Source organism: Pogona vitticeps, chromosome 6 (assembly GCF_051106095.1).
Source record: "Pogona vitticeps strain Pit_001003342236 chromosome 6, PviZW2.1, whole genome shotgun sequence".
Classification (NCBI taxonomy): Eukaryota; Metazoa; Chordata; class Lepidosauria; order Squamata; family Agamidae; genus Pogona; species Pogona vitticeps.
This window is the reverse complement of record NC_135788.1, coordinates 34,241,543-34,313,631: the sequence shown is the minus strand read 5'-3', so window position 1 is coordinate 34,313,631 and position 72,089 is coordinate 34,241,543. Positions and strand designations below refer to the sequence as shown.

Sequence of the window (72,089 nt, the reverse complement as noted above, 5' to 3'; positions counted from 1 at the left end):
TAGGATTTCCAAGGTATGTGAAATATTTAAGGAGTGGTTTTACCATTGCCACCTCCCAGTGAGTTTCTATTGCCAACAGGAGATTTGAACCTGGGTCTCCAGAGTCATAGTTCAACACTATCTACTACTGTATACTATAAAGGATAAGAATCTGAAACGCTAGCATATATTTTAAATTATCCAGTATTATTTCATTGCAGTCCCCAATCCAGCTCTTGGTCTAATTTTCAAGGAAGGGGGCAATAGCTCAGTGGTAGAGCACTTGCTTTTCATGCACAACTATTCAGTGCAAAGAAATTGGCTGGAAACCATGGAGAGGTGCCATGAGTCAGTGCTGACAATGGATCGATGGTCTGACTTACTATAAGACAGCTGTTCCTGGGTTTGCAAAGGAAAACACAAAATTCCCCAGCATTCCATTGCACGACTAACATGCCTCTTCTAGTGCAATCATGCAGACAACGTCATTTTTCCAAACTAGGGTGGCCTGCACACTTTAGCTGACCTCACTTTGTAGTTTCCCTTCTATTCACTCCTTCCGCCAGAGAGAATACGCCAAGTGTCACAGCTTAGGATCCTGAGGATGCCTTCCAGATTACAAACCATATGTACATATGGCTTTTGGTCAACAGCACTACAGTGCATAGTAGCACAGAAGAAGCACAAAAATGTCATCCTACATTTCCCTTGTAGCCTGCAGGCACTCCACTGGTATGCAAATATTATTCTAGCTTTTGAAGTCAGATGTACCCATATGCTCTGTAACTTCATGGCCTTGTAGGCCCCTTCCAACTTCACTTTTCTATGAATCTGTTCTCTTTGCCAAAGAGTTTTATAAATCTTTGTGGGACTTTTCAGATGTGTGTGTCAGTTATCCAAATTGGAATCTGACTTCCCCAGCGAAGGGGCCAGGCAGATAGTGGGTAACAACTTATTCCATAGGTGAGGAGTGACTGCCAGAATGCCCAAATTCTTGTCTTCTCCCTCCAGGGCTCTCTCAGGGTCAGCACCCTCGGGGACCTTGCCTGGGATGTTTTACTGTTTTCTGACTCTGTTTTGTTTATTTGGCTTTATTTATGGCTATGAATTCGATATCTGGCTATGGAACTAGAGTTTGGGCATTCTCTTCTCTACAGTGCCTCCAGGCTATGTAACCTTTGGCAAGCTGCATAGTGTGAGATTACTCAAAGAAAAAGGGAATGATAAATCACTCTATGTACCCTATACTTAGAAAGCATGGAAAGAGTTTGCCATAAATAAGAATCAATTTGATAGCATTTAATTAATTTAATTAAATTTGTGGATGGTTTATGATTATTTAAGATTTAAATTTGTTCTAAAGCCTTTTTAAAAATCAAGTTAGATTTTGTGACCTAAATCCCATTGCCAGTCCCAACAAGAGTAGACCCAGTAAGTCAATGAGTACATAGGTCAACACTTTTAACTTCCATTGATCTAGTGCTTCTACTCATAGCTGGAACTAACCATTGGATGCAGTCCTGTGTAGCCACAGATGGAAAAGTGGGGCAACATCATGCCTCAAATCAATCATTGAATTAAATGTGTAAAAAGAGGTTTTGGTAAACAAAGAGACCCATTTTTTCATGCAACTCAGTACTATTACTGTTGTGAAAAGTACTATCTGCAAACATTCAGGAGAAAGATGCTGTAATTTTATATATTGTCTGCTTATGACATTTTAATAATCTTTTGCATTAAGACATTTCTAAAGTTGAAAGTGATTCATCATGCGTTGTTTTGTTGTGACCGGTAGAACTTCCTTGAAAGACAAGTAAGGATTCTTATTGCAAATCCAGGTGGGTCTGACAAATTGTGGCTTGCCTGAGCACATGCCGGAGCACAATCTTATGCTTATTTACTCTGGAATAATCCATTGTATTCAGTGGTGCTTACTGTCAAGTAAATAAGACTGCAACCATGGACTTTAGGCTTCACCAGCTCTTATTGCTAACTTCGATTTCTAAAAGTGGCAAACTCATGCCGAGCCTGCCTTGACTGGGGCGGCTCAGGACTTCATGGCTGCCATGGCAACCAAGGGGCTGTCTCAATGTGTCATTGTCCCAACACATGAGAAAGGCCATGCCTTGGACCTGGTTTTCTCAACGGGACTGGAAGATGGTGATTTGGAAATGGAGGGGCTGGTTGTGACCCCATTGTCCTGGTCAGACCACTTCCTGGTCAAGTTTAGTCTATTAGCTTCTTCTCCCCTCTGCAAGGGTGGGGGAATCTATTAAGATGCTTAGGCGTTGATCAGCGGCTTTCAACACCATCAACCATGGTGTCCTTCTGGATAGGCTGGGTGGGTTGGGAGTTGGGGGCACTGCTTTATGGTGGTTCTGCTCCTTCCTGGCTGACCATGTCCAGAGGGTGGTGCTGGGGGACAGTTGCTCTGTCCCATGGCGTTTATGTCATGGAGTTCCTCAGGGCTCGATACTGTCCCCCATGCTGTTTAACATCTACCTGGAACCACTGGGAGAGATCATTAGGAGGTTTGGGCTGAGGAGTCAGCAATATGCTGATGACAGCAATATGTTCTACCTCTCATTTTCCACCAATCCAGGTGAGGCAGTTTCTGTGCTGAACTCATGTCTGGACCTGACAATGGACTGGATGAGGGTTAATAAATTGAAACTCAATCCAGACAAGACGGAAGTGCTGTTAATGGGCGCTTCGCCAGACAGGCTGGAGAGCTATTTCCCTGCCCTGAATGGGGTTACATTCCCCCTAAAGGACAGGGTCCACAGCCTGGGGGTGCTCGTGGACCCCAGTCTAACTTTGGAAACTAGGTGGACTCGGTAACCAGGGTCATCTTCCTTCAGCTGCAGAAATTATACCAGCTACAGCCCTACCTGGATGAGCGGAGTCTCATGACAGTTACACACGCACTGGTAACATCTTGTATAGATTACTGCAATGCACTCTACGTGGGGCTTGCTTTTGAAGACGGTCCGGCAACTGCAACTGGTCTAGAATTAAGCTGCGTGGCTGGTGAGTGGTGGGGCAGCCAGGGAACACATCAAGCCAATTCTGATTAAATTACATTGGCTGCCAGTTGCTGCCCGGGCCCAATTCAAAGTGCTTGTTTTGACATATAAAGCCCTAAATGGTTTGGGCCCTGGATACCTGAAGGACCACCTCCTTCCATATGAACCTACCCAGCAGTTAAGATCTAGCCAGGGGGCCCTTTTGAAGGAGCCCTCCCTCAAGGAGGTAAGGGGGATGGCTTGTAGACAAAGGGCCTTTTTGGCAGCTGCCCCCAGACTATGGAACACCCTCCCAATTGAGATTTGTCTGGCACTGATGCTGATGACATTTCGGCACCAGGTCAAAACCTTCCTGTTCCAGAAGGCTTTTAATTGAAATAATATCAACTGTGGGTCCTGATGGCAATTTTTAGAGAATATACAGTGGTGCCTCGCATTGTGACATTAATTCGTTCCAGCGAAATCGCTGTTGAACGAAAATGTCACAATGTGAAATAAAAAAGCCCATAGAAACACAGAAACAGAAACAGAGACCTTTATTGGCATGCTACATAAATAAACATAATAACACAATAAAATACTGGGGAAAGATTCATTACTGGCAAGAGGAGGTGCCAGGAAATCGTAATTGGAGCCCCTCGTTTTGGGGAAGCATGTTGCGGCGTCTCTGAATAATGGCCTGGACGTATCTAGCAGTTGATAGAGTGACTTCCTTACTAAGGTCACATAGAAGGTATTGTATTTTCCTCAGGTCTGCCCATCTGGAATGAGAGGGGAGAAAAACCGTCAGATGTGACAGACGGATGTCCTTGTACAGTGTGCAATAAAATAGCATGTGGTACAGGGATTCAGTCTTTCCCTGGCCACATGGGCAAACTCTCAGTTCTGTTGGTAAGCCCTTGTACCTACCCTGCGCTAGACTTGATGGTACTATGTTACATCTAGCGAGGGTGAATGCCCAGCGGTCTTGTGGCTGTTCTAGATGATGTAGGTAACTGGGTCTGCATCCGAGGGTAAGGGGTAGCTGAAAGTGCAGCGGGGAGCAGACTTTCAGGGCCGCGCTAAACAGCGTTTGCCCTTCTATGTCCAAGACCCTGTTTTTGATGGTTTGAAAGACCCTGGGGGGGGAATTGAACCCATTGAGTCTGGTGACAGCCCTAGGGTCTTAATTTTTTTGAGGAATAGGGCCAGGCCTTTGGGTAACAGACTGTCAGCAAGCAGAGCTTGGAGTAGGGTGTCCTTGGGAGAAAAAAAGCAGATTTTGACCCAATATTTTAAGAATCTAAGCCAGGCCCTAGTTTCAATTCTCTGTTGACCGCCTTCAAGACATAGGGCAGCATATGGAACGCAGTGGGGGAGGCCTAGGATTTTGTATAGAAATACAGATTGGACTCTCTCCACGGAGCTATGTAGTGAAGACATCCAGATGGGGGCGCCGTATAAGAGCTGTGAGACTGATTTCGCGTTGAAGATCTGCAGGGCTGCAGGGATATAGCCGTGGCCCCAGGTGTGATGGAAGCGTAGGATGGCTTGTGCTGAGAGCTTGGCAGACTTAGTTGCTGCCCGTTGGTGAGTTGTCCAGGAGTGTCGGTAGTGGAAGAAGACACCCAGATACTTAAACTCTCTGACCTGCTGGATAGAATTCCCATGGAAGGACCATGAGAAGGATTTCCAAGCTTTGCCGAAGACTATGATTTTGGTTTTCTTGAAGTTTAGTTGCAGGTTGTTATGTGATAGATAGTCAAGGCAGCAGGTAATTAGCCGCTTTAGTCCAACCCTTGTACGGGAAAGGAGAACCATGTCGTCCGCGTACAGTAGGATTGGTATCTGTAAATGGCCTAATTTGGGACTGTGTCCGATGGTATTGCGTAGAAGTGGGGCGAGGTCATTAATAAATAAATTGAACAGGGTGGGAGCCAGGACGCAGCCTTGCTTCACTCCTCTGTTGGCGAGAATGGGATTGGAAAGAGCCCCCTTCGACGAAATTTTTATACGGCATGTGGAGCCTGCATGCAATTTTTGAATTAAGAATAGAAGCCTCCTATCGATGCCCAGCCTAGCCAGCTTTAGCCATAAGATATCTCTGTTGATAGAATCGAAGGCCCCTTTTAGGTCTAAGAAGGCTGCATAGAGACGGGTGTTGGGTTGTGAAGCGTATTTGGAGACCATGTGAGATAAGATCAGGCAGTGATCTAGTGTGGACTTTCCCGCCTTGAAGCCCGCTTGTTCGGGTCCCAGGATGTCTTGATCTAGAAGCCAATCTTGAAGTTGGTGAAGTAGGTGACTGGCGTACATCTTCCCAATAATGTTGAGCAGGCTTATAGGTCTGTAGTTGGTTGGGGATTTCTTGTCGCCCTTCTTGTAAATCGGGATTACTATAGCCTGTGTCCACGTCCTAGGCATCATACCGGATTCATTGACGGCAGTGAATAGAGCAGCGAGCACCGGCGCCCACCACTCGGTGTATGCCTGAAGCAATTCCGAAGGGAGGGCGTCGGGGCCTGGGGCCTTTCCAGTTCTGAGTTGGCCTATGAGTTTTGTTATTTGGCTAGTTGTGACTGGTGCCCAGTCTGGGAGATCGCAAGGTGGAGGCGAATCAGTTGGCACTGTGGGCTTGCAGCTGTCGTGAAAAGTGGCCAGAAAATGATGTTCCCACGTCTCGGCTGGTATATGAGGAAGGTCCTGTGAGGTCTTCTTAAAGATGAAGGAACCGGAAACCACATCCCAGAATTTTTTGTTGTTGCCTGAATTGATCGCCTCAGCTAGATAGGACCATCGGACCATTGCAGAGCGGAGCTGAAGTTTCTTTAGGGCTGACCTGAGGTGGGTTTTCAGCTCAAAGTACTGGGAGGGGAGCTTAAGGGCCTTAGAGGATCTGTAGTTGTTGTAGATCCTCCTCATGTCCTGCTTCAGGGCGATACAGTCCTTGTCTAATCTAGGACATGTGGCCAGGGTCTGTCTTTTCTGAAGTTGTTGGGGGGGCCGCCCAAGGCTAGCTGCTATGGAGTCTATTAAGTTCTCGAATCCTTGGATGAGGTCTTCGGGCTTTGGTGAAGATAGCCAGTTGAGGGAGCCTTGCGGTGTCGTCTCTAGATTGATTATTTTTTCGAAGTATTGTTTGGTTCTATAATTCCATTTGATTCTGGGCAGGGTCACTAGGGGCTCCTCAGGGGCCAGCTTGGTCAAGGGTGTCGAGTCTGTATTGGGAGCAAGGCTACAGCATAAGGGGAGATGATCACTGGCTAGAGGCTCTCCCACCCGGAACTCAGCCACACGCGGTAGCAAGGAAATCGGGATCAGAATGTAATCTATTGTACTGGATCCGCGTGGGGAGATGAACGTGAACTCACCCTCGCAATCAGCCTCTGTAAGGCCGTTTAGCCAGATGAGGCCTCGGAGTAGGCAGAGTTGTGCCAGGTGGATCTCCGCGTCGTTGATTTGGTGGTCTTTGGACAGCCTCCCTGAGACATAGGGATGTAGGGGGGAGGCGTCGCTGAATGTGTCCATAAGACGGTTGAAGATGGCCTCACCCTGGCCTACCCTGGCATTGAAGTCCCCTGCCAACAGCAAAGGCATCCCTGGGAACTTGAGCTCGAGATTGTCTAGGGCAGAGCTCAAGGATTCCCATTGGCTAGATCTGTGAGACTTAGAGGATGCTGGAGGCATGTAAACATTGACTACTAGGAGCTCTTGATTCCTGGATTTAAGTTTTATGCCCTGAATTTTGCAGTTGCCGTCAATTGTAAGTATGGGATTTGAGGTTAGTAAGTCAGCTACTAATATTGCTAATCCCCCAGATGGGCGGCCCTTTGCCGTGGGCCTTTGTGCTGGAAGAGAGTGTACGACGTATCCAGCTAGGGATATGGGGTGAACTGCCCACGTTTCTTGTAGCAGTATGATGCTAGAGCCTCGAAGAAAGTCACTGAACTCAGGGTCCTGCATTTTACTGTACCATCCCGCCACATTCCAGGAAATCAGTCTTAGATTGGAAGAGGGGGCAATAGAGAGTGAATTGGCAGTGAGTCAATTGGTAGACAACAGTGGGGCGCGTGTCGTTGGATCCAATGGGGCGCACATCGTTGGGTCCGGAGGCAAGCCTTCAGTGTGGGAATCCAACCTGGCTAAGTTGTCTGCGTCCGGAATGTCCGAGGGTTCTGACAGATCCGGCGGAGCCGTGGGGCAGTCATTGGGCCCCTCAAGATTGTGAATATCCACAGTCACTTTAGCTGGATTGAGTGAGGAGCAGTGCATTTGCAGAGGTGTCAGGAAGTCTTCGCTCTGGCTGGGCTCTAGAGTGTTGGGTAGTTGGGAAAGAGTTGGAAGTTGAGCTGTGTTGCTGTGGCCCCTTCCATCGCGTCCTGGCAGGTCCTCCAACAGTCTCTGGGCTGTTCTGTTGAGCTGAACACCAGTAGGCAGAGGGGAGGATAACAGCATGTGATCTGCCGTTAAGTGAGTGGTTGGGGGCAGCTCTGCCTGAGGACATTCCTTGTATGAAGAGGTTCTGCCCTTGCCGGCTGTTGCCCATATCGAGGGCTCATTGGCGATCGGTGTATTTGGAGCTTTAGTCCCCCGAGGGGATGAGAGTCCTGCGGGGGAGCTCTTAGGTTGGAAAGATTCGACTAGGGTCCTCAGTTCCTGCCCTAGTGCCTCAACCTTCCTGAGCACCAGGTTCTGATTTTCCCGAGGCAATTCTTTAAACCCGTCGATGGCCTCATTGGGCAGGGACTCATTGTCTATGTCGATATCGAGCTGCAATAGAAGTTCTCCTATGTCAGGACCGTTGGTGGAGCTAGAACTGGGCCGTGCGTGGGATGGGATGGGCAGCAACTCAGTCTGAGGACATGTGAAATAAAAAAGCCCATAGAAACACATTAAAACGCAATTAATGCATTCCTATGGGCTTAAAACTCACCGTTCAGCGAAGATCCTCCATAGTGCGGCCATTTCTGGTGCCTCTTAAGCGAGGAATCCGTCCCAGAAAACAGTGGGTGGCCATGTTTTTCCCCGGTGGCCATTTTGAAACTGCTGATCAGCTGTGTGAAAATGGTCGCTTTGTGATGATCGGTCATCGCAAAGTGAAAATACCCCATAGGGAACATTGCAAAGCGATTGCAAAATCTTTGTCGCAAAGCAATTTCGTCACTAAACGGAGCGATTGCTATGCGAGGCACCACTGTATTTTAATTTTATTATAATTGTTTTATCTTTTTTACTGTATTTTAATTTTTGTAAGCTGTCCAGAGACCTTTGGGTAGTGTGGGTGGCATATGAGTTAAATAAATAAAATAAAAATAAATAAAGAAACTCCCTTCTCACAGCCAGAAAAAACTATCAATATATGTAAGCATTTATTTTGATTATAAGCACAAGAACAAGGAACAAACTCTTCCTCGTAGCCCTTTCCATCCATTTCCCAATCAACCTTCAAATGCCAAACTGCTATGAAGGGAACTTAAACCATGTTTTCCCCCACCCCCTTTTCCTAGAATAATTAAGGAAGGCAGACAGGGGGCAGTTACTGGGTATTAGTGTTTGGCTTTCCAAAATGTTTCCATTTCTCTTTGATAAGCACATGACAAATGTCTGTGTTTCACAATGCTGCTTTTTAAGCCAAAAAGTGCTGTGATGAATTACTTGGATGCCTCTGGTTACAATTGTACATTATCTCAATAATTCTAATGGGAGTGTTCTTTTTCAGGCTCTGGTGATATGCTTCACATATGTCCCTAGTGGGTGTCGCCATCTGTGTGAGGGCACACCTTCTCAACAAGCAGGTCATCTTTTTTCACTTTTGATCTGTTTGGCAATCTACTCCACTCCACCTTCACAACCTAGCTTGCTTCACACCGTGGCTAAATTCCCGCTGTTTCCTGCTTAATCTGAGTGTACTTGTATGGGTCCAGTACACTTATTCTCTCTCCTTGACATTGACTACACATACCATTATGTCTGTAAAATGACATGAAAGCTATTATCAAACCTGAGCACATGGATTAACATGTCAGTATCACCTTCTGGCTTTATTATATTCCTTGGCTCAGTATGCCTTCCCTGATGCTGTACCTTGATCATATGATGAAAAGGGAATGTGGCAGTACAGTGAATTATCTCAGCCCCCCATCCCTTCCTGCTGCCAGCATCAGGACAAAGGAAACAAGTGAGAGATGTCGTATGTGACATACATGGGAGGTGCTCCAGTAACCATGGGTGTAGTTTTCTCTGCTTAACCCACCAACTACAGGAATGGCATATGTAAAATCAAAGAGGGAGGAGGAGAACATGAGTAATGTGGAAGACTCATGCAATAAATTGTGGTAGGAATCTTGACAAAAAGAAATTGGCATCCAGAAGGAAGCAGTGTGATTAAGACTGACTAGTACCTGCTTTCTGTCACAAACTTTTATATGTCAAGCAATACTACTTTCTGGTGCAAGCCTGTCAATTCAAATTTCCTTCTTTCCTGGTACATAATATCTTAGGGAATGGAAGCCCATATTAGCATAAGCATGCCTGACTGGCAGGTCTAGCCTTACGATCATCCTCAGGTGGGTTGCCAGGTCTAGCATGCTTGTTGGAGTCTCAGGGAATTGCTACGGTTCTCTGGCTTCTCAGGCAGGGAGCTGAATTTCAGGGCAAACAGAACCGGAGGAAGAAGGGGTTATACTTCCCTTAGTTTGAGCATCTGTCTCTGTTAGTTCCCAGCACTGCCATGGGTTAATCAGTTCACTTCAAAGTGCTTTTATGTTCCTTCAAAAAGCATGATGCACCCAGCTATATGTATTGACTGACTCACTCCCCTTCCAAACCCTGCCACTGGGTATTTTGGTGTGCCATCATGCCACTTAGAGCTAGGAAAGGGATGAAGCACTGCCCTATGAGCCTTCTTCTTTCATAAGCTCTGGCAGCAAGTGGCACAAAACCTTCCTGCTTCCAAACTTTGTCTGGCCTGTTTCAGTGGCATAACAAGGGCTCAGCACCTGGTTCTAGGTATTGGACCTAAATTGCAGGAAATAGGACACTGATGACCTGGCAACCTGCTCAAGCAACAAGAGTCTGGCAGGATGAGATGTATTATTATTATTTTTTTTTTTTGGGGACTTATATACCGCCCCATAGCGCTACAAGCACTCTCCAGGCGGTTTACAATTTTAATTATACAGGCTACACATTGCCCCCCCCCCAGCAAGCTGGGTACTCATTTTACCAACCTCGGAAGGATGGAAGGCTGAGTCAGCCTTGAGCCGGCTACCTGGGATTTGAACCCCAGGTCATGAGCACAGTTTTAGCTGCAATGCAGCGTTTTAACCACTGCGCCACGAGGCTCTTTTATCCATTATCATGGTGTTGCAAGTCACAGCACTATTCACCCAGTGGCCTGTCCTGTACCCCTGTAGACTGTTGCTCTGAAAGGCAGGGGAAGATATTGTCCCATACTTGTTGTTGATTAGAATCATTTGCCAGTCCAATTGGCTTCTGTAGAGCGTGAGCAAGCCAAATGTTTTGTGCTGGGTTGGCTTTTCGCTTTGAAATCTTTGTCCTGCTAGAATCAAGGCTTTCTCTGCAGTGGTGCAAACACTGTGGAATGCTCTCGCTGGTGGAATGACTCTATTGTGAGAACAGTCTATCCATTTATTCCTGTTCTCTGGCAATCTCTGTTTCTTGTTCTTGTGGTTAAGTTGCCCCTTTGCATATATTTGTCTTAAATGAAGGAGACTTAAATGAAAAGTATTTTGAAGGTCTAGGCATAGCTGCATGTGCGTGCTTGCTAACATTCTAAAATAGAATGCTAACATTCTAAAATAATTATAAATTAATTGAGAAAGGAGTTGTCTTTACAGACACTATATTGATTCTTCTTCAGCAAGACTGCTGTTTGTTTGTTGGATAATGACCTTTTTTATGCTTTTCATCCATTTACCTAGAAAAGGTATTAAAGCCAAGAAACATTTAATTTGTTTGACCCCACCCCCCCTCAGGATTCCACTGATGGTTTTCTATTCCTCTAGTACAGAGGTTCATCTTAGTGACAAGCTGAGCAATTTTATGTTTGAGTTCTTTAAATGCTCCTGGTTGGTAACCGTTCAGATTTGTAGACTTTTTAGAGTTTGTCAGGAAGGCTTGCTTATTGTCGTGATGACTATTTGCCTCAGTTCTTCAGACTCCCTTCCTGAAAAAGTCAGGAGACATTGTGGGAAATTAAACAGTTACCTTATACCAGCAGTGGGTCCTGCTGAGATTTTTGTGGATGCCTGAGGATAGTGGATGACTGATACTTGATCTACATCTCATGGAAATTAGTGAGGCACAATTTATAGTGGACAAATGGTGGAAGAGGAAATATTAAAAAAACCTGTGACTGCTCAGAAGAAACACTCCACCCACCCACATGTACGTAACAGGATGAATTTTAGATTTTCCATATCTTGTCTATTCTGGCTGTAGCAGTGAATTCCAAGCCTGATTTTTCTATCACTTAGAAATAAAGTCATAATTAGTATTTGAAAATGTGTGGCTCTTTATTTATGTAATTAAAAAAGATGTGGAAAAATAAACCGACTAAATGTCTGCCAAAATAATTTTTCTAAGTTCAATTTAATTAAATATTATCCTGCAGTTCATGGCCATCATTTTCTAAAACTGTCTGGAGAAGTCTTAGTATCTTTCCCCTGATATAGCCACATTATAGTTTTCTGTATTCTGGGTTAAAAGGCCCCACCTGTTGAGCTGGTAGATTAAGTGCATATGTATCCAGTAATCTAGACACAAAACAGACTGACCTATTGAATTAAAACTTTTTGTCACATTCAGGCATCAGTTACTCAGAAATTTATAATGCAAACCTGCACAATTCTTTTATTAGAACCACCAAAATATTGTAAAATGTTGTGCAGTTTTTCAGGTTTGTTAAAATGCCCACATATGTTTCTAGATATTAAAACTCCACAGAAGTGTAACACAATCATAAAAATAATGATGGACATAAGCTTTGAAGAGCAAATTACACATTTAACTTGCAAACAGATCATCCAGCAAACTAATACGAGAAACATTACTTTGTGTAAATTCTTGCAACAATGCACATTCCATGTACTCTTTGGAAACCACATTACAGATTTATCCCACTTTGTTTCTCTGTGTGAGCGCGAATCCGAGAAGAGAAAGAAGAATGAGCTCTAATCTGAACATTAATCTTAATGAACACACAGCCAGGTCAGGATGAGAATTATATGCATGTTGCAAGATTCTGCTTCTATGTCATATATTAAATTGGACGAATACTGAATCATTCAGTCTGTAGTAATCCTCTAAAATGCAGCATAGGTGTATGCTGAAGATTAGTGCATAATCTTTTAAAGCTTCATGGCATTTTCACATGCTTGCTTCTGTCCAATCACAATACATTACACTTTATAAAACAGCAAGAATGAAAAGAGAAATATCTTTTGCCCCAGCAAAAACAACAACAAATAGGCTACTTTTCATTCCTTTTTGGGCAGTAGCACAGAGAAATGCAAAATAATTGCCATCATCTCTTAAAGAAATCCATGAACTCTCTGGTGGGAGATGCCAGATGGTATTTCTTGATGATTGATTCAGTAAGCCTATAATCATCTACATCATTTTTTTTTCTATTCTAAAGATTCCTGAGAGATTTCATACATAGAGTTGTCAGCATTAGGGGTTGGATTGGAATTCCTCATTACTCACTAAGTACCCAAAAAGATTAAAGAAAGGATAATTAATCACATGGCTCTCCTACAAAAAGTTTCTAAAGGCAACTTTTAAAGATTTGGTATATTTTCCACAGTTGGCAATGTAACAATGTGGTTAACAATAATTTCCACGGTTAACAATGAAGATGCCTACTATGAAACTCTTCACTTTGTACAATAACAGCTTCTGAATAGTTATAAACTATTTTACTGTAAATGTACATTCAACCTGTAAGAAATTTTACAGCCAATCTTTTCAAAGTATAAGGATGGCCTCTATAAGATGTCTTTGTAATTGGTAATTAATATCTCCCTGGCCTCTCTCCTCTAGGTTTATGGTTATCAGGAAAATAGTGCAGGCTGGACCTTGTTTTGACTAATGGTGGGACACAATGGAAACCTAGTATTCTCTGCTCTTTTACCATCTTAATGCGTGACCAGTTGCTCCTTCTCTTCTTATTTCCAGTTTTTCTAATCCAAAACTTGGAATGAGAATTAGTGGTAGAAACGGAAACTTCCCCCTGATTTTCCTGAATTGGCTTAAGATACTGTAGAAGATCCAAATGCCAATTTAATTGCTGGCTCCCTGGAGGGATATGTATTTAATTTAATTACATTTACATCCTGTCTTTCTTCTAAAAATCTCAAGGCACTTGGTGACACAATCACAATTACATCTATCCTACAATAACATAATGAAATAAGAAAAATGACTAAAAATATTGTGGCATTTTCAGATTGAAATGTTTAATTTAGCACAAGCTTTTGTAGTCAGAGCCCACTCCATATGCATGCAGTACAATATTCAAATCATAGGTTTATATGCACTCTGCTTCTGGTTGTAGAACTAGGACAGATTAAACAAGATACAGAAAATGGCAATTGTGTTATTAATATGGGTCATAAACTTTCAAAGGCTGGTTAACAAAAATATTCTGGCAACAGTGCGGTTGGATGCATTAGTCAGTTGACCTCTGAGGTGTTAAAGTAATGTTTTCTACTACAAAGAAAATGTCTGGTTTAGCTGAAGCCAGAAGTGTCCTGTTTTGACTCATAGTCCTGTTGAAAAAAAAAACATTTAAGCTATACACACTAGAGTAGTAATCTAGTCAAACTTGCATGAACTGTAAAAGAAAAGTCCTTGTCTTTGCTTATAGATCTGTAATGGGACAAGAAGCCTCATCTTTCTAAACCTGTTAAATAGGGTGATCCTACAGAAATATGGTCCAAAGCCACTTATTTTTAGTTTATAGCTGAATGGTGATTTAAATACAGATCTCCATAGTACAGTGCTTGTTCTACCCTCTGATATGTGACATTGAGTCTCTTATGTGTCTTAAGTTGGAATAGTTTCCCCCGCTAAATGTCATTCTCACATGAGCACCTTACATACATTCATTAAAACCTAGGGAAGTGTCTGGCTCCTTTCAACAACCCAAGGAAACCAACAGACATAATTTGTAAGCTACCTCTTTGAGTTCAATAGCAGAATGTATGTTTTGCTATACACAGACGGTTATGAGTTCAGCCCCTGACATCCTCAATTGAAAAAGGACAAGGTAAGCCATACCTACCTCAGGTTAGGAGGGCCATTATTTGTCACTTTACCTCAGACAACAAAATGTATAAGTTCTGCTGTACTATATGGCACAGGTTGGTGTGCTCAGTTGGGTTCAATTGAACACAATAAGCACTGATTGGGAAGTTGGTCTCTCTGGAGAACATAAGAAATGTTACGGGGACACAAATCAGGTGAGGAGTCCTTTAATGAGGGAGCCCTTTAAATCTCAGCATGCATAACAGAGATACCAGCCCCTTTCTTCATGATCCCGCCCCCCAGAAACCCTACTTCTGCTTTTTTTAGTCAGCCCTTTTGAGTTCAATCTTTTAAAATTCTGTAGAAGAAAAACAAGTGCAAGATGAGGAGCAGCAAACCATGAGTGGGCGATGTGTTTCCCACCATGATATACCCTGATGCTCACACATTGGCTAAAGCTAATTTCCTGCCCCACTGGCACCTTCCTGTTTCTCCACCTCAAAATGAGCAGTACTCAAGATCAGCTAAGTTACTTTGATATCTGAAGCAGATAATTCTACAAGTGCCCAAGAGTCAAAATGGAATGACACATTGCTTACATAACAATACATTAAAAAATTAACTTTTTGATGCCCTTTTTTATCCAAAATAAGCTGCCTGAAGAGGTTGCTTCATTCTGTCAAATGGTAAGGCCAGGCTTGCCTGTTTCTCCACTTCATAGGTCAGCCTTAGAAACGCTTGTTTGTGCCCCGTCCTGCTACCCTAACTTGCCTCAGGGATGGTGTTGCTGGAAAGTTAAATAAAAAATATGAAGCTCTTTGTACAATGAAGGATGCTATAAATATTAAGTCATAAATTAAGGACTTAATACAGTTAATACAGTCACAGCTGGAATAGGCCCATTGAATCAATGGGAATTACATAAGGGTTGACTTCAATATACAGTGGTGCCTCGCTTAACGATTGCCTTGTTAAACGACTAAAACGCTATACAATGACTGTTTTGCGATCACTTTTGCAATGATAAAACAATGTTTTAATAAGCAAAATCCGCTTTGCAACGACAGCAGTACATACTGTACCTCGGTTTACAAAAGCCTTGGTTAACATAATTTTTGTTTTTTCCCCACTTTACATAATGTCCGGGTAGAACGCATTAATTTCGTAAACCGAGGCACTACTGTATTCTTTAGTGGGTCTACTCTAGTTGGGATCAAGCATTAGTAAAAGCTGCAAGATGCCTTTATGACAAACGAATAATTCTAATTATACAGATGGAATTTACTTTTCTGTAGACATACTTCGGAGTGCACTGCCAGTCTTTATTACACACACACACACACCACCCCGCTCCTTGTTTTTGTCTGAGGAGACCTTGTCTGCCCGGAATCGTTGTATGACCAAAGTATTTTTAGTAAAACGGAGCCAGACTACGGATTTTCGTGAAACTTGGGGACATTGACTGCGCGCCCTGGCCCAATGGGGGCAATCCAGCCTAAAAAGCGTAGACCTTCACCTCCTCTGACCCCCATTACACCCGATTGTATTCGACGTTGTCACTCAAATTACGACGGCTCTTGCGAAATCCCACCCCCCCCTCTCCAGCAAAATCTGCGGGTTCGTTCCCGTTAACTCACACCTCCTTCCCCTCCCTCAAGCGACGCAGCCCCACCCCCTTCTGGAAAAAATGAAAAAAGAGAAGGTGGGTCCGTTAAAGTTTCCGCCCACTTGGGGAGTTGCTATTGGTCTCTTGGGCAGTTGTGGCTCCACGATTGGTTGCTCTTTTCAGCCACTCAGACGGCGGCGCTGCTGGGCGGTGCAGGCATTTGCTATACGCGGAGCTGCCTCACACCGCCCTTGTCAGCCCGTAGCTCTTTCTTTCTTTCTCCTGCACTTTTGCTGGCCCTCCCAATCCGAGCGAGTTGCGCCCGGGTGCGCGAAGGGAAGGAGTGATAACCGGTGCTTCCCTGAGGGAATGAGCCCAGAGGAGGCGGAGGGGCGGTAGCTCGATAAAGGAGTGAGGTGAGCCTCGAGCGTGGCCGTTCACGCTGAGAGAACTTTCTTCCCCCTTCCCCCCCCCCCCGCTGAGGAAATATTTTTTTTTTTTTTTTAAAAAAAGAGGATTTAGAAAAAAATATTGGCTGGCTGTTTTTCGGTTCGGACGGTTGGAAAAGACAGCAGGCGGTTAAATAACGGCTGCCTGTGGGGAGGCTAGCGGGTTTCTTTTCTCCTCACACTGTCGCAGGTTTGAGCTTCGCCTCAAAAAAAAAATGTTTGTCCTCGCGACTTCCCCCTTTTCTTCCAACCACCTTTTTCTTTAAGAAGTGATTGAGGCCGCCGCGAAACAGGGTTCACAGGGGCGTCTGTTGCCGCCGCCGCCGCCGCCGCCGCCGCCCTCCGGTCCAGATCTGAGGAGACAACGGGGGAGACGTTAGGAACTGAGGGCGAAAGGGCGGGGCAGAGGCGGCGGCATGTTCGCTGGAGCCCTTTATGGGTCTTTGGGTTTCTGGGGTGGAGGTGCGAGTGGATCTCTTTTTCAGGCGCCTCTCTCTCGATTTCGGCTCGCACCGGTCAGGAGATCGACCCGGGATAGATCTCCATAGTACAGTGGAGTACAGCGCCTTACGTTGTTGTCTCTGGCTTTGATAACTCGAGAGCGAGCGAGCAATTTCCATTGAAGTCAGAGGGGTTGACTTGCCAATAAAACTCCCAATAGGATCAGGGGCAGCATAAGGTCAACGTGCGATCCGAGCCGGCTTAGATCACCGGCGGTCACCTTGCTCCCGAGAAAGAGTGGCAGCCGGGCAGTCTCGTGTCGCCTTCAGAGACTACCGGATGAAATAGGCTTTTCAGTCCACGGAAGCTTTTACCACCACCGATCTGCTAAGCTTTTAAGCAAAGGACGATTTGTTTTGTGTTCCTATTGATGTTGTTCTTGTCCATCCCCTTGACAGGGAGAGAAAAGTAGGAAAACAGTTAAAGAGCTAAGAATTGACCGAAGGGATAGCAGAGTTAGTCTGTTGCGGTAAAACTGTTTTGCAGCGCCTTGAAGGCTGATTTATTGTAATACAAGCTTTTGTGGGCAGGAATTCTCAACATCAGATGCATGAAGAATTATCTTGATCAGCTGACATATACTGTACTGGGGTGCTGCAAAATGTATGCATTTTATTAGCATCTATTTTATTTTACAGTGTTGTGCCTTTTTCAAAATCCATGCAGTCCCCAAGACTTTGGGTGTAAATGTGGTGAATACTACCTTTGTTTCTAAACAATTTTTTGAAAGTATATTTGGTTATAATAAAAAAGTAAAACAAAAGCAGAATCATAGGGTTTTTTTAAAAACAAAGTATTTCTTCAGTACTCAAATACATTGTTATGATTGGCTTGCGGAAAGGCTTGTTCATTTTAAACAGCAGTTTTTCAAAGTATGACATCTCTTCAAAGCTGTTGATGATGGACTGATGGTCTAAAAGTATCATCCTTTTTATTCACAAGGTAAATTCAGTAAAGGGGTCTACATTTCTATGAACTAATCTTGTTTGACAACACCTTTGATAGTATCTATTATGTTGAAACTTTTCTCCTTCAACTGACTTGTTTGCTATGTTGTGGTGTTAGTTTCCTAGAAAGAGTTTTGGCTGGCAATGAAAGTTAATTGACTTGGAAGTGAATCTTCATTCATTTATTATATTATATTATATGAAATTTGGTCTTTTGCCAAGCAGAAGTAGAAAAGACTGTGAAGATGCCTAGATTGGGTTATCTCTTGGGATTCTTTGTTATTAACAAATGGGATAAGTATGAAAATGCTGTCTATCTTATAATACTACAGTATTGTTGTTGATACTTGTTAACCATTGTAGCCATACCAGTTTTTTTCATTATTATAAAAAACTACTGGTTTTGGCTGTTCCCACTGTTTCCATTTTCTTCATGCAGGATATTGCTTTTAGTCTTTTTTTTCCTTACATGGGTCATTATGGTGAATTTAAAAATTAGATATCAAGAGGGGAAGTATTTGCTATGAAAACTCATGTAACTTTGAAAGTACCATTTGCTCTCAAGTACTATTTGTCTTTCATTTAAGTACTTGTTACTTTTACATGCTTACTTGAAGGTCTTAACTGATGTCAGTGTTTTCAGAATAGGTAGGCTACCTTTCTTTAATCCTTTTATTACATTTAAATCTGTTAATGTAGGTTTGTGGTGTTAATGTGGCTGGGAAGTTGAGAGTACTGTCCCAGCAGATTTTTCAATCTGCTTAGCAAGTTCAGCCACATGGCTTGAGTTTCAAACTATAAGCCCTTGTTTTGACGAAAAATAGAATTCACATGTTCTCTTCCTCCTCATAAAAGCTTAAAAGTATGACGTTTTCTGCATTAAAGTTCTCTCTCCTGATAGCATGTCATGTTTTATTTTTCATTAAAAAGATAGACAAGATGCAGTGATGTTAATGGCTGTTCGTCTTTGCAATCAAAACTGCATTCACCTGCTGCACAATTCAGGGACACACTGCGAAGGAAACAGGGTTTATGAAATAGATTGTTAAAATGTCTCTTTGTCTAGTAATGGTAGATCATGGCATCCCTCTTATTCAAGGAGTTACTATGAGTAGAGCTTTTGGTTTTGTTTAAAGTTAGTATTTTACTCCTTTCAGAGAGTAAGTGTATTCGATGAGTAGAACTATTTTAGTGCTGGGATCTGGTACATGTAATTCACCTGTCTTTCTTCAGGCATCCCTAAAGGTATCTTAGTAGAAGTGAGTGTTCTTATGTGCCTTTAAAAATTATTTGAAAATTGGTTCCAAACTCAGCAGCTAGAATTTTATCCAATACTGACTGCTGACACCATACAACCTTGATTGCCCAGACTGAGTTCAGCTGTTGGTTTGCTTTTAGGCCCATCTCTAAGTTCTGATTCTACATAGGTTAGGGTGTGAAAGCTGTACAGTTAAGAAAGCAAGGAAAACATAATTTGTTTGAAATATGGTACGGGAGGACAACTTTGCAGATACTCTGGACTGCAGATCAGATCAGGCCTGGAGGCAAAAATGTTGAAACTGAAGCTGTTTTACCGTGTGCATATCATGATTCTCTGGGGGAAAATGCTGGAAAAGTTTGAAGGAAGCAAGAAAAGAGAAAAACCAAATACGAGATGGACTAACTTTCTAAAGAAAACACAGGGTTGAGTTTATAAGCTGAGCAGTTGAGGACAGGACATTTTGGAGATCACTTATTTATAGGATCACCAAAAATTGGAGGCAACATGGTACCTCTTCCTCTAATAGATATCTGAATGTGTGTCCCACGTCTTGTAATGGAGGAATGATTAATAATGTTTTTAGGCCAGTTCTTTTTTGGAAAGCTCAGCTGATGCTCACATCTTGCTCTCCCATTTTATCCCAGTTATCTTATTGAGTGTGAATTTTCAGAGATGTGTGAATTTTTACACAAGACTCTCTATTTTCTTCAGATATTGTACTGTATTTGAATTATCACATTATGCTCTTTCTCTACAATAGTGTCAGCATTTTAAGAAACACTCACTGGTTGAATGCCTTTGAAAGTTCCTAGGTATGTTTCCATGCTCATTGTTTTAATTAAGAGTGTCCTTTGAGATTGTGGCCTTTTGTGAGAAGGACTGTATTAATCTCAGTAGGGAATAAATGTCCCTAAACCCTGCCTGAATTACTGTGATTTGAAACTAAAATCTAAATAGTTTTCCCTGGATGAGACACCACTAATAAATGTATAGGTTAGTGCTGTGATGCAATTTTGCTAGCAACCTAGTGCAAGTGTAACATTGCCAGCAGTCAGAAATCAAAGATACTGTACAAAAGATATCTAACAAAACCACACGTGTGCTCACATCTTTACTCTGTACTGTGCTGCTATGTAAAACCACATCTTGTATCAGTCAATTTGGGATAACTATACAGTACATAATTTAAAAATGATAGTATACAAATATTTTAAAAATGTAAACCAGGTTTTATCCCTAAATCAGCTGCTGACTAAGGAGGTAGGTTTTTAATTACAGTACTGGCAGAAGGAATGGGGGGAGGGAGCTAGCCAAGCCTCCTGGCTGAGGGAGTTTCATAATCTGGGAGCAGTCACAGAAAAAGCCCTCTCTCAGTTCCTCACCAAATGTGCCTGTTAAATTTCTGGGACCAAGAAAAGTCACTCCCCTGAGAATATTAATACATATGGGGACTCACACAGAGAAGTATGGTAGATAGCTTGCACCCAGTAAAGGGTTATTTTAAAATCCTGACCAGCACTTTGAATAGGACCTGGAGATGAACCAGCAGCCAGTGAAGCCCTTTTGATGACAGGAGAGGGATGTCACATCAGCTCCAGTCAATGGTCTCTGTAAACCATATTCAGAGGCAGGCCTGTGTAGAGTGCATTGTAGTAATCCAAATGGAAGGTAACCAATATGTGTCACTGTAACAAGGTCAGGCCTCTCAAAGAATGGGTTCAGCTGGTCCACTGGTTTTTATGCACAAACATACTTTTGATCACTGAGGGGTTCTGGGCATTCAAGCTCAGAAAGGAATCTAGAAGTGCATCCAAACAATGCACATGAGTTTGACATTTATAGGCACCAAGCTCACTGAGTCAAACTTGAACTGGAGTTCAAATTGTCAGTAGAGCTAGTGGCAGAAGAACAGAAGAAGATAGCATTTTGCAGCTGTGGAAAAAGCTATGGCTAGATAAAGGACTACTATCAGAAGGCAACATACATAGTAGGGAGGTGACCCATACATGGAACTCAGTCATAGGTGCCTTGCTGTGCTGTGACCACACATTCTGTTTATAATGCTATGTGCAACATGTTTGTACTTGCTACCATTACTGCTTAATAAATTCTACTTCTGCACAGGATTTTCTATTAAATTTATTAGGTGTTGGTTAACTTGTACAGTCTCCTCCTAGCATAAAGTTGCTATTACTTTCTCTTATACTGTACCTGCTTCCATCAGCCTCTTCCAGCAAAGTTTTTTATATGTTGTTGAGTAAATTCACTATACCAGTGCATCTTTGGGCTCTGCCAAAGTGTGGTTCCTATACAGCAGATATAACTTGTGAAGTAGGGTTGTGTTAGTCATGTGATTTCTTCTTCATGGTAAAATTTTTACTATTCTAACTATTTACTATTCTAATTTTACTATTCTAATATTGTACCCTTGAAACTCATTAATATAGTCTATTTCAGTAAAGTTTATGACAGAGGTATTTATTGGCCAGAATTCTCTTCTTGTATACAGTTATGCCTGTAAAAGCTGATGTTATCAACTGTTGGCTTTTATTGCTAACTGAAAGTTTGTTATTCCACCTTCCCCTGGTTCAGAGGCTGTCTTTTGACCTGGAATTGCTGCTTACAGTCCTGATCCACAATGTGCCAAGTGAACTAATAATGCATTATGTAAAACTAGTAACTTTGTGGTCTATATTTATACAGTTTTTTTTTCTATTTTAACAAAAAATGCAGTTTTTAAATTGGCACAAGAAAAGCATGGTTGGAAATGTGGCACTGCAAATACTGGACTACCATCTGCCTAACCAATAAATCTATTGATGAGGAATGTTGGTAGTTGCAGACCAAGGCCACAAATTGTCAATCTTTGCTCTGCTTTTGTTTACTGGTTTTTAGTGAGGTATTTGATCGTTTTTTAATGTTTGTATTGAATGGTCCAGGATTAATTCCTGGGTTTTTGCCTGTCTCTAACACATTAATCAATCAGCCAGAGACAGAGGGATCCAATAGATATTTGTTTATTTTCAGCTGAAAAGAGATGCGAATTTCACATGCAGAAAACATGCAGAGAAGAAGCACGCCCCCTGATACAAAAGTATACATTTTTATAAGGCATAACATGAAAGAAGGACCAAGGGGGTTGGGAGGAGGTGGAGAAATGGGAGGGGGGTTCTATAATTGGTAAACATTCCTGCATGAACCCAGCTTTGAGCAGTAAATCATTCCTCCATGTCTATCATCCTGCTTCCCAAGGACAGATTTTTAATTAGACCAGTTACTCACAAGTAACGGAATGCAGGTGGCCTCCCTTCTTTATCTATTCTTGTTTAGTAAGCAAAAACCTAATCATGAAGCAGCACTGTTACAAAAGCAATATGGCTGCGGTTACGCTAAGATTATATATATAAAAAACACAATTATATATATTTAATAGAATTATTCTCTTGCAAGCAGTCTAGGAAGTAATCACTCATTAGAGCAAGTTAGTGGCAAGACAACAAACCCCTTGATGTTTCTAAGGGTTGAAATTTGAAAAGTGAGGGATGAGGGGGTCCAGTTAACACACACACACACACACACACACACACACACACACACACACACACACACACACACACACACACACACACACACACACACACACACACACACACACACACACACACACACACACACACACACACACACACACACGTATTAACTATATATTATTTCCCCAAACTGCTTGCAAGTGAATAATTCTGTTAAATATATATATAATTTTGTGATATCCTCATGACATTTCCCCACGGTGAATTCACTATGTCTATGGACCTTTTGGATCAAATGAGATAATCACAGTATGGGATACCCAAAGTCCGTCCTTATGCTCCTGTGAATAGGCTTATAGTACCAGAGTACAAGAATCACACCAATTTTGGGGGAGTCTGGGATAGGCCATGTTGTTATAAATGCAGAACAAACTTGTCAGGAACACATCTCCTGAGAGCAGGCATTCCACTAGAGGAAGGAGCCACCTGCAATTCCCAGCATCCACCACCCTGGTAACTTAGACTGAGTGTGGTCTAGCAAGTGCGTGTGGGCAACTATGGACAAGCTCCTGACTCTAGATTTCCAATTACGTACTCGCTTATTTGAGCTTAAAACTCTTAGTTATGTACTTTGGTCCTTACACACTAGCACTACCAGGTAGGACACTCCAAATAACCAAAATAGGAAATGAATCCCTTGTGGCTGAGGCACTTCATTTAGGCACTCTTACTCTTGGTCCCAAGAATAGCATTGGGGTAAAATATAGAACAGTTACTTAGAAAAAGTAGGATGTTAGGGTTGGCATGATGATATACAGTTAGCAAAGAATGTTCTATTTATCAGTCCTAAGAGACGATCTTGGCTCATTTTCACAGGAACAACAGTCTCCTGGCATGATGCACATGCGCAAGTCCTGGGAAATAAGTACTACAAAATCCATACCCTCACAAAACTTTCTGGGACAAGCAGAACCTGCCCAGTAATGACTTAACATTGTGTAGTTTAATTTGTGGTGTTATGAAATAGTCATGAAGATTTGGTTATTTCGTTAATGTAATTAACAGAATTTTATTTTTGGAGAGGAGAGGTAAATCTAGTTCTAATTCCTGATACAGAGCCGGACCTTCCCTTATTTTGAGACATCTCATCTTGCAAATATATTTAGGATTTTGTTGACATTGGAAGTCTATCATGTGCTTTCATGGCAATAATGTGTGTGTGTGCGTGTAGGCAAGAGATAGCAAAAAGGGAAACCACAATCAAAGACATTTTCTTTCCTTACGTACCCACAGATCAAAGGTTGATAAAATCATCAGAGGGCACCCCAACTTTTTCCCGATGTTCAAAAATTGTCCATTTTAGTTCTGCTCTTCTTCTGCCCAGTAACCAAAAAGCAATAGGAGTGAGACATTTATTGTTTATTAAGATGGAAAATGTTCGATGAGTCCTGTTGCTTGTTTCTAGGCTGTGGGGGAGACTGTTTTAATCTTCAGGATTCTCAAAATTACCCTTCCCTGAGTGAACATAATAAAAGTTTTCCTCTAAAGCAAGCAAAAGCTGCAAGGTTTTTGGGGCACATTGTCTGTGTTCATGGAAGGGCAAAAGCCTTCTGGAAAGTTTGAGACGCAAAGGTGACAGCTGTTCACAAGCAATTTCAGCGCGGGGGGGTAATTATTTCGCAAGGACCCAATTGCCAGGCTGTGCTGCTGGAAAGAGGGAACTGGACAGGGAGGTGTAACCTGTTGAGATAAAACTTCACAGAACCTTAAGAGCATTTTCCTTACTGCCTCCTCAAATTCCCTTGGTAAAATCCTAATCCTTAAGAGGGCCTGAGGAAGGAGATCTATCTCTTGTGACCTTTTTAAATTTTTTTTTAATAAATGTGATTTCAGTGTTTACTCCATTTTTTCTGCCTGCCCTGATGACTGAGGATGATGGGCCACAGGCACTATTCTGGCAAGGAAATGTGTTTTTCATCACTCCCCTCACCCTACAAGTTTCAAAAGGGAAGGCTGAGGACACATTTTCAGCCAATACAGTGGTGCCTCGCTTAGCGGTGACAATCTTTCCAGGAAAATTGCCGTTAAGCGAAAACATCATAAAGCGAAAATGAAAAGCCCATTGAAACGCATTGAAAACCTTTCAATGCGTTCCAGTGGGCTTAAAACTCACCGTCCAGCGAAGATCCTCCATACTGCAGCCATTTTCGGTGTCTGTATAGTGAGGAATCCATCCCTAAACACAGCAGGGAGCCATTTTAGTTACCTGGCAGCCATTTTGAAACAGCTGATCAGCTGTTTAAAAATCATCGTTTTGCGAAGAATCGGTTCCCAAAGCAGGGAACTGATCATAGCAAAGTGAAATTCCCCCATTTAGACCATCGTTTTTCGCAAAAAAGATCATCCTAAAGCGTATTTGTTGTAATGCGGGGCAATCATAAAGCGAGCCACCGCTGTACGTTTAAGCCTAGTCCAGTTGCCCAAGGACAAATACTGTACTATCTAATAAAAACATGTGCCCATAGAGTTATCCAGAAAGTGTCTTATTAATGACGCATAACAGGAGTCTGCATATATGTGAACTCTCCAACCCTTAGCCAAACAAGGGCACGGGTCAACGATACTCAACCGAGCACTTGAAAGCAAGAGCCCTCCCTTTTGCTCCATACAGTGGCTGCCTCTGCCTGTCAGTGTCCAGTAACTTTGACAGATGGGCAACCGGCCTTCACCAGCTGCCAGTCCTTTGAGCCAGAACCCCTAGTGCCATTCAGGAGCTGGCTAGCCTACTGTTGTGGAGCAGAGAGCAGCCCCTGCTCTATGCTTGGAGCGTTCTTCACCCTCCCTTTGGACCTGTTTAACACCTCATGGAGGGGGCAAGCCAGAACAGAGAAATTTGGAATCCAAATTACACAGAATCCTCTTATGCCCAAGGAGGTACGCTATTGACAGATGGCATTTTCCATTATGTGCTGTGTCTGCCCCATAGAAATCAAGAACACCAAGTGGCTTATCTCTGCCTTCACAATTTAACTTTCCCCTTTGGAGACCCTGAATGTTTCTCCACAATCACAAATTTTTCCCAGTGTCCTCCCAAAGAGGATTGGTGAATTTTTATATCAGAAGCCACTTCCCAGTTGCCATGACTTTGGAGTAGTAGGCTTCTACTGCAGAATCTCACAGTCACATTATCAATGCAACTGGTGGGAGACATCAAAACAATCAAATCTGGGCAAAAGGAATGTCCATTTATAGTTTGGTAACTTGTGAAGATCTCAAATTTAAGACTTTACTGGAAAGAACTCAAGACATAAGGACTCTTGAAGAGTCTGCACTTAGGCCCACAGGAAAATGTACCATGAACACATCCAAATTAAGTATTTTCCATTCTTTAGCTTCATTAGGAAGCATATACCCTCTTATAATGAGTAGAAATTTTATTTATTAATCTGCAAATCCACACTCAAGGAAATGTTCATCCAGTATACCAAAAAGGCACCAAATTGCACAATATGCAAATATATCTAAATCTGGTTAGAAGCCAGGATTTATCCAAAACCCTAACTCACATATACAAGCTCTGTACTGCCATTTCTCACAAATATGAGTATATGCAAAATCAAATTTCAAAAAGGTATGCTAGCATGTAACCATAATTGTACTTCCTACAATTTAAACTGTAAAGATAACAGAAATTTTAAAGGACTTCTTCTTCTTCTTCTTCTTCTTCTTCTTCTTCTTCTTCTTCTTCTTCTTCTTCTTCTTCTTCTTCTTCTTCTTCTTCTTCTTCTTCTTCTTCTTCTTCTTCTTATTATTATTATTACTATTACTATTACTATTACTATTACTATTACTATTACTATTATTACTATTACTATCATCATCATCATCATCATCAAGCTTAGTCAAATCAATAAATCAAATGCCTACAATGTGCATCAACATACACTGGACATTTCACACAGCACATGTGTGCGAATGGTGGAAAATGTGTCCTTTAAATCCAAACAACTAAAACATGCATGTGTGCCAGGGGTCACTACAACACAAAATCAGTTTATTTATTTCAAAATGCCAATACTGACACAAAACCTGTCACTATTTCTGAGGCAAAACAATTAAATCAGGGTTGTCCCAATTAGGCACACCATGAAAAGGTTGGGCACATCATGAAAAGGCTGGATTTTCTGAAAAAGACTGTAATGTTGAGGTAAAAAGGTGGAAAGAAACAGGAAAAGAGGAAAACCAAATGTGAGATGGACTCCCTAAAGGAACCACAGGCTTGAGTTTACAAAACCTGAGCAGGACAGTTGAGGACAGATTGTTTTGGAAATTACCCATTCATAGGGTCACCATAAGTCAGAAAATCTTTAATTTGGTCAATTATTTGTTAAATAACTCCTGAAGCCTTTTCCATCAGTAGATATAGGTACAAGGCAATGGAGGTTTGAAATCGGAGTTTTCCTTCTCCTAGATGGGCTGCTTCCATGGCTGACTAGCCCCACCTACCCGGCCTGCTCTTTAATAGAGTGGAAGTATGATCCGACCCTTAAAACTTTCCTGTCTCCCAGGTGTATGCAAATCTAATTACCATATTAGGGCCAGAGATAGAATTAGAGAATTTGAGAATTTCGTGCACCGGTATTGCTGGAACCAGTTGTATTGGCTCTTGCCTTTCCATTGGACCATTTCAGCAACGTGGAGAGGGAGGATCTGCTGCTTGGGTAGCAGCCTATCCTCCATATTACTTTACCCAGGCTTCATGCTCTGGAGAGGACACTCCTTGATTCAGAGCATGTTACCATAGTCTCTCGAGACTGAAAGATGCCTGTGCTATGCTATTTCTTAAATGAATACAGAACTAACAAATATTATTCAACTAATTAAGGTTGTTTAAAAATTTGAATTATCCTTCTTTAGTTGTTGTTGTTTGTTGTTTAGTCATTTAGTCGTGTCCGACTCTTCGTGACCCCATGGACCAGAGTACGCCAGGCCGTCCTGTCTTCCACTGCCTCCCAGAGCTGGGCCAAATTCATGTTGGTCGCTTCAATGACACTATCCAACCATCTTATCCTCTGTCGTCCCCTTCTCCTCTTGCCCTCACACTTTCCTAACATCAGGGTCTTTTCCAGGGAGTCTTCTCTTCTCATGAGATGGCCAAAGTATTGGAGCCTCAGCTTCAGGATCTGTCCTTCCAGTGAGCACTCAGGCTTGATTTCCTTTAGAATGGATAGGTTTCTTCTCCCTGCAGTCCAGGGGACTCTCAAGAGTCTCCTCCAGCACCACAATTCAGAAGCATCAATTCTTCGGCAGTCAGCCTTCTTTATGGTCCAGCTCTCACCTCCGTACATCACTACAGGAAAAACCATAGCTTTGACTATTCGGACTTTTATTGGCAAGGTGATGTCTCTGCTTGTTAAGATGCTGTCGAGGTTTGTCATCGCTTTCCTCCCAAGAAGCAGGCATCTTTTAATTTCGGGGCTGCTGTCACCATCTGCAGTGATCATGGAGCCCAAGAAAGTGAAATCTCTCACTACCTTCATATCTTCCCCTTCTATTTGCCAGGACTTGATAGGATCAGTGGCCATGATCTTAGTTTTTTTGATGTTGAGCTTCAGACCATTTTTTGAGCTCTCCTCTTTCACCCTCATTACACGGTTCCTTAATTCCTCCTCACTTTCTACCATCAGAGTGGTATCATCTGCATATCTGAGGTTGTTGATATTTCTTCCGGCAATCTTAATTCCAGTTTGGGAATCCTCCATTCCGGCCTTTCGCTTGATGTATTCTGCATATAAGTTAAATAAGCAGGGGGACAATATACAGCCTTGTCGTACTCCTTTCCCAATTTTGAACCAATCAGTGTTTCCGTATCCAGTTCTAACTGTCCCATGTATATGTTTCTCAGGAGATAGATAAGGTGGTCAGGCACTCCCATTTCTTTAAGGACTTGCCATCGTTTGTTGTGGTCGACACAGTCAAAGGCTTTTGCATAGTCAATGAAGCAGAAGTAGATGTTCTTCTGGAACTCTGTGGCTTTCTCTATAATCCAGCGCATGTTACCAATTTGGTCTCGAGTTCCTCTGCCCCTTCAAAATCCCACTTGCACTTCTGGGAGTTCTCGGTCCACATACTGCTGAAGCCTACCATGGAGGATTTTGAGCATAACCTTGCTAGCGTGGGAAATGAGTGCAATTGTACGGTAGTTGGAGCATTCTTTAGCACTGCCCTTCTTTGGGATTGGTATGTAGACTGATTTTTTCCAGTCCTCTGGCCACCGTTGAGTTTTCCAAACTTGCTGGCATATTGAATGTAGCACCTTAACAGCATCATCTTTTAAGATTTTAAATAGTTCCACTGGGATGCCATCTCCTCCACTGGCCTTGTTGTTAGACAAGCTTTCTAAGGCCCACTTGACTTCACTCTCCAGGATATCTGGCTCAAGGTCAGCAACCACACTATCTGGGTTGTCCGGGATATCCAAATCTTTCTTGTATAGTTCCTCTGTGTATTCTTGCCACCTCTTCTTGATGCCTTCTGCTTCTGTGAGGTCTCTCCCATTTTTGTCCTTTATCATGTTCATCTTTGCACAAAATGTTCCTTTAATATTTTCCTGAACAGACCTCTGGTTTTTCCTTTTCTATTATTTTCCTCTATTTCATTGCATTGTTCATTTAAGAAGGCCCTCTTGTCTCTCCTTGCTATTCTTTAGAAGTCTGCATTCAGTTTTCTGTAACTTTCCCTATCTCCCTTGCATTTTGTTTCCCTTCTCTTCTCTGCTATTTGTAAGGCCTCGTTGGACAGCCGCTTTGCTTTCCTGCGTTTCCTTTTCTTTGGGATGGTTTTTGTTGCTGCCTCCTGTACAATGTTACGAGCCTCCATGCATAGTTCTTCAGGCACTCTGTCCACCAAATCGAGTTCCTTAAATCTGTTCTTTACTTCCACTGTATATTCATAAGGGATTTGGTTTAGATTATACCTGACTAGCCCAGTGGTTTTTCCTACTCTCTTCAATTTAAGCTTGAATTTTGCTATGAGAAGCTGATGATCAGAGCCACAGTCAGCTCCAGGTCTTGTTTTTGCTGACTGTATAGAGCTTCTCCATCTTTGGCTGCAGAGAATATAATCTATCTGATTTCGGTATTGCCCATCTGGTGATGTCTGTGTGTAGAGTCGTCTCTTGTGTTGTTGGAAAAGAGTCTTTGTGATGACCAGCTTGTTCTCTTGACAAAACTTTAATAGTCTTTGCCCTGCTTCGTTTTGAACTCCAAGGCCAAACTTACCTGTTGTTGCTTTTATCTCTTGACTCCCTACTTTAGCATTCCAATCCCCTAGAAAGAGAAGAACATCTTTCTTTGGTGTCAGTTCTAGAAGGTGTTGTAAGTCTTCATAGAATTGTTCAATTTCAGTCTCCTCAGCAATGGTGGTTGGTGCATAAACTTGGATTATTGTGGTGTTGAAAGGTCTGCCTTGGATTCGTATTGACATCGTTCTATCATTTTTGAGATTATATCCCATTACAGCTTTTCCCACTCTTTTGTTGACTATGAGGGCTACTCCATTCCTTCTACTGGCTTCTTGCCCACAATAGTAGATATGGTACTCATCTGAATTGAATTCGCCCATTCCTGTTCATTTTAGTTCATTGATGCCCAGGATGTCAATGTTTATTCTTGCCATCTCCTGTTTGACCACATCCAGCTTACCAAGGTTCATAGATCTTACATTCCAGGTTCCTAAGCAGTATTTTTCTTTGCACCATCGGACTTTCCTTTCACTTCCAGGCACGTCCTCAGCTGAGCGTCCTTTCGGCTTTGGCCCAACCACTTTATTAGCTGTGGAGCTACTTGTACTTGTCCTCCGCTCTTCTTCAGTAGCATGTTGGACGCCTTCCAACCTGAGGGTCCCATCTTCCAGCATCATATCTTTTAGCCTTTTGTTTCTGATCATGGGGTTGGAGTGGCTTGCCAGTTCCTGCTCCAGGTGGATCACGTTTAGTCGGAACTCTCCACTATGACCTGTCCATCTTGGGTGTCCCTGCACGGCATAGCCCATAGTTTCTCTGAATTACTCAAGCCCCTTCACCATGACAAGGCAGCAATCCATGAAGGAGTCTTTAGTTGCAGTCTGTAAAAAATCCAAAAATACAAACGAAAAGCACAGAAGGGATAGAAAGCTTTAAAACTCATCATTTTGGAACTGCAGATCTGGAAGGGACCCCATGGCCACCTTCAGACCAGCTGATCACTTTCAGCTGAACAGGAACACAAAGAGAAAGGGGTTGTCTCAGGTCTAGCTGGCTAGGGGCTTCTTACTTGCTAGAAATCCCTGTTTCTGCTTCTCCCCCTCCAGCTCTGCTTGCCTGGTTTTCTCTCTCTCACTCACTCCCACACACACACACACACTCACACACGCGCGCATGCGGCGGAGGCTGCCTCCTCAGTCCCTTAGGGGGAAGCAAGCAGCCCTGGCCAGAAGGGAGCCAAGAGAACAAAAGGGGTCAAGGCTGAAAGGGAAAAATGGAAAAAGGGTTGTTAACTGCCCAGAGTAGACTTCGGTGTAGATGGGCGGGGTATCAATTAAATTGAAAACATTAATAAAATAAATAAATAAACTTGGATTTCAAAATAGTGGCAGTAGAACAGAGAAACATTTCTTGGAATTCTTGTAATACATTGTGTTTTTCCAACATATCATGTATGCTTTCATTTCATTCTGGTTAGGACGTCATGCCTTGTTTCAAGAACTTACTCTTATTTAAGACCCACTTTAGAAAAGGTTATGTGCTTTCTTTGGAGAAGAGATGGAATAATCCTGAAGAAGAAACACTGCAGATATGATAAGACTAGTGCATGGGAAAGAGGATGTTTAGGCCTTGGGAACTTTGAGCTGTCATTTGTTTTTCGTGTTCCATTTTCTCCACATCCAGTTTATAAATAGTAGCCATGTTTGTCTCTTGTATGCAACAAACTAGCAAGTTTTTCCATTTTATTTTCAACCTTAAACTTAAGCACGGTTGAAATCCTGTACTTACTTATTTGAGAATAAGCCTAACTTTAGTCAACAAAAAATATTTCTGAATAGCTGTACATAGGATTGTACGCCTGACCAAAAAGCCTAGTACTAATTTTGTGAGATCATTTGTGGAGTTGTCTAACATGATTTATTCTTAAATTTGCCATTCCTGAGCAATGCTTTTTATACAATATGGTTCTGATATTTATTTGTATTTATTCTGGAATTTATGTACCACCCCATTCGTACACACCACTATTCTTGACAGTTAACATTTAAACATCCAAGTTTCTAAAATAACAAAACAAATGAGACCATGTATAAAATGACACATTTTCCTAAAATAATTAGAGAAAAAATTGAGGGCTGTTTTATACATGGAAGGCAGAAGGAGGAGGTGGAGACTGAGGAAAAGAAGCAGCTGGGCTCAGCCAGTTCTTGCAGCTGCCCATTTACTGCTGCCGCCGCTGCCCAATGACCCCCTCCAGCCATAATCTTCTTGCAATTGGGCAGCAGCGGCAGCAGTCAGTGGGCAGCTGCGAGAGGCGGCTGAGCCTGGCTGCTTCTTTGCCTCAGTCTCCACTGCTGGTTGCAGGCTCAGTGACTGTGCAGCCCTTTGATGGCTGCTTTTCCCTTCCTTTTGCGAAGCCCCGTGGCTTTGCAAAAGGAAGGGGAAAGCAGCCATCAAAGGGAGCCCTGTGCTGCTTTTCCCTTCTTTTTGCTAAGCCACGGGTTTAGGAAGTTGTGGGGAAAGAAGCAATCAAATTTTCAAATTTGGGGTTAGAAAGGGTGAGTCATCTTATACATTGGGTCTCTTATAAACGGGAAAATATGGAATGTTTTTTATACATGGAAGACAGCAGGAGGAGGCAGAGACTGAGGCAAAGAAGCAGCTGGGCTCGGCCACCTCTCACGGCTGCCCATTGACTGCCGTCACCCAATTGCTCCCTCCAGTGATCATCTCCTTGTGTTTGGGCGGCAGCGGCAGCAGTCAATGGGCAGCAGTGAGAGGCATCTGAGCCCGGCTACTTCGTTGCCTCAGTCTCCACTGCTGATGGGGGGCTCAGTGATCATGCAGCCTTTTGATCCCTGGTTTTTCCTTCCTTTTGCTAAGCCACAGGTTTAGGACGTGGGGGGGGGGGGGAAAGCAGCGATTAAATTTTCAAATTGGGGTTAGAAAAGTGGGGGTTTGTCTTATACATCAGGTCATCTTATAAACGGAAAAAATATGGTATGTTTACACAGCTGATCTTTTTACTGAGCATTAGAGGCTATCTAAAAGAGAGACAGCTATGGGTGTAAGTGAAAACCTAATATATAGAATATCTCTCCAGTTAGATATATAGGGGGAAAATAGACTTGACTGTTTTTGTAAGTGTGTATTGCATTTTACAGAAAATGACATGGAGATGACCACACCCAGCTTCTGCTTTTTGTCCCTGAGTCAGGTTTCTTAGGAACTGTTTTATAAAGAAGACTTATGGTGTGCTTGAGAAATGTGTAGTGTTCATATTTCTGGTTTTGCAACCACAAAAAGATTGTGAGCTTGGGCTTTCCTTTATTTTTCCTTCATCTTTTAATAACTTTACGAATAAAATACCCATGCAATATGCAGTATGTGGTAATGTCCTTCTCATGTGGAATATTAAATTGGATAAGAATAAGTTTCTTGAATTTGTCACAAATGTGTCTATAAGCAGTAACCGCTGAAAGATGTAGATCTCTGAAAAATCTCAGTTTAATTTCTCTGCCGCAATCTTGAATTATATCCATTTTTCCTCCTTTGCAGAGTATTGTAGATTCAGAGTTAAATTGTCTTAATTTTCAGGGAATAAAACTGTCTTTTGTCTGTCAAATAAAATTAAGATAAGATGTTGTCTTTCCTTTCCATATCTAGGGTTGCCAGATACATGTGTACGAAAAGCAGGATATGGAAAGCCAAAAAGGAGGACAAAGGAGGACGTGGGGTGGAGTGGGGGGGGCATGTCGCTTTTGGAATTAGGTATTGGGGAGAATAGCTCTTTGATCATGGGGCAATACATTCAACCTAGTCTTGAAAGGTCAAAACTGGGAAAATTACATTTTTGGACTACAGTCCACTGGCCACTGTGTTTTCTTGTTTTTTAAAACAAACAAACAAACAAATCTACATATATATTTACTGGGCTCCCAAGACCAATGGAGACAATCTATTCCTTCCTTTGCCATTTGTCAAGCTGAGAGAAATCCGCTTGTGTGTGTGTGTGTGTGTGTGTTCGTGTTCGTGTGTTCCAGCTCCCACAAGCATGAGGAATAACTCTGCATATGCTCCTGGACCTGGAAATGCACTCTGCACATGCCCCAGAGTTGGGTGGTCAAGGCAGAAGGGGGAAAATAAAAGCTCCTCTTCCTGGCTTCAGGAGGAAGGAGGGACTGGACCGGCCCCTTTTTCCCTGGCTCTGAACTGCCACCCCCCCAAACCCCAGACCAGCCTCCCCTCCGCCAGGCAAGCAAGTGCACTCACTTCACTCCTGTCCATTTCCACCCATCCATCCATCTTTCTCGCACCTTCCTGCCTTATTCAACTCCGGGCAGAAGCAGCCATCCACAAGCCGGGGATTGATTGCCCAGGGCTGTTCTACAGCCCTAAACAATCAAGCCACCTTATCTCTGATCTCTGAAAGAACCGGAGGATTTACAAGTGCCACAACCAAGGAAGTAACAGGGAGATGTTCCGCTGCAGGGGGTGGAGGAAGGGGTGGGGTGGAGATACAAAAGCTGGACATTTTAAAGTTTTTCAGTTTTGCCTGCCGGAGGGAGGACATGACCCTAAAAAGTAGGACATGTCCTCGTTTTGCCGGATGTCTGGCAACCCTACCCATATTTCTGTTGTACTGTGGTGCCTCGACTTACCAAATTAATCCGTATTGGAATTGATTCCGTATTGGATTGATCACTGTATTGATCAAGACCATTATGTGAATATAAAAATGCCTTAAACAGTAAGTAGCAATGTGATCTTTATGTATGTTAAAAGAAACTGCAAAAGTTTATTTGGATAAAATTGTATAAAAATGGTAGTGAATTAGGAGATGGAAGCTAACTAGTCCACAAATATCTGGTTCTTGCCTTGTGACTTTACAGATGCCCGTCCTCTTTCTTCATGGGCCTTATCTACTGGTTGTCATGATTAAAAAAGATAGAAATGCTATTGGACTAAGTTGTATTATCTGGTCTTGTTCTACTACCTGTCAAACTAACAGTTGTGCTCGAGCTGTAGAACTGGAGGAGAAGAAGAAAAGAGTTGCAGGTTCCCAGAATCTCTAGTTTCCTAATTTTTGAGGTGTTAAGATAATTCTAAAACCAAGAACTCCTGTATGGAATGTATGAAAAACTACAGGGAACAAGAAACTAGTTCAAGAAAACTAAATATTCTTTAGGAAAAATTTTTCTATTAAAGGAAATTGTGTTTAATAGACACAGAAACTAAAAATAAGGATGAGAACTAAAAATGATGTGAATCTTATGAAGTAGCTTCTTGGAATGCATTTCTAAAGCATTTTTCTGTTCCTATGTTAATATAACATTACAAAGGTGCAAAGTATCTTTAAAATCCACAGTACATTTCCCTCTGTTGAGATGAAAGCAAGAAAAAGCCTGTCTCTGCAAACAACACATAGTGTGGTTTATAAAGAGTATGAGTCACCAACCAAGACCTTTTCAAGAAAATAACACAGTATTATTTAAAGCAGTAATGCTTTCACAGTACCACTGTGATATCAACTTACTGCTTTCAGCCTGTTTCATGAGTTCAAGCCCACCACAATAATGAGAGAAAACTAGTATTTATCTACTTCCACAAATACATTTCTAAGTAATCATTAAGAGTGCACCTCCATAAGTTGTGTATGTTAGCAAGGATAAGAATAAGCCATGTCCTGTTCTCACTTGACAAGTTCTTGCATACTTCTGAAGTTGAATAAATCTCATATTTTAACTCTTAACTATTGTTATGCCCACATTTTTCTTTGTGTTACTCAGACTTTTTCTCAGCTAGATCAATAAGAAATCATTTGAATCAATGCCTGAAATCCAGTATTAAATGACAATGAGAGTAGGCCCACTGAATCAGTGTCACTCACAAGAGAGTAGACTCACCAAATCCCCATTGATTCAATGGGCCCACTTTAGTTACAATTGGATTTCAGCCAATATCACATAAGATGATACTGTATAAGGGTACACACTTCTGATTGTGTGTTCTTACTCTGTTATTTATGATCTAGCAAATTAGTTATAGCAACAATGTGACAAGTATCAACAACATGACAACTATCTTGTCCTTGTTTATTGTTGTTTCATGCCATTAAGTCGCCTCTGACTTATGGTGACCCTATGAATGAGTGATCTCCAAAATGTCCTGTCCTCAAAAGCCCTGCTTAGCTCTTGTAAACTCAAGCTTGTGGCTTCTTTTAGATAGTCAGTCCATCCCATATTTGGTCCTCCTTTTTTCCAGTTGCCTTCAAACTTTCCCAGCATTACTGTCTTTTCCAGTGAATCCTGCCTTCTCATGATGTGCCCAAAATCAGACAGCCTCAGTTTCATATTTTTTGCCTCCAGAGATCGTTCAGACTTCAATTGATTTAGGATCCACTTGTTAGTTTTTCTGGCAGTCCAGGGTATCCACAAAGCTCTCCTCCAGCACCACATTTTAAATGAATCAGCATTCTTCCTATCAGCCTTCTTCACTGACCAGCTTTACACCCATACTTAGTGATCAGGAATACAATAGTATGAATTATCTTGGCCTTGATCTCCAGTGACACATTCTTGCACTTGATAGTCTTTTTAATTCTTTTATTGCTGCCCTCCTGAGTCTCAGTCTTCTGATTTCTTGGCTGCAGTCTCCATTTAGATTGATGACTGTACCAATGTGTACAAAATCTTTAATAATTTCATTTTCTTCATTGCCAACAATAAAGCCCCTGTCTATCCTACATCTTACCTCAGCATTGTCCTTGTTACACAGGGTAGATCTGAATTACAAACGTTTCTGATTATTTAAATAAAAATAATAATTTTTATTTACATTGTGATTTAAACACATTTTATTTTTATCTACCCTCTTTCTTTATAAAGCCATCCATCCACTTGGTTAGCTATTCAAGGATAAGGTACAACATAGCAAAGAAGTAGTTCTGCAGATACTTGTTAAGTTCAACTGTGGAAAATTAGCACAAGCAAATATTGAAGACACATACTCTTAATTTATAAAAAATGCTAGCAACAGGATTATTTCTCTCTACCTCTATATAATTTTGTTCACCAGCTATGATTATCATTTGCAGTCACCATTGTTTAAAAAAAGAATAAATCAGGTTGAGACCTTCAAAATAACCTCAGATGAACTATTCTGGAATATATCACTTGAAGTATGGAGCAATAATTACTAAGATTGTTTTGTAATAGAAAAACATCAAATTTATATCTGGCCAAAATACAGCAAAACAATCAGCTTCATCTGTTAAGTAGCATTATTATTTATGCCAGATGAATTACATATGCATCAAGATGAAGTCCACACTGCAGAAGCAAACATCGACCGAGTAAAAATAGCAGGAAGCTATGAAATAGCATGTTTTCAGTGGTCTTGTAGATTTAATATATGTAGCTTCAAGCCATGTGGTGTGTGTGTGTGTGTTTAGTTGTTTAGTCGTGTCCGACTCTTCGTGACCCCATGGACCAGAGCACGCCAGGCCCTCCTATCTTCCACTGCCTCCAGGAGTTGTGTCAAATTCATGTTGGTAGCTTTGCAGACACTGTCCAGCCATCTCATCCTCTGTCGTCCCCTTCTCCTCTTGCCGTCACACCTTCCTAACATCAAGGTTTTTTCCAGGGACTCTTTTCTTCTCACGAGGTGGCCAAAGTACTTAGGGTTGATTTCCTTTAGAACTGATAGGTTTGTTCTCCTTGCAGTCCAGGGGATTCTCAGGAGCCTCCTCCAGCACCACAATTCAAAGGCATCAATTCTTCGGTGGTTTGCTTTCTTTATGGTCCAGCTCTCACTTCCATACATCACAACAGGAAAAACCATAGCTTTGACTATTCGGACTTTTGTTGTCAATGTGATGTCTCTGCTTTTTAAGATGCTGTCAAGATTTGTCAAGCCATGTGATATTTTCAATTAAAGGTCAACCTTATTTCTGTTCTCTAGAGTTGTGTCAAGCAACTGGTCTGTGCAGTAACATCTCCTGTATATTCATCCTAATTCCAATTAATGTTCTGCTGTTTTCCCCAATAAGCTGATAATATGATTTTTTTTCAAACACAAGATAAACTTTGTGGTGGTCCCTGTTAATGTTAAAGTTTACAATTTTGTATTAAATCATTGATACTACTACTGTATATCTATGCCACTTGATGTGACTCAAAGCATTCTTTTGAACATTTTTATGCATTTAGGAAACTCTTCAGAAAAACCACTTGCTGTTATTTGTTCTTGCAAGTTTATGGTAAAGTTTATCTTGAAAGCACAATGTAATATTCACCACCTCATCCTATGCTTTGTCTGACTCATCTTCTATGATTTTCAAAAGAAGTAAAGAAACAGTAATTCTACAGAAGATCATACTGAAGTTATAGATTGACAGAAAATGGGAACAGGGCACAGGATGATAATAAAGCTACGTTTTTAAATTGCTTATGTGCAACGGTTAAATAATGTTCATATGAAAAGTGGAGAGGGACATAATACTTTTAGCCATAGTGCAAATTACAGATGGCAAGAATTCTCACTAAAAGTCTCACTGATTTAGGCTACTTGTACAAGATGAGACACATCTACAAGGAATTTCAAAGCCCAGTGAAATTTCCAGCCTCCATCTGAAATCATGTTTGTAATTTGTGTAAAATGTATCTAGTGTTCTTTCCCTCTGAACAGCAAAGCAGGCACACATACAAAAAGGACAGGGGAACTGTCTAATAATTCAGAAACGTGGCAACAGCCCATCTAATTCATTCAATTCTTAAACAAAGTGGCAACCATCCCTGGGCAGCTTGTGTGTATTGTCTCTGCATGAGTGGGAACCTCTTCTCTTCTAAGTGTTTTGTGTGATTAAAGCAGTAGGCACCCCCCTCTAAGACGTAAGTAGAGCTATGCCTCCCCAGCCCCTGTGATTCGGCTGCTCTCAGAGAGAAAATGACAATATGTTCTCTGTTCATTGGGTGTGTCGAATTCATTTTTAGTGTGCACATCAGCACTCGGTTTAAATGTACATGCATAGTCATTCTTGCTTTCATTCTGTTCATGAGAATAGAGGTGCCAAAAGATTGAGCTTACTTTTAGATAGGTCTCCAAATGTCTGAAAACAATGCCACCAGTGATGAGTTTTACACTGGTGCCTCGACTTATGAACGTCCCGACATACGACCATTTCAAGTTACGATCAGCTCCGGCCGCAAAATTTTGCTTCAACTTGTGGCCGGAGCTTCCAGTTATGAACAGAAAAAGGCAGGGGGGAAAGGTGGGGAATTCAAATTGCTAACTGTTGGTAGGCAAAGAGGCTACTTCTTTGTAGCTGTTTCGCCCCAACGGTTAGAGTTAGTGCGATTGGAGGAGGCTTTGGACTGCCTGGTAAGGTAAGGTGCTGCTTTCTGCTTTTTAAAAACTGTTCTGGGTGGGTTTTGGAGCGTGGTTTTGGGCTGAGTGGTGGGATTATGTTTCTATGCTGTGATGGGTCTTGCTGGATTGGGTTTTTTTTGTCCCCCCCCATTTCTAATGGGTCTTGCAGGGTTTTTTGTGTGTGTTCCCCCCAATTTCTGATGGGTCTTGCAGGGTTTGTTTGCTTTTTGGGTCCCCCCCCACATTTCCGATGGGTCTTACGGGGTTTGATTGCTTTTTGGTCCCCCCCCCATTTTGGATGAGTCTTTGGGGGTTTTTTTGCTTTTTGGTTTTTTCCCCCATTTCTGATGGGTCTTGCGGGGTTTGTTTGCTTTTTATTTTGCTTTTTTTGCATTTCCGAAGGGTTTTGCACGGTTTGTTTGCTTTCTGCTTTGCTTTTTTTGCATTTCTGAACGGTCTTGCACAGTTTGTTTGCTTTTCTTCCCTGACCCCCTTCGGCAGGAACAAATTAATTGAGGTTCCAATGGGTCTTGCAGTGGTGTTGTGGGTATTTTTGGTGATTTTTTTCCTTTGGCGAGAACGGATTAATTGCATTTCAGTGCATTCCTTTGGGAAATGGTGCTTCGACATACAGCCGTTTTGAGTTACAACCAGAGTTCTGGAACCAATTAAGTTCATAAGTCGAGGCACCACTGTATCTGCTTTATATGAATGGTGAAAATATTTCCTAGCTAACTTGCAAGCTTCCATATGCATGCAAATTACATCTCTAATAATTAGCTGGTTTCAAGAAAAATACGATTTTGTATTGTGAGAGCTCTTATGCATGGCACTGAAGGAGCTAGGCTGGTTTCAAAAAGTTTAAACAATAGAATATACTGATGATGTCTAATTTTGGATGCTAATCTTGGTTACTATTTAAATGGGAGACTACAGTATTAGGGAATACCAAGGAAATAATCCTGGTTGAAAACTAGAAATACACCTGTCCACCAAGGCTTGCAGTGCTGGGCCAGAGGAACCAATTGTATGACTCAGGCTGCATTATGTTAGCCTTTCATAACACAATAGTTCTACTTCAGCTTTTCTGAGTTTTTGTGGGTACGTTTCTAACTTGTACTTGACAAGTATGTGATTTTTCAGATTCCCATCTCTATGGAACAGTATATTTTCTATATGAAAAATATACGGCTATAAGTTGTATATAGAGCTGATGACACCCAGCTCTACCTCTCCTTTTCTCCAACTGCAGTGGATGCTGTTCTGTCTCTTGAACGCTGCTTCGGGACTGTTCTGGGGTGGATGAGGGCAAATGGACTGAGGTTGAATCCAGAGAAGACAGAAATCTTGCGCGTGGAGAGCCCCAGCATCAGTGGGTTGGGAAACTCCCTCTCCTTTGGGGGGGTGAGTGAGGTTTGCAGCTTGGCCATCTGTCTGGACCCGGATCTCACCATGGAAACCCAGGTGGCATCTGTGGTCTGGGCAGCCCATTTCCATCTTCCGAGGATTGCCCAGCTGTGTCCCTATCTAGACATGGGGGCACTCATGACACTGATTCATGCCCTTGTAATCTCAAGAATAGACTACTGCAGTGCTCTGTACGTGGGGCTACCCTTGAGGCTGATGCGGAGACTTCAACTGGTTCAGAATTTGGCGGCCAGATTAATAACTGGCCACCCTTCATTGGTTACCAGTTAGTTTCCACATTAATTTCAAGGTTATAATGATAACATTCAAAGCCCTAAATGGTCTAGGACCTAGGTACCTGTCAGAACATTTGCTGCCAGCCAGATCTGTCTGTAATACCCATTCTTCACAAGCAGTGCAGTTGAGGGCTTTGACCCTGAAGGAGGCCCAGAGGGAATGAACAAGGAACTGGGCCTTCTCGGTTGTTGCCCCCCGTCTATGAAACAACCTGCCTATTGAGATCCGCCTCGCACCCTCGCTGGATGGATTCAAAAGAGCATTGAAGACCTGGCTCTTCTGCCAGGTTTTCCCGGAACACCAGGATCTTGTTCTCCCTTTTTACCATTCTTTTTGCCATCCTCTCCATCATCATCACCCTTTTTGTCACCTTTACTGCCATCTGTTTTAATTTCCCTATTTGTTATTTATTAATGTATTTTTATCATGTTTTTAATTATTTCCTTGTATTGTTGTTAGCCGCCCAGAGTGGCCTGGTTGCCAGATGGTGTGGGATATAAATTCTTCTGCTTCTGCTTCTGCTTCTGCTTCTGCTTCTGCTTCTGCTTCTACTACTACTACTACTACTACTACTACTACTACTACTACTACTACTACTACTACTACTACTACTACTAATACTAATAATAATAATAATAATAATAATAATAATAATAATAATAATAATAATAATAATAATAATAATAATGTATTTGTATACAATCTATACTCATTTGAATTTTGAGAACCCCGTTGTGATAAAAAGGAAGGTTTATTTATTTATTTATTTATTTATTTATTTATTTTATTTTATTTTATTTTATTTTATTTTATTTTATTTTATTTTATTTATTTATACCCCGTTGTTGAAATTGAACTACAATACTAATCCCATTGTTGGCAGACCATATATTTAAGGGGAATATTGAGGGAACAGAGGATAAGAGTTGAGATATTGGTGCTCTTGTAAAGATCTAAAAATTATGGAGAAAATGTTCTTTGGCTAGGCATCTGCTGGTCTGTAGTTAGCCATTGGCTTGTCCTACTTTGCTCTTTAACAGCATCTAAGAAGAAATGGGGAATAGCATAACAGTGAATAGAATACATTTAATCACAAATGCAGTATTGACTGGTTCCAATATTTTAAAAAGCAGTATCTTAACAAATATGAACATGTTTTCCTTCAAATCTTAAGGCTGAAGTTTTCAAAGCAAATGTTGGAAGATGTTGGCTGCAGACACAGGGATTGTAGAAGAATGGTTATCAGAATTTAAGGTAATATATTATCTTTGACAATCAATGTTGATTTTCTAGAATTAAATATCAGCTGTTTTTCCTTCATGATTTCTGTAATTCATGCACAGCAGTTCCTCTGCGCATGCACATGCACTCTTCAAGAATGTTCCAGAGTTTTAAGGCCTTTACGGCACCATCCCAGTATGCATACTCCTCCACCCAATAGGTACTCCTCAGTTCCCTTTTAACCGCAGCTGAGGTAGCATCTTGCAAGTGTTCCATTGGATGGCATATGCCAGTCACGCTTTCTCGGATATCCTGTCTCACAAGATTATTAGATTAAATGTATGAGTAGATGGGGGTATCATTTATGTGTAATCTTAGTACTACAGATTTGTTAATAATGCCAGAGATTTATTAATAATTCCCATTCTGTTGCTTGTGTAGGATTAGGTGCAAAATGTAAATGGGTGAAAATCCAATACATTTGAACCTGTTTTTAAAATTTAAAATAATAAAATCGTATTTATAGTAGGTTGTTCTCAATTCATACAATCCAGTATTTGTCTTTGAAATTTTAGTAAACATTATACTGATCTGTTGTAAAAATAAAAAAGATAAATATAAAAAGCAGAAGTGCCAAGAGAAAGATGATAGTGCAGTATAATCCTGTGTGTGTTTACTCAGAAGTAAATTCTTGATCTCCTTGTCTGAGTTTCTGTTTAACATTCAACTAGTTTTAAAGCAAGGTAGTTTTATATGTAGCTTTTAAACCAAGCTATATCAATATAAAATTATTTTTATTTGAGGCTTGTTTTATGCCTAGTGGGGGAGGGGAAGGATGTTAGATTTAGCACAGCTACTTTGGACTCTACTACAAGATCAAACAACCACCAAGGATAAAAGACATAGATTTAGTATTAAAGTGCAAAGCTGAAGGATTTATTTTCAATATCAGATCTGAACTGAACTTCGTAGTACTTTCACAGATACTAAATCCACTCCGATTTACACCTTGCTTTCTTTGAAGTAATTTAGCTGGAAGACGTTACTGCTGGTATTGTTAAACAGTTGGGAGTCAGAACTCCTTGATGAACTACTATAAGTCTGGGCCCAGACAGGTTCGCCACCAGTGCCTTGGAGAGAAATACAACTTAAAAATCTGGGATTAATAACTATGTAGGATTAGAGATAATTGACTTGTTGGCACAAGCCATCTTTCAGAGAGACTTTCCCTTAGTGATTGGCTATCTGAGAGGGATTTTTAATAGAGTGTTGTGACTTGTTTTGAACGTGGTTTTGGTGTTGGTTTTGTTTATAATTTTTAGTGTGGCTTTTGTTTGATTCTTTTAAAATATTTGTATACTTACTGTATTCAGCTTTTAAATATTGCTTTTTCAATGACGTAGGCCACCTTGGGTCCTTTTTAAGGAGAAAAGAAGGGTAAAAATCCTTAAATAAAATAAAATAATTTTAATTATTATTAATAGAAGAGAGCAAATGAATGCACGAATGTTTATTCTGCAAGGATAAGTATATGTTGGTTGACTATATATATCAAATATTTTTCGTTAGACCGTGCCAGAAGCATCGATACCAAGCTACGCTAAAAATCTGAAAGACAAGATTTCTCTCGTTTCATCTCTTTATAAAGTTATTCAGGACCTACAAAGTGAGGTAGGTGAATGTGTCCATAGTTTAATTTGAGAATAGAATAAATGCTTGAATAAATGATGCAGTAGATGGAAGTTTGGTGTTGAAGATGAAACAGCAAAATGCACAATCCTGTTCCCTGCTTCAAATTACCTTATTCTAGATTTTCATGGTATTTTTGGTTTGTGAAACTACTGTACAGTACCTTGTATATTACCACTTTATAGTCATGGAAACTAGAAAGTTGGATTTTAAAGTTTCTTCTCAATGATGCCCCACTAGATATGAAGTTAAATGCATTTAAAAAAATGTCAAAAGTCTCTGGGAAGCTGATTATTATTACTGGAATTATGGGAAGTGTGGCTTATCTCTTTCTTCCCTTGTTACAGTCCTGAATTTAATTATACATCTTCCTCTTCATTACTGGGGAAACAGCTGTACCAATTAAATTAAATTAAATTAAACCAAGGTGGCTAAACATTAATGTAAAATTTGATAATAGTTACTTCTGAAAAGTGAAAAATGGTACCTTTTTTTATAAAGCAGGAAACTACATCTTCTGGGGATGTGTTCAACTGCTAACAAATAATACATGCTTTTATTTCAGCTGCTGGAGCCAGTCTGTCACCAGCTATTTGAATTTTATCGCAGTGGTGAGGAACTTCTGTTACAATTTACACTACAGTTTCTTCCAGAACTGATCTGGTGCTATCTTGCTGTTTCTGCCAGTAAAGATCTACAAAGCAGTGGCTGCATAGAAGCACTTCTTCTAGGAGTCTATAACTTGGTTTGTATTAACTTCTGACAAATTAATTAAATTCACGTGTTAACATCTTGGATTTATTGCATTGCATGTTTATTGGTTTTACTGTATTTAGAGTAGACCTTTGGTATAGATGGATGGGGTATATATCTAAATAAATAAATAGATAGATAGATAGATAGATAGATAGATAGATAGATAGATAGATAGATAGATAGATAGATAGATAGATAGATAGATAGATAGATAGATAGATAGATAGATAAATTTCTCTTGAGACAAAGTGCAAATGTCTATAGGATATTGCTGTCTTGTTTGATTGTACCTATACTTTTGACAAGTTGGCATTAGCATACAGCTTTTCTGGGATGGATAAAAATCTAAATAATGAGCACACACTAATGTTGCATTTCTTTGGGCTGATGTTAGTTGGACTTAGCAATTGCTTCTTTTTCCTACATAGTAGGATGAAAAAGCTGGGCTAAAATTGTTGAGCTCCATGGTATCTGGTATCATTCTGTGGGTTGGACTTTGCTTGCTCTTAAATTAAAAGAAATAAATGAGAAGATGGGGGGATATAGGTTTAAGTCTCTAAGGTTACCTTGGGCAAGTGAGACACTCTTAGCCTGACATACGTCATAGATTTGTTATGAGGTGAGCAGGGGAGATAGATATGCTGCCTTGACTTCAGTGAGGGAAATACAGTATGTAAATGTCACAAATTAATAAATATGTGTCTGTTAATGTATACATGTATAGCCTGAGCACAGAAAGAAGAGAGAAATTGTACAGTATATCTTTTGAGTGGCAGAAAAGACGGTTCAGTGCTGTGTAAAACGGGTGGATAAAATGTGTGTTACTACCAGCCAGTGTTAATGGAACAGTTCTACAAAATGAAATTCCACAAGTAAATAATATGTTTTAACAGACTAAAAAGCACCCTTATTTACTGTGTTTTCCATATATAAGACCCCCTCACTTTTCTAACCCAAAATGTCTTTCTTTGCAAGAAAGTGAAGAAGGGAAGGCAGGGATTCCTGATTTCTCCCTCCACTTTCTTGGGAAGAAAGTGCTTTCCCTCTCCACTTCCTTTTCAAAAACTGGACCCCTTACTACCATGTATAAAACAACCCAGAGTAGTGGTTTGTCCACTAAATGGGAGGGGTACAAGTTTAAGCAAACAAACAAAGAAATAAAAATGAAGTGAGGTATACAGATATGCTGAAATATAAATTGTGATGGCATTAAAACTATTTTCATTTCTTAGGTAAAGAAGATAAGATGTGCATTAAACCCATTATTTACAGTTCTGAATAGAGATGGGGGTATTCGTATATGAATACGAATATCCTCGCATAGGTGGAAATAACGAGGGTCTGGCCACGTGGGGCCGGACTGGCTCCATGGACGCTTCCTAACACACCGTTGTCTACAGTTACCTACTCCTGCATGAGGCGGAATGACAACCTTCTCTGCCAGGTTGCAGAATGTGGAGAATGGCACAATAGGAAGCCTCCGCAGAGCCAGTGGCAGTGGCGAAGTCATGAGTGGACAGTCTGGCCCCATGGGGCCGGACCGTCGTTATTTCCACCTGTATGGGGATATTCATATGCAAATACAACCATCTGAATAAAATTAAACAAATAATTTAGACAAGATTGGGCTTGATTTTCATCTGTTGTTCCACTTGAAAAAGTGTCTACATACTAGCTGTAGAGTGCATTTTTCGTGAGTTGTGGTAAATGAGAAGAATAAAGATATGCTTGTTTTCATAGCACATTCTCCTATAAATACAAATTTTCATTCATGTTTCCACTCAGCAGTTTCATTCATGATGAAGAAAGAATGGGATGAGAAGCTTGCTGAAGTGAATTTTATAGAATATGATATAACTTTCATTTTTTATGGTTTACAGGAAATAGTTGACAAAGATGGCCACAGTAGGGTGTTAAGTTTTACAATTCCATCCTTATCTAAACCTTCAGTATATCATGAAGTAAGTTGAATAATTATTTATTACGTATATGCTTTTGTTGTGTTCTCTCCTATAAGAACTTAATCTGGCCTTGATTTTGTCATACAAGGGCTGGCATCTTTTGGCCCATTTGTGACTGCTACTCTTTATCAATTTTCATTTTTAGCTCTGTTGGCTCACTATTTGTGGAGGTTATCTTCTGTCCTCACTGTAAGCCCTTTCATAAAAATGTGCAGGCAATGTAACTACTTGCTGGACCTTAAAGTAACCAGCGCTTTATAGAACCAACATGAATGCAGAAGGATAGAATTTTGTAAAATTTTGGACTAACAGTCTGAAAATATCCTTAGTGCTTAGTGCAATCAGAATAATGTGGGACAGAGTGGGGATTCACTCTAGCACCTTTGTCACTGTTTGCATCACCTAATGCGAACTGGAAAAGTTCACAATAGAGAACTAGCTACTAGTAGGAGATTCTCATGCAGTTTGGAATCCTACCGAAAAAGAACAAGGTCATCAGGTAAATGAAGTATTTACTGTTCCTCATAATGCAATAAGCATAGGAGTTAAGACACCCAAACAGGACTATTTTGAGAAGCGAATGCCCATAATTGATTAGAGTGTAAACACCTGGAAACAGACCATCACCTCTAAATAATTAGATTTGGTTCAATTAGATATTTATAGTTGAAGTAGGAAGCACATAAGATTAGTGGACTCATTTGCTGATCTCAAGTACTGCTAAATTTTTGCACATTTATGGGGGCATCTTGAAGCATGGGGTAAACTAGAAGGAGCTGTTGAATCTTTCCCCATACTTCGCTCTTAGTTTTTTTTTTTATCATGATGCATCTACAAAGCTAATAGTCATTCCTGTTAGAATAACATCAGGTCTCTTTAAAATAATTTAAAAGAGGTAAAAGAAAGCTTCTTTTCCTCTTTCCTGCCTGCCTGTATTTTCCAATGGCTCTTCCTCTCCTCATCACGTCACAGGGATCTACCATGATATCCAGGTGTGCACTAAATTTTAACTGGAATGGTATTTCTTTTACCATACAGTGGGGTCTTGACTTGAGAACTTAATCCGTATTGGAAGGCGGTTCTCAAGTCAAAATGTTCTCAAGTCAAATCTGCATTTCCCATAGGAATGCATTGAAAACCATTTGTTCCGTATCTGCTCTTTTCCGTCCATAGAAACTAATGGGAAGCTGCTATTCCGCCTTCGACCACTAGAGGGGGATATTTTGTTTGTTTTTTTCTTAGGTCAAGAAAGGTTCAGGGAAGGCAGGGAAAATACAGTCCAGGCAGTACCAGGCAGTCTGAAGACTCCCAATCCACTCTCTAAACGCTGGGAGGAGTGAGGAAGCAGACAGGCACCCTTTTCACTGGCCAACAGTTAACTGAAAGTTCAAATTTTGCACTTTCCCTGCCTCCCACGTGGTTTTTTTCAGTTCTTAACTCAAATCTAAGTACTTAAGTCAAGTCAATATTTTCCTATGAGAGCGGTTCTTAAGTCAAAATGTTCTTAACTCAAGCCGTTCTTAAGTCAAGACCCCACTGTACTTTAATACTCCTGCTGCCTACATAGTAGATACCACATATTCCTCTGTTAAATTATAATAATATTTAGACATGGGGGTATTCGTATCCATATACAAAATACGAATACCCCCGCACAGGTGGAGTTAATGAGGATCTGGGTCCATGGGGCCAGACAGTTGACGCGCTGTTGCAGCAGAGACCACGCTCCTGTCCTATCGCTCCAGTGATCGTGATAGCTGAGCCACTCCTGGCAGAAGGCAGGATGACAAGCCTCTCTGCCAGGTCGAAGAATGGCTTGGTGATCGCGATCTGTGGTGTGGTAGAATGGGAGCGCGGACCCCGTAGCATTAGTGCATTGGTGAGTGGACTCTCATTATCTCCACCTATGGAGGGGTATTCATATTTGTATACATCTGTTAGGCAGTATCACTGTATGCACATTTGAAAGATTATTACTATACAAATACGAATACCCCATCTCTAGTAATAATCTTTCAGATGTGCATACAGTGATCCTTTTAGGTTGTAAAACTATCTGTTGTTTATATTCAATAGCTTTATTCTTTAGATTGCTTTAGAAGTTCTGTATTACCTCAGTCATAATCAAGTGTTTGTTTTCTTTAGCCTTCCAGTATTGGTTCCATGGCTCTTACTGAGGGTGCTCTATCTCAACATGGTTTATCCAGGGTTGTATACAGTGGACCTCATTTACAGAGGGAGATGTTAACAGCACAAAACAGGTAAAATGCCTGAATATTTCCATGCTAAAGAAAATAAAAATAAAAACCTGCATCCATTATAACCTATGTTTTAAAAGTATAGATAGTGGTAGCGTCTTGTTATGATGAAAACTTTGTGTTTTGTCCTTGAGAATATTGAGCCTTTTGTATTTTCCAGTTAATCTGAATTCTTTCTTTGTTTACAGATTTGAAGTATTGACATTCCTTTTGTTGCGTTATAATGCTGCCTTATGTTATATGCCAGCAGTTTCTCTTCAGTCATTATGTCAGATCTGCTCAAGGTAATTTTCTCTCTTGCCTGAAAGAAACTCAAAGTAGATATAAGTTGCAATCCTGTAGGAGTCCCTGGAAAAACATAGAAGATTATATTAAAAAACATAGTCTTGGACAGGTTAAAGCTTAATATATCATTGCAGAGATATATTAAGCAAAGAACAATGACTGGATGCTCCCTGCATCGTTCTGCCTTTGCTTCCACTCAGAACGGAAAGCTTTTCAAGTATATGAAACAAGTATCTGAAGTGATGAGAAACTGTGATTTAATTTTTCGTTGCTATTGTTCCCTTTGAGTAAATTATGCAGATGACCACAAACAAGTACAGTTATTGAGAAAGCTTAGGTGACAACATTGAAGAGAGATTCTTGCCACAGCTGCAAAGCTCTTCTCTTTCAAGAAGATGGAATATGGCACTGAATTTTAAACTTAGCTTTCATTTTGAATAGTTAATTTAGGCATATTGGGTTAAGCTGTGAGCAGAAGACAAAAATGTGTAAGAGTTCATAGAACAGCATTACTGCAAAAATGAGTGGAAGACTTTTTGTAGTGTGGAGGCACTGTGTATTATAGTATAAGAAATATTAGCATTTTGGAAGTGAGGAAACTTATATCACCTTACATCAGAGCTTGCAGAGGTAAAGAATTTCCCACAAATTTAGAGTTAATATTTTGCTAAATTGTAAACAGCACTAGCAGAAGAGCTCCATAGGATCCAGCCCACGATAAATTTACAGTTGGGTTCTGAAAGAAGCATGAGTAGGCATTGTCAAGTGTATATGTGTATTAATATGTGTTCATTAAGTGACAGAAGAGCAAATGATTATTAGAGTTATTATGAACTTGACATGAAAAGAACACTGATGTTTCAAATTCTGAGGCTGCTATTCTTTCATTTGATGATGCATAAACCTCTGTGCCAGGCTCCTCCACCTAAACAGAGAAGTAAGAGGCATAGTGACTCTTTCACAACTGATCTCTCCATATCTGAAAGAATGAAACCACAAAGTTCATGAATAATGAAAGTAGTTGTATAATTGTGATGGGGTCATTTTGCAAGACCATGAGAATAGTCTTCACCTATTTACGTTTCCAGGCCTTTCAGCAACCTTCTTCCTTCCATCAGTTTCCATCACATATCCTGGTTTCTTGGACTTCATTGATCACTGATAATCTGTACAGCAGAAGATGGGAGGATGATTTGTGAGACAGGATAACATTAGGATATTGAAGTAATGCCTTCTGTTTAGAGTTGGGGAAAAGATGTAAAAAGCTTCACTGTTAACACATGTAGTTTTTCATGAAGCGTCTCTTTATATGACTGAATAAATAAGCCTTCCTTTAACACTAAGAATTTCTCTTGGAATGCCTGTGATTCTAGAAGAAAATGGTACAGATTTTTAAAGAGAGTTTGTTTAAAGTAAAAATTGTATTATGTTTACTTAAAGGTTAAGATTAGGATAACCAGTGTGTTAAAGTGACATATAGTGGGGATTCTGGTTTGTACTTTCTTTTCATTTAAGATAACTAGTTTCTTCTTTGTGGCCTCTGTGAATGCACACAAATGGGTTGTTCTGCACCTGCGCTGAACGTCTCAGAAGATTCTAGAGCTTAAAAGTACATGATTAGTGGCACGTTCCTCCGTAGAGCACATGCTCCGCCCACCCAAGATTCCCCTCAGTTCCTTTTTTCCGCCAAGCTGTGTGGATGTCCGGAAAGATAGAGCTGTTCATTGAGTGACTATATTACTACTTCCTATTCTAATCAACACTTTAAATTAATCATTCTTATTTTCTAATCAACTAATCAACGTTTCCCCTGTGAGTTAGTTCTATTTTTATCTATCACCATTTTTGGCTTCCCATCCCCTCCCCCATTCTCTACAAACCGTTTTTCCGTCTGGTTTCCCACTTTTTATATGGCCTCGCCAGGCTGGTCAAGTGGTGTGCTGTTGATTGAACAAAATACCCTTGACGGACACGCACGACCAGTGCCTTTTTTGCTTGGGCAACCAACATCCAACCCACTCCTGTGCAACCTGTAAAAAACTGACTAAGCTGGCACTTAAACTTAGTCTTCAGAGGCTCAGGTCTTACCTTTGCGAGACAGCTGTGAATCCTCCCTCAGCTTCTGTGGAGATGGCGAGATCTCCAGACCCGATGGTCGAGAGGCAAACTCAATCCTAGCCTGCTCCCAACCCCATGACTCCTTCTCCTTGGTGTAAGGAGACCTCTGACAAGGCAAAGTCCACATCGAAGCAACAATCAATATCACTGTCGAAGACTTCGGCCCAAGCCCATGAGACATCTAAGAAAAAGAAAGAGAAATCTAGTACAAGAAAGACTAAATGAGTTAAATCAGTCCATATCGAGCCTCCACAAGCAACTCTACCTTTACCAATTCTGGAGGAATCCTCGAGGGGCTCATGGCGCAACATCTGAGAGGGAGGAACTGCAACTAACAGTGGCTCAGGTCCCGGTGTCGACCGGTAGCCTATCTCCTTATGCTGGCTTCTCAATGGCTGATGTACCAGCCAGCCAGGCCTTGGCCCATTCTAGCCCTTCATCAGGGTGGGCAATTGAGATTCAACTCTCAGGATCAGAGTCCTCACACTGCTCCCCCGAAAACACTGGGAAAAGCGTAAACACATCTCGCCTCCTCTGCATGTCCCTTTGTATGGATAGTATTATCATTACTACTAGCTTCCATGGTATCATCTTTTTGACGTGGATGAAATATATCAATATTATGACCCTTATCTGATGGAGACGCACCCAGAACAATTTTATTACGATGACCCAAAATGTAAGATATGCATTACCGTACCAACAGGTATATTCCTTATCACAATCCCTTTCACCACCACAGCATCGACACCGCTCGCAGCAATTGGTACCAGCCTTCCCTCCACCTCCGGTCCCCCCCAAGCCAACTCTAAAGCATTTGATATCGACATCTCACATCGACTATTCAAAACAATCTGGACACTCCTCCAAGCACCAACAATCAGTTCAGGTGGCAACTACATTCACAGGTCCCCATCCGTCAACAGAATCAGAATCACATCCATCATGTTCTTCCTTCAGAGTCCAACCTCCTCCTACATTTCATCCCTTGCAGTACCAACAGTATCCATAGATTTCAGATTCCAACTCACCACTTTTGATACCAGTTTCAAACTAGATTAAACCCATTTTTTTTGGTTCAGGCAAAATATAACAATGGGTCCTTTTTATTATTAAATACAATTTTATTGAATTTGAATCTCTTCCACCCATAGTAGAAATTAAAACTACCCCATACTCTGTAGTTCTTCAAGAAGTTTCTTCACTTCTTCAGAAAAATGCCATAATTAAAGTACCTTCACTTGATCTGTACAATGGTTTCTATTCAAGATATTTCACAGTCCCTAAAAAAGATGGAGGACTTCGTCCCATCCTTGATATCTGACACCTCAACAAATTCATTCGACCCCGAAGATTTAGAATGTTGACCCTAGACACTGTTATCCCTCTACTTTCGCAGGGAGACTGGTTTGTTGTGATCGACCTACAAGATGCTTATTTCCATACTTTGATTAATCCATATCATCAAAAATTTCTCAGATTCCAATTCAACAACATCGCATACAATTCTGCTCCCTGTCATTCAGTCTATCTACGGCACCGAGGACTTTCACAGAGTGCATGGTACCAGTCGCAGTGCATCTTCGACTCCAGGGTATAAACATCTAGCCGTATATGGACAACTGGCTGATAGTTGCGACATCATACCACAAGGCCATAAGAGCTACAACCATCGTGCTTGACACACTTCAAAGCCTTGGACTCAGGGTGAACTTTACAAAATTGCACCTCGAGCCAACACCATCACTTATATCGGAGTCCTCTATGACTCCTTACAAGCCAGGGCATTCATTCCTCAAGAACGAATTAAAAAATTAAAGAAGGCCATTCGACCCTTCTGATCTCGAGCTTCCATACGAGCCCATCATGTCCAACGCCTCCTCAGGCTTATGGCATCTACAACATCAGTGATTCAGCATGCCCGACTCAAAATGAGGTCGCTCCAGTCATGGTACCTGCCCCTATTCAACCCAGTGACAGACCACCCATCCATGCGGTTAACAGTGACACCAGAGTTAGCCAAACAACTCACTTGGTGGACATCAATGTCGAACCTTCTTGTTGGACGACCCTTCTTGTTCTTCCAGCTGACGGAGCAAGTCACCACCAATGCCAGCCCGTCTGGAATGGGGGGGCACACTGTCTTCACTACAGGACTCATGGCCTATGGACGAATCAAGAACATTCACTTCACATCAATCATCTTGAGCTCTTAGTGATTATTAGAGTTTTCCATGCTTTTCTCCCAATCATCGATGGTCGAGTAGTGCAATTCACCATGGACAATACCACAGCTCTATATTATGTGAACAAGCATGGAGGCATCCATTCTTTATCCCTCCTGTACTTTGCTATCGACCTGTGGAATGGTGCTATCAACATCACATCTTCCCAATAACAATGCACATTTCCACAGATGAGAACTACATAGCAGATCACCTCAGCCGTATGACATCGTGAACACACGAGTGGTCTTTGAACAGTAAAGTCTTCGACCAACTTTGCCTTCAATGGGGAACACCATCCATCAATGCCTTCGCTTCAAGTGCGAATGCCAAATGCTGCGTCTATTGCTCTTGAGCCAGAGCAGACGAGAACTCCATTAGGGACACGTTCATGACAGATTGGGACAGGGAATTACTCTATCTTTGCCCACCAGTATCACTCATTCAACAGGCAATAAGTTGAATTCAACATTTCCAATCAAATGCAATCCTCCTAACTCCCTGGTGGCTGAGGCAACCATGGTTCACCTACCTCAGATTGATGTTGATGGACTTGTTCCATCTTCCTCTGGTTCCTGACCTTCTGACACAAGATGGTGGGATGGTTTACCATCCAGACATTCCGTGATTGAATCTGACAGCTTGGAGGATACTCCCGCCTTGAAGCATGTTTTAGATCGAGTTTGAAAGCCTTCAACTCAGCTCCTATATGCAAACAAATGGAAAGCTTTCCTTGCCTTCCCTGAAACAAATAACCTACCTGCAGTACCTGTCTCTTTGAAGACACTACTCACCTTTTTATTCAATCTCTCCTAATTTGGACTAACTCATTCCACTTTAAAGGTCTATATCTCAGCCATCGTTGCCCATCAACCGGATAACTGTAAATCAGCAAAACTTCTTTCTCATCCTACAGTAAAAAAATTTCTCAAAGGACTCTATAACATTCGTCCACCATGGCAATGTATTATACCCCAATGGTCACTATAGATTGTCCTTAAGGCTCTCATGCGCTCACCTTTCCAACCGATGGGTTCTTCAAATCTTAAATTACTTTCTCTGAAGACATCTTTCCTAGTAGCCATAACATTAGCTAAAAGAGCCAGTGAACTTGCTTCTCTTCATTCTGATCCACCCTTTATCCAATTCCACCCAGACAAGATGACTTTGTATTTTGATATTTCTTTTCTGCCCAAGATTGTATCAGAGTTTCACCTAAATCAACCAATTATATTACCATCTTTTTTTCCATCACCATGAACTCCTCTAGAGCGCATGCTTCAAGATACTCTCTTGCCTTTTACATCAACAGAACCAAGGCTTTCAGGAAAACTAATAGACTTTTCCCATGTTTCCATGGTCCTCACAAAGGAGGGCCAGCCTCCTCACAATCCATTTCCAGATGGATTGTTCAAACCGTGTCCTTGGCATACGAACTGTCAGGCAAACCACCTCCTGATCATTTGACTGCACATTCCACTAGAGCACTGTCAACATCTACTGCCTTCCACCATGGAATCAAGATACCTCACATCTGCCGTGCTACAACATGGTCTACCCCATTGACCTTTGTCAGATACTACCATCTAGATGTCAGAGCACAGAGTGATGCTGGATTTGGCAGAGCTGTCTTGACATCCTTCCTATCATGACGTTCCACCATCCAGTAAGTGAAGCTTGCTAGTGACTCATTTCTGTGCATTCACAGAGGAAAGAAGAAAAAGAGGTTACCTGCCTGTAACCATAGTTCTTTGAGTGGTCCTTTGTGAATTCACACATCCCACCCATCCTCCCCTCTGTCTGTCACAGTTTATGTTAAATAACTTTTCTGCCTGGCAGACAGTTTTTAGGAACTGAGGGGAATCTTGGGTGGGCAGAGCATGTGCTCCACGGGGGAACGTTCCACTAATCATGTCCTTTTAAGCTCTAGAATCTTCTGAGACATTCAGCGCAGGAGCAGGACAACCCATTTGTGTGGATTCACAGAGGACCACTCAAAGAACTATGGTTACAGGTAGGTAACCTCTTTTTTTATTGTATATAGTGTTTTTGACCTGAGGATACCTTCAGTTTTAGATTGTATTTGAGGTAGTTCTAGAGAAGTGCAAAAATTCTAGACTAGATGGAATTCTTGATTAGCAAACAACAGCTGTTACTGGATAGCAAGGTCAGAATTGCAAGGGAAGGTGGTCAAAAAAGGTGCATAAATCTGATTTAACATTGTAGGTACTAAGCTGATGGTGAAGGGTTCGATATTGTGTGCTCAATCTTAGGTTTAAGATAAGTGTTTCAGAGTCTTCCATCAAACTTGTTGAACCTTCTGTATTTACTAGATAAGCAAGGGTTATTGGATTTTACAGTAATTTCAGCTAAAACCCTTTCTTTGATGAAGTATAACAAAAACTAGTATAAAGTTAAACATTAGGATTTTCTTACTCTGTCTTGCTTTATCCTTTTTGACCTGTAGATGAACATATTTTTACATATTATGATGTTTTTGCGTTTGCTGTATAACTTAGAGAAAAAGGGACTAAATTATCTGTATTAATGCAACTATTATGAATGGTCTAAGGGTTGTAATAATATACTGACTGCACCTATTGTTTCATTTAGGATCTGTGTCTGTGGATATCCACGTCAACAAGTAAGGAAGTACAGAGGCATAAACAGCAGGATTCCAATTTCCTCTGAATTCATGGTGCAAATGTTAACAGGGATTTATTATGCTTTGTAAGTTAAATGTTTTGTACATAGAAATAGTGATTCATTTTAGAATGGGCATGAGGCACTGAATAGAATATTTCATTTACTTAACACCGGAAACAAGGTCCATAAGTTCCATAGATACTTTTGTGAAGAATACTTTATTTTCAGTATTTAGCCTCTGCCAAGAAATATTTAATGTGGCTTCTTGAGTGACTGTCAGGAATTAATGTTGCTCTCCCTCCCAAATATGAAACTTCTGATTTTTAGAATGCCCAAATGTTTATATAAATTTATTGCATGAACAGTATTTGCACTTTTTGACAAATCATGTCAAAAGACCTTGGTTCAGAACTGCTCAGTGTCCTGGCTGTTGTCCTGTGGTGTTCCTCAGGGTTCTGCTTTGTCACCCATGATTTTTAACTACATGAAACCGCTGGGAGAGTTTGTCTGGAGTTTTGGGGTTCGATGTTACCAGTATGTGGATGACACCCAATTCTTTCTCTCCTTTCCACCTAATTCCAGGGAAGTTGTCTTGATTGTAAACCAGCCATTTTCACAACTAAAGCTGGTGCACCAGCTGCGCCAGTTCCTTGATATACAGTATCAGATTTGGCTACAGTGACACATGATATGTCAGATTTGGCTACAGTGACAATCCCGTTTGGATTACTGTAACCCACTCTATGTGGGGCTGCCTTTGAAGATGGTTTGGAAAATTCAGATGGTGCAAACCAGACTACTCACTGGGGCCAGCGACAGGGAGTGTATAACACACCTGTTACAAGGACTGCACTGTCTACCAGTCCTTTTCTGGGCCCAGTTCAAAGTCCTGGTCATTACCTAGAAAGCTCTATGCAGCTTGGGTTCAGGCTACCTGAAGGACTATGTCTCCCTATATGCACTTTCTCAGCAATTAAGATCAGCAGAGGAGGCCCTCCTCTCGGTCCCATTGCCAGGCAAGCACAGCTGATGGGACATGGGAGAGAGCATTCTCTGTGGCAGCTTCCAGGCTATGGAACATTCTCCCTTGGGAGATCAGGATGGCCCCTTCCCTTTTATCCTTTTGAAAAAAGCTAAATCGCATCTCTTCAGGCAGGCTTTTAATAATTATAACCGAATCCCTGAACCTCATTTCATCAGAAATTTTAATCTTTTTCATGTTTTAATCTTTTAATTGTATTTTAAATAATATGTTGTTAAATTAATCTTTTAATATTTAACATATTGTGTTTTTAAATTGCATGAATTTTAATGTTGTGAGACACTTTGGGTCCCTTGTTGGGAGAAATATGGCATATAAATAAAACTAATAGAATAATAATAATCTGGCATATTGATGAACATGTTGTGTCACATATAGATGTGCAAAATTGAGGAGGAAAGGAAGATTTACAAATCACATGAAAGAATTCAGTTGATGAGATGTGAAAGATTTTGTTTCATTTTTGACTAGATTAAACCCATTTTTTTTGTTTCTGCAAACCATTAGCTTGAGTTTATATAAGTTGTTATGTGGATTCTTACACCAAATTATTCATGTAATTTGATCTAGGCTTGGAGCCTTTTCCTAACCATTGGGGCGAAGAAGCAGCCTCTTTGCCACCAACAGTTAGTACTGTAGATTTAAATTTCCCACCCTTTCCCCCTGCCTTTTTCCTTTTGTAAGTGGAAGCTCCGGCCGCAAGTCGAACCAAAATTTTGCGGCCGGACCTTTCCATAACTTGAAATTTTCGTAAGTGTGGACATCTGTAAGTTGAGGCACCACTATAGATTGTTATGTATTACTGCATTGAACGTGTTTTTACTATTGCTTGTGTTTACCATTTCTTAGAATGTTTGATCCTTTTTAATATTTGTATACTTACTGTTTTTAGCTTCAGATGTCTTTTAATGATGTAAGCTGCTTTGAATCCTTTTTAAGTAAGGAGAAAAGTGGGGTAAACATTAGTTTAAAGAAATAATACATTCAGTTTTGCTTTCAAACATTCCTTTTTTAGTTACAATGGAGAATGGGATTTGGCTCGAAAAGCAATGGATGATGTTTTATACAGAGCACAACTAGAGCTATATCCAGAACCACTCTTGGTAGGTATCTTGTCTCAAATGTTTCTAGCCAGTGTTCAGACTTTATTTTAAACATCTCCTGTTTTTCCAAGCTTACATGAATTGCTAAAGCAGCTTGTAACTAAAATATAAAACAGTTAAACAGACAAGCAGCAAATTGTATGCTGTGCAGCAAATTAAACATACCAGGAAAAAAGAGAAAGTAAGGGGAAAGAAAGCTCAATACATTTCAGGCCATAAATTTTCTGAATAATAATAATAATAAAGAGTTTGTTTATGTCAGAACTCTAACAAGATAGAAGGCAAAAGATATATGCTGGGAACAGGAAGCTCCATAAAGTGTGGTACTATGGAGAAGACCATCTGTTGTATCACCACCACCCATCTTTTGCATCACTACCACTGAAACCTGTGGTGACAGCAGGACATGAGGAAAACTTTATGTTGGAGAAGGCAGTGTTTTAACCAGACTGATCCTAGTGTACATAGGGTTTTGATATTGGGGACCAGTACTTCAAAATGGGTCTGAAGCTGATATAAAGGCAAGATAGTTGATAAAACATTAAAGTTACAACTAGGCACCTGTGTAAAGAATGGTTTGTAGCAATAATATCTAGATTTGGAAATCTGCATAGTCTAAAAGGCTTCTGTTTCTCCCACTCGCCCACCTCCCGTCATTCTTTGTATTACTGAGTTTTGAAAGCACACAGGAAATAAATTGTCAGAAGAAAACTTTTTGTACATTGCATTTGTGTGGGTTGCTAAAAGACAGCCCAGAAAGGAAATGTATGATTGTAAATGGACTTCTTTATCGGCTTTTAAGGCAGGTATGCCCAGTTTGAGTTGTTCACTAATCCTCTTAAGTAAAGCCGTAATTATGAACGATGCAAGTAAAATTATTAACTGTTTTGACACTTTGTCATATCTAATATAATAATACACAGAGCTGCATTCCTTCATTAGAGTAAATGTTGTTTTAATTTGAGGCCTGATATTAATCTTCAGATCTCTTTTTTCTTTTCTTTCCAAGGTTGCTAATGCAATAAAAGCTTCATTGCCTCAAGGTGCCATAAAATCTAGTAAAGAAGGTACAAAATGCATACAGGTTGAAATCACACCAACTGCATCTAGAATATCAAGAAATGCAGTGACGAGCATGTCTATTCGTGGCCATCGATGGAAAAGGCATGGTAAGAAACATAGTTGTCAAAATTACCATTAATTTTATAGTTAAAAGTTGAAATCGGTATGCAGTAAAGGTACTTATTAACTTTTGGTACAATTTTGCTAAATTGGCTATTGTGCTATTGCATTTTGTTTATTTTAATACATAGGGATCAACTGGTCTTGATTGGTTCTCATGAATGTCTAACTATTCAATGCTTATTATTTGCTTTACCATTTTTATTCTATGGTTTTAATGTATTGATTGCAAATGATGGTCTTCCCTCAACTGGTCACATGTAGCATTTGATATTAAGTAGAATCTACATGAGTTGAAGGCTGCTGTGTATAACTTTATTAGGAAGCAGGATTTTACGTTGAATTTCTAGATTTACCATGTGAATTTGGATGTAAGCATTTGTGTAGAATTTAGCACCATTAAGCATTGAAAGTTATGAAATTGTAATGATTCTTGTTTTATAGTAATTATGTAGCAAAATTATTACATAGGCATTCTGTTGAGAACATATTGCCAGTACATATCCACACGGACTTCTACAGTATAAGGGCTTCTCGTTTTCATTTGTATAACGAACTGATTGTTACCATTGAGTGATTTAACCACAACATTTCCTTGCTAAGATGGATTCTGAAAGTACCTGCTTCCCCCATTAGGTAATCTAAAGTTTATTTCATCCTGCAGAAGATTGCTGAGCTGGTCCAAGGGCCGATTGCTTAAGAATTTGGTTAAACATATTGTTTTGCCTTTTAGTGTAGCATAGTGCTTTGAGTGGAAGGTATCAATTGGAAGAATTATAGTGCAGAATCAGAGTAAATCTTGATTTCATCCACATGTCACATCTTGTCTCTTATATATATTGTTTTATAGAATAATGTTACTCTCCCAATGGAGTCCTTAGTTCTCAGTAAAGTATTCTAATTTGCAGTCTTGTGAATTAAAGCTGTTTCCAGACAGGTTAATACTAGTAAGAAGGTGGACATGTTCTGATGAATTTAAGTGAACAGAGATACTGCCATCTTCTAAGAGATGCTACTGGCTGTTTTTTGTTTGTTAGTTTTGTTAGAATTTTAGTTGATAGTGCTAGCTTGTGTCAGCCTCCTTAAAAATTATTAAGGAAACTTTGGAGTACTGTCCAATTCAGCAGCTTGAAGAATAAGAGTCTGGGGACACAGATACAAGGCAAAATCCTGTTGACATAGTTAATTTAAGTGAATACTTCCTATCCCCCACACTCCTTTTAGGTTCAAAGGCTTTCTTGCACTCCAGTTTGTCCTGGGGAAGCCTTTGGGAATCTCAGGATGGAGCAGGACACCTTTAATCACCAAATTACCAGATTGCTACCACCAGCGTTAGCATTGACGGAAATAATCAGGCAGTGGCACTGATCCTGGTGGTGATTTTTTTGGTAATTGAAGGCTTTCTTCTTCCATCCTGAAGCTCCCAAAGGCAAAAGGGACCCTAAGGAGCCACAGACACTGAAATTGGGTAATTAAGGTAAAGGTAAAGGTTCCCCTTGACAATTGTCCAGTCGTGTCCGACTCTAGGGGGTGATGCTCATCCTCGTCTCCAAGCCATAGAGCCAGCGTTTGTCCGAAGACAGTTTCCATGGCCATGTGGCCAGCACAACTAGACACGTTACCTTCCCACCGTGGTGGTACCTATTTATCTACTTGCATTTTTACATGCTTTCGAATTGCTAGGTTGGCAGGAGCTGGGACAAGCGACAGGAGCTCACTCCATCACGTGGATTTGAACTGCTGATCTTTCAACCTTGCAGCCCAGAGGCTTGTGGTTTAACCCACAGTGCCACCACGTCCCATCAATTGGAAGCATTAAATTCACTTAAATTAATGATCTCTGCTGCCTGAATCTGGTTTATGCTGCTGTAACTATGCCAATAGGATTTGCCCAACATGTTACTTCTAGTTTTTTCCCCTTTTTGTATAATTGTATTGGTGATTTAGAAAACAAAAATACCTTTCATATTTTAGAAACTACTCTTTAATATTGCCTTCCTGCAGGAGTCATACTTGATGATACAGGTGCTGAAGTTCACGAGTCATTGGTTAGGACAAGTGTTTGCTGCAGCAGATAACAGTAAGGCAAGAGGCGTGATAGTATTAGGAAAACAACTGACTTCAATAAAGATGAACAGTTACTTTGTTAAGAAGAAGGATAATTTGCCAGGTATGGAAGTTTGGCTGCAGAATCCTAAAGAGCTAGTAAATTATGAGCTTCCAATTTGGGATTATCATGGTGTTGTAACAAAATGTGTGGAAAACTACCGCTTCTTTAGCTTGTAGAGGAGAATCTTTTTTTTACAAAGTAAACCATGACTCAAAATAGGTATCAATGTCCTTTGAGATAATTTCTTCCAATTACTACCTTGCAAGTTACTGTGTTTCATTGACAATAGTGTATAAAAGTGATATACTTGGAGTCTCACTAAATCAGCTACCCCAGCCTGAACATCATTGCAGCTTGACAGCTTCACACTGATACAGAGCCAAACTATTCATCAAAGCCTGTAGGATAGCCATCAAAACTGTTACCCCTTACTCCTCCAGATGATCACACAGGTCTGAGTAAATACCAGATAGCATTGTGTGTGGAAGAGCATACCATTGAATAGAGCAAGTAAACCCAGAAGTTTTCTCTAGAAAAGATACTTGTGTACTTTCTGTTTCAGGAGCAATGATAAGCTCATGGTTTAGCAGTTTCATATCATGATTATTTCAGAAGGTTGGATAGTTGTTTGATTTTCTATCCGGAATATATTTTTAATAAGGTCCCCTTATTGAAAGAAAGGCAGCCTACAAATGAAACAAGTAAATAAAAAATACTCCATTTGGAACATGGTTTGAAAAAAATATACAACTATAATAATTTGTGAAAACTGCAGTTTTGATTTATAGAGCTAGTTTGCATATTCAGAAAGTTTAATTTCTTCTGCACAGAGTAGCCTCATGTGTTTTAAAGTTAAATTGAAACAGATGTTAATAAGAGCAATATGGGGCAGAAACTAAGATGGTTTGAAATACTGCAGTGCAATGATACAGAAGAGAAGTAAGTAACACTATTTGGCTGATAGGTCACTTAAAAACCATTTACATCCCCCCAGAGATTTTATTGTATTTGCTGGATAACGTGGTTTATCATTTAGTTCAGCTGTACTTCCTGAGTTCCTCATAGCAGGGTGGAATATCGGTGTTAGAAACAACTATGTTTTGTTGAACAAAAGAGAGAGTGCATTGAACTGAATAATCTGCAGCTCCGGTTCTTATTAGAAACACTCTAATGGGGATACAGGTTGCCATGGCTTAATAGGAATAGAAGAACTATGTATAGTGTTGATAGGTCTAAGCATTGCAGGATCCTCAGTCTTAGTAGCATCATGTCCATTTGTATCCCCACCTCTGAATTCTTCCATGCAGCACAACATCATGTTCTCAGCAATGGGAAGGTCATATGTTTTGCTCAGTTCTCTCTAATGATCTGTCATGTGGTCTGAATGCCCTTGTACAACCCCCAAGGGAAGTGGAACATACAGTGATCAGCCCATATGGGAAAGGATCACATTCTAAATCTGAAGCCCAAGAAAAGAAGGAACCTGTGTCCTACTTGCTTTTGATCTGCTTGTTTTACTCCAACAACTTTCAGAAAGTGACATTTCAATGAAAACCTTTAAATGAATCTCCACATTTCAGATAGATGTCTGTATTATACAGCATAAATGAATATAGATAGTGGTAATTTCTATGAAATTATTGATATACTAGTTTCCAATGTGTCATTGCATAATCTACAAAGAAATGGTTTTTCATGCAGCTACTGGTTTTATAATTAAACTCTTAAAATAACTATAGTGATGATGTATTTCTACTAGTGGAGTAAGTAATAAATGAGATCTGGGTTTAGTAGAAAGGTTTAGAGTTCCATTTTTTAATTTCTGATGATACCACAATATTTCTGTGCTTTGTGTAGAAATAATTTATCCATTTCTTACTAATAAGGCTAAATAACAGGTCAGTAAGCAAAACATCTGACTTCATAACATTCAACATTCTGGTTTTGTCAGACTTGTCTCTTTTTGTTTCTTTGTCTCCGTGGTTTTTGTTTCAGACATCCTTTTTTTGTTTTTGTTTTGTCTTATCCATCTTTGATTCTAGAACAACCAGATAATGCTAATGACACTACTGAATCGGGCAATTTTGTCATACCCGAGATTAGTGTTACAAATGTGGCTGGAGAGCGAACCGGGAATGGGGAAAAAAGCAGAGCACCAGCAGAGAGTGATGCTCAGCATTTGCAGGGTGTACAGGAAACGCCTACAGATCCTAGACTTGACCACAGAGGCTTACCAGAGATCAGGAGACAAAAATCTGTAAGAAAAATAATGGAGGATGGAATAAGCTCACCTGGCAGAGTGCAGTTTTAGCAGAGCACTTTGTAGCTACACACAAAGGTATTGATTGAAAGGGTCACTGCTGCATGTTTGGAGTACTGCAGTATCCAGTAAATTATATTTGCATGTTACCTTTTGATAGAAGACAAATGCATGCTTTGCACATAGAAATTATTATTTCTGTGCTGAATACATTAAATGGCATGCTGGTACCGCGTTTCCCCAAAAATAAGACAGGGTCTTAGATTAATTTCTGCTCCAAAAAAACGTACTAGACCTTATTTTCAAGGGATTTTTTTCATGTACAACCATCTACTGTACATTTATTCAAATAGTCATGTCATCTTCTGGTTGCTGCACAATAGTGGAGAACGTGGTTTCACTTAACTGGGGCTTATTTTTGGGGTAGGGCTTATATTATGAGCATCCTGAAAAATCATACTAGGGCTTATTTTCAGGTTAGGTCTTATTTTCGGGGAAACAGGGTAGCAAATAAGGTTATTTTAGCTTGGGAAACCACACTGAGAGATTTCAAATTGTGTTCCTTATTTTGGGTTATTCCTAAATCAGTATATTGCATATTCCCAAGCTCACTTAGAGAAATTTGTTTTCCAGATATGTAGGAACCATGTCAATTCATTTTATTTTTGTTTCACTTTTATCATTTGAAGTCTTTTCAGCCATGAATGCTTATACTCCAGTGTGTTCAGTTTCCAGTCTTGTCACTATACATAACTCTGTATTGCAGAATGTGACCTTTCAGTCTAAAAAAAAAACACAAACCTTTAGTACTGCTGGGTTCGCTAAAAATGTTAGAGCCTGCAGGTGATGCCACTATGATACCCTGATTCTTAGTTTCATGATTAATTTGCTCTGCTGATAATGTGTAGATACCTTGGATCATCTTTGATTCACACCTTTTCCTACCTTTCTGTAATGTATCTAACCTTTTTCTAAGCTTTTGCATGAATAACAGAAGTGCTTTGTGAATAATCATTACAAAATGAAAATAAGCATGCATTTTAAAAAATAAATTCACTTTACTAGTGTAATACAAATTATACTATGCATTTTCCATCAGTTTGATATAATGGGTAAGTTTCCTGTCCACTCCATAGTTTGTTTTTTGTTTTTTGTTTTGCTCTGTGCCAAAATCAAACAATGTAGCTTTATTGCAAATCATTGCAAAATGCAATTGTGAAAAATTCCTATATTAATTGTTTTCTTTCTTCATGCAGATAGTGAACTAGGAATTACAGAAGAAGAATTAATAGAAGTCTCTGAAGTTGATGAAGGTTTTTGCTCTAGGGCTCCTTCTACCACAAGTAATTCTGCTTTATTGAATAGCAGCAATATGAGTAACAAGTCTCTGCTAAGCAAGAGTCAGCGAAGGTCTGGAGGAAGCAAAATTGGAGGAAAAGAAAAGGAAGCTGTTGGTGAATCCCATAAAGAACATTTGTCTCGTAAACAAAGCCAGAGAGCAATGAGTGAAAACCTAGAGCTTCTATCATTAAAGAGACTGACCCTAACTAGCAGCCAATCTCTGCCTAAGCCTGGCAGTCATAGTTTGGCTAGAACTAGCACTACTCTTTTTAGTAAATCTTTTGAACAGGTCAGTGGTGTTGTAGTCCCAAATAATCACAATGGCACAGAAGGAAACAGATTTTCAGTGTGTAGTTTGCAAGAGAATAATTTGATCTTTGGAACTGAAAGAATAGAACTTCCTGTTCCAAACAAACAGCCAAATCAGCAACGACCACCTACTATCAGCATTACTCTATCGGCAGACTAACTAGCACATTTCAAACCTTTCAGTCTAAATGAGGATTCAGGTGGTGTTAATACCATATATTATAATCCATGATGCCCCTTTTCTAACTATTAATACTCTTTTTAGAAGTTACTCTTATTTGAAAGTAGTATCTCTAACTTGCAAGTTTTAAGGTTTGCAATGTTACAGTAGAGTAGCATGGAAAATTCTGTATTTTACATAAATTATGTTATAGTCTGTGGGACTCTACATGAATTTTGTAAGAGTGCTACAATTGAGTTTGTATTGGAGAGTTTTTACATCATGAATGTGAAGCACAGGAAATTTTTAATATTGATTGAATTATTTTTCTGGAACAATACAATTGTGTTGTTTTTGGAAGTTATATGTCAGGTCCATATACACAACTGAAACCTTCTTCTTGCTTTTTGAGTCCTGGAGAATTTGAAGCTTTTTTTTTTTTTTTTTAACATTCATGAAAGGAGTTCAGGGTTCCACTAAAGTGGGCTGCTTGTGGGGGGGGGGAATCAGCTGTGTGTGCCGATGTACATTAATGGATTTGCTGGGCTGAAGTCACTATGTTCAGTTTGAAACTTTCAGTATTGCTACTAGCATGTAGACTTGGTTAGTATTCTGGGGTTTGTAAAATCACCTGCAACAAACATTTTTTGAGAATACAGTGGGTATATTTGATAGTTTTGTAGAGAACAAAGTTAAGCTGTGTTAACTTCTAAAACACACTAGCTATTTGCTAATATTCAGAGCACATATAGTACAGCTACTGAGATTGTGCTAGCCACTATCCCCCATGGTGTTATGCTCAAATATTATTTATCTGTGGGTTTCATAACTATAGAAGGACAAGTTAGATGTTTGTGTGGGCATGTCTGTACCCCTTGGTTGTGGTGCTACACATTGGGCTGTCTGCCCATGGGCCCATGTGTATACCTGAACTCTGTATAAATGTGGGGCAAGGAGATGCAATCCTAATTCTTCCACTTCATGGAAGAATATCAAATATCAGCATAAAGCTGCTGTTCCCAGTATTCCAATTTTACAATGCAGGTGAATTTTCAATTGCAGCAAAGAAACTTTCCTACCTCAGAGCCTGCAAATCAGCACAAAAAACAGTATTGGCTTCCATTTGCTGCTGATTCCTAGATTTGAACAGAATTATGTGTCTTTAAGATTTTAGTAATTACAATATCCCATATGAACACTTTGGGAGCTGATAAAATGGGTTTAGTTTAGTAAAACTTTCTTGCATTAAGCCATTATTATGCATTGCGTCATATTAAAGTATTACATTTTAAGCCATGACAGAACACATGTACATATTAAATATTTTGGAAGGGCAAATTTATATTATGGTTATTCTCTTCAAAAAATATACAAGTTTGGAAACTACAGACTGGTCTGTTGCAATAATTTTTTAATGACCTTGCCACAAACTTCATCAATGTCAGTTCCACAGGCTTGCTAATTCATCTATATATGCAGTGTCTCATAGTTTCCAAAAACTATGAAGACTAGTAGGCACTCCAGAATGATTTATTAGAAGCTGGGGATGGATGTGAAGGATCTGAGTAAGAGCAGAAGAGCATTCTACTTGTTCCTAAAGTCTTAGAATACAAAGTATTATCTGTAAAAGTGAACAGTGTCTTTGGTTGTCTTCTTCCGTATTCTTGCTAGGTAAAGTATGACCCTTTAGATAAAATACATTCCAACATACACCCATATTACATTTTGCTTATTGTCTCACAAAATGTTTTTAAATGGCCAGCATGTATATAGATGATAGTACTCTGTTTTATTGGCTATATGCTTAATGCCAGCCACAAGCAGCTAAAACATAGAAGGTCTAAAACTCAGGCGGAAATGTCTCGCACCTAATAGTTAACAAATTGGAATGGGGAATCTCCAAGTGGAAGAGATTCCCCATTCTTAATTTCCAGAGAGCCAAGTTTTCTAATCAGCTTTTCTCTAACTATTGAAATTTGAGATTTTTCTAAAATGATTTTTGTGCACAATTTGAATTTTAAAATGGGAGCATCTAAATTTAAAATTATTTCAACTTTTTGAAATCACAGATGTACTTATCATTACAATATTAATATGCTTTATGTTTAACAAGCTACTGCATATATGGTTTTCCTAGATAATTTACATTTTACTGACATTGTAATATTTTTTAAAATCAAAGGTAGAAGAAAGTGACTCTTACAAAGGAGTGTATTTTTAAACTTCTTCCTATGGTTAAACTAACTTTATATATAAAATGCTGTAAGATACAAAATTATGGTTTTCAAAATGTTTACACTGCTGTAGTTTTTGGACTAAAATGTTTTTTCTCTAATAAAACTAATTTGGGGTAGGATTTTTTTTTCATGTTCAGGTAATCTTGTTCTAAACTTTCTCCAAATGCTGTAAGAAATATCAAAATAACATATATGTATGTATGTATGTTTGCCACCTGGTTTGTTAACTGAAATAACTTTCATATTTTTCGTATTTATGTGTGCAAATCCTGATGTAATGGGGCTTTCTGTATAAATACATTTAGTATTCGTCCATAATCTCAAACAGAACCAGGAATGGAAATTAGCAAATTATACTGTAATGTATATGCAAAGATAAAAGTAACCAGCCCCAATACATTTTGGTTGAATGTGTTTTTTTCATAAGGGTTGGTAATTAGTAAAAATAGCCAGTATATGCTAAATGATGAAGGGGACATCTGCATAATTCTACCTGTATGGTATATTGACTTGGTTCACAGTATACAATTCTCATAAGGCTGGATCTTTTCAAAACTCATCCTTTTATGACAGAAGTTGTAGATGGCTTGGATCTGAAAATTAAGATGGAACTCTTTGGGCTTTATCCTAGCTTTCTCAAAATTCTTGCCATGATTCTGAGTCTAGAAAAATAAATCCATAACTGTCAAGGTGATATGGCCTATGATTTTAGGCTTATCAAGGAGAAGTATGTTTACCAACTCTGGTGTTTCTGTTTTGGAAAAGCAGTGTGCTGCTCACTCTCACTTAAAAACACTTCACAATGTTTAATGCAGAATTCAAAAAGGTTGGATGATTGCCGTTCTCTGGAATGCAACAGTGGATTTTTATTTTGGTAACTAGTTATGCTTAACTACCAGAAAGTATCAAAATAGTCTAGAGATTTAGGCCATCAATAGCTTGATAGCTTAGCTTCTGAAGGTTTACTGTTGTTAAATACTACTACTAGATGAACGCTAGAAGGTTTTAGGGATGGGTTAGTCCTGTGATTGAATATTTTCTGTTTTGTGATTTAAGGAGCACTGCTGTATTTCTACTTTTTTCTCCAACAATAAGTGGTCCATTACCAAGTTGTGAAGCCCAGTTAAAGTTAGTGGAACTAACCAGTGTTGGTCAGTGAATTCTGTCCTGTAATAAAATAAGATAAATATAGTTGAAGTTAGGGGTTGCTGTAATAACAGGTGGTTTCATGGTGGTGGGGAACTAGCATTGATGAAAATTTTGCATAGCACAGCTATGGAAAAACACAATGTACTGAAATGCTTTAGCAGTCTTTTATTTGAGATAAACACATGATATAGACGATTTATGAATGATATCTTTTCTGATGGGCATCACTCTTATTTTCCTAATTTAGATTTTTAAATGGGCTAGACCTCTTTCTGTAATAACATTAGCTTTTGCATAGCTACATTTCTAAATAATGAAGACTGAACATTTGGCTGTTTATATATTTGTAATACTCTGTTAATTACAGGGAAGATTAAACACCAATTATTACATTTTCATGAATAATATGGAAGTTCAGATGTGTGCTGCTTTCTGTTTTGTAGTGTAAGTTTGTGAATACTTTCCATTTTTGTAACAAAATGCTTGTTTTGTATAGTTTAATAAATAAATTGCCTATCTTGAGTCCACATTCCTAAAATAATCTGCATTGTTTATAGACATTGGAGTAGTCCAGCTGGAGGTTTGGGATGGGTTTCAGATTATGTAAATTCTGAATACTAACATGCATTTTGGAGTGCTGCTGATTGTTTGCTCTATAATGTTCAGATTGTAGCCAAAACAAATTACACTACTCAGTAGCACTAAGACAATAGTGGGAAATCTTGGTTTTGCCCAAAGACTACATTCCTTTGTGGCTGTTCTTACAAGTATGGGTGAAGGCCACCCTTGCAAAATAATTGAGTCTCTCTCTCTCTCTCTCTCTCTCTCTCTCACTCTCTCTCTCTCTCTCACACACACACACGGGGGGGACTGAAATCCTGTTGCAAAGTGAATAGGATAAATTTTAGACACAATAAGTCTTTGTAGGCATTATCTGTTGCCAGACTGCACAATGCAGTATGCAACAGATAATGTCAATGGAGATTACTTATGGCAATTTGTGCCTTCAAAGTTGTGCTGTTTGCATAACTGCAACAGGATTTCAGCCATTTATACACATCTATATATAAAATTCACCTACTTATTTATTGTTATACATCCATCCATGTGCATATGCGTATTGTCATAGAATACCCAACAGATGTTTGTTTACAGAGACATCACTTATTAATTTTTATGTAACAGGCAACTTTTAGGTTTGGGGAAACCACCTGTTAGAGCCAATAACAGGCTTTTTAAAAGTCTTAGTGCTATGCTTGCAGGACACAAATGAGAGAAAGGATAATGCTTTGCTCCCAAGCTGTAGACCTTCCAAATTGTTTCTGACCATTTTCAAACCTAACTGCTGGGAAGAAGAGGAGAAACCTGGTAGGCTGGAGGTTTTATCACAGATCTGTACTTATGCAATATTCCAGGTTCCTCCCACCCTTACCTTATATTCTCTAATTAGTTTATCAAACAGCACACCTATGTAGGACATAAAACTTTTGGTGTGTTGGTATTAGTTCAGAGTTTTGTAATCCTTTTTCTAGCAGTACAAGAAAACATATACTTTTGCTAATGGTGCAGAGTTAGAGTATTGTCTTTCCTCAGGATGGCACAGTAAGATGGAGCACAAAGATTGGGATTTCAGTTCCCCACCGTGCCTTGTACAAGAGCCATCTTGTATGGTCTTGGACAAGAGTGCCCCCAGAAGGGAATGATAAACCACTTTTGAGTATTTCATAGGTAAAAAACAACAACTAGAATAGACTTGAAGGCACTTGAATATTAATAGAGAAATAACACTGTGGTCAACTGTTTAAAATATTAAACTTTGAGTATTTCATAGGTAAAAAACAACAACTAGAATAGACTTGAAGGCACTTGAATATTAATAGAGAAATAACACTGTGGTCAACTGTTTAAAACATTAAACTTTGAGTATTTCATAGGTAAAAAACAACAACTAGAATAGACTTGAAGGCACTTGAATATTAATAGAGAAATAACACTGTGGTCAACTGTTTAAAATATTAAACTCATTTAACATAGGGTATTTTAGATTGACAAAATATACATGAATCCTGTGGCATCTTATAGCAAAGAGAAACAAAACTGTGACTGAATAAGGTTTCTAAGGTCTTCACTAAATTAATTACTGTCTCGCTGCTCACAAGCACAGTTCAAATGCCTCTTTGCTTACAATACAATTGACAGCTTACCATGACAGCTTATCCTGCTCTCTTACGCTAGAACTTCCTCCTGTCTTCATCTCAATGTGCTTGTTCTAAGATGACTAATAGCCTCTAGTGTTGCTGTTAAATATATGTTCCAGAAAACTGATCAAAAAGTCCTCGAGGTCCTTAAATTTTTGAGACATCTGTTGCAAATTAGCAATGCTATTCATACCTAGTTGGAATATAAAAAGCATTCTGAATGCTTTGAATTAAAACTATTTATGAACAATGTATCAGCTCCTTACTGTTATGGTCTTGTATATTATAATTTGAAATTTTAAAAGTACAAGAGTTCAATTAGCAAACCTTCCCATGTCTTTTTTATTTCAGCAAGGGATTCACTTTGACTGAAACAAACTAAGGGAAAAACACATTTTCAGTATCTGTTTTAAGGATCTAATGAAAGATACCAGTCAATATAAAGATGGGAATGAACTTCTGTTGGATTCCAGATGTATTTCTGTTGTCCATGCACAATATAATTTATTTGTTAAGGCAACCTGTTGCACGAACATTCAGTATCCTTGATCAGCTCACACAGAGCTGGAATTCCATTAAATACAGAGTCTGAATTCACCCTCAGCCCCAGTGAATCCTGTGGTGTATGTTTTTGAAGTCAAGTGTAACCCACAAAAGCTCTTGCTATGACTGTAAACCTTAAAAGTGGCCTCAATAATTTTGTTTTTGTTCTTCTTATAACAGAATATGTTTCTCTCTCTGAAAACATTGATTTTAATTAGATGCAAGTTCAACTTACTGAAGTCTACATACATCCAGAGTGAAAAGCTGTTTTTGGATTATGTCGGAAAGTATTTGTTTCTCTCCTAAAGTACTAGTTGGGGAAAGGGAAATAATAGAAACATTAAAAGGGGTCTGTACTAAAAGGTAGTGAGGAATAGACACAGCAAAGGTCTTGATTCAAACAGGGTTGGATGCTATGACTCATAAAAGGC

At 40.0% G+C, this 72,089-nt stretch overlaps 1 protein-coding gene and 1 long non-coding RNA gene across 8 annotated transcripts; one reads left to right on the top strand and one right to left on the bottom strand.

Moving 5' to 3' along the window:
- The first annotated feature begins 16,047 nt into the window (after positions 1–16,047).
- Positions 16,048–69,444, top strand: HYCC1 (hyccin PI4KA lipid kinase complex subunit 1). Of its 7 annotated transcripts, none has more exons than XR_013537206.1 (12): positions 16,056–16,277; positions 42,040–42,119; positions 43,656–43,757; positions 44,341–44,520; positions 46,412–46,492; positions 48,638–48,753; positions 48,939–49,034; positions 55,992–56,108; positions 58,082–58,169; positions 59,179–59,338; positions 61,356–61,521; positions 64,978–65,164. XR_013537206.1 is itself a non-coding variant. In XM_020781199.3 (12 exons), the coding sequence occupies exons 2-12, from the start codon at positions 42,069–42,071 to the stop codon at positions 64,987–64,989; spliced, it is 1,218 nt and encodes a 405-aa protein (XP_020636858.1). In that variant the 5' UTR covers positions 16,056–16,277; positions 42,040–42,068; the 3' UTR covers positions 64,990–69,444. The 7 variants fall into 7 exon arrangements, 5 of the variants coding, with proteins under 5 accessions (XP_020636835.1, XP_020636858.1, XP_020636851.1 ...); XR_013537205.1 differs by lacking the exon at positions 64,978–65,164 and adding an exon at positions 63,504–63,715; XM_020781199.3 differs by lacking the exon at positions 61,356–61,521 and adding an exon at positions 63,504–63,718 and having other exon boundaries at positions 64,978–69,444.
- Positions 50,503–55,096, bottom strand: LOC144583442 (uncharacterized). Its single transcript, XR_013537207.1, has 2 exons — positions 53,911–55,096; positions 50,503–53,317 (listed from the first exon to the last, which is right to left on the bottom strand). It is a non-coding gene; the product is annotated as an uncharacterized LOC144583442 (long non-coding RNA).
- Positions 69,445–72,089: the final 2,645 nt, after the last annotated feature.

Coding starts and splice junctions, on each gene's coding strand:
- HYCC1 (XM_020781176.3), top strand. CDS start 42,069: ATGTTGGCTGCAGACACAGGGATTGTAGAAGAATGGTTATCAGAATTT. Junction 44,521..46,411: donor TTCTAGGAGTCTATAACTTG/GTTTGTATTAAC, acceptor TATGGTTTACAG/GAAATAGTTGACAAAGATGG. Junction 58,170..59,178: donor TATATCCAGAACCACTCTTG/GTAGGTATCTTG, acceptor TTTCTTTCCAAG/GTTGCTAATGCAATAAAAGC.